At 35.5% G+C, this 72,089-nt stretch overlaps 4 protein-coding genes across 4 annotated transcripts; 3 read left to right on the forward strand and 1 right to left on the reverse strand.

Moving 5' to 3' along the window:
* Positions 1 to 399: 399 nt before the first annotated feature.
* On the forward strand, positions 400 to 29,951 carry LOC124363718 (phosphoinositide 3-kinase adapter protein 1-like; the record flags this gene model as incomplete). The annotated part of the gene is given in 16 exon segments (XM_046818980.1): positions 400 to 530; positions 4,948 to 5,180; positions 6,409 to 6,596; positions 7,715 to 7,859; positions 9,689 to 9,840; positions 11,001 to 11,121; positions 11,210 to 11,400; positions 12,717 to 12,792; positions 14,448 to 14,798; positions 19,419 to 19,562; positions 20,632 to 20,729; positions 20,731 to 20,826; positions 24,579 to 24,699; positions 26,783 to 26,893; positions 28,574 to 28,668; positions 29,868 to 29,951. Coding segments are annotated over 16 exon segments (2,337 nt in total), but the record flags the coding sequence as incomplete, so codon positions are not given.
* A 2,912-nt stretch (positions 29,952 to 32,863) lies between these two features.
* Positions 32,864 to 33,385, reverse strand: LOC124363719. The gene has a single exon (XM_046818981.1). The coding sequence runs from the start codon at positions 33,383 to 33,385 to the stop codon at positions 32,864 to 32,866; it is 522 nt and encodes a 173-aa protein (XP_046674937.1).
* Positions 33,386 to 33,520: 135 nt separating this feature from the next.
* On the forward strand, positions 33,521 to 41,133 carry LOC124363720 (low-density lipoprotein receptor-related protein 12-like). Its single transcript, XM_046818982.1, has 7 exons — positions 33,521 to 33,572; positions 36,184 to 36,372; positions 37,724 to 37,864; positions 38,724 to 38,953; positions 39,694 to 39,887; positions 40,014 to 40,174; positions 41,003 to 41,133. Exons 1-6 carry the CDS (start codon positions 33,521 to 33,523, stop codon positions 40,171 to 40,173), a joined length of 966 nt encoding a protein of 321 aa, XP_046674938.1. The 3' UTR covers position 40,174; positions 41,003 to 41,133.
* Positions 41,134 to 46,134: 5,001 nt separating this feature from the next.
* Positions 46,135 to 56,159, forward strand: LOC124363721 (sushi, von Willebrand factor type A, EGF and pentraxin domain-containing protein 1-like). The gene is made up of 11 exons (XM_046818983.1): positions 46,135 to 46,325; positions 48,073 to 48,437; positions 49,319 to 49,501; positions 49,676 to 49,855; positions 49,975 to 50,177; positions 50,902 to 51,069; positions 51,505 to 51,648; positions 52,186 to 52,304; positions 53,114 to 53,430; positions 54,321 to 54,503; positions 56,019 to 56,159. The coding sequence occupies exons 1-10, from the start codon at positions 46,135 to 46,137 to the stop codon at positions 54,491 to 54,493; spliced, it is 2,043 nt and encodes a 680-aa protein (XP_046674939.1). The 3' UTR covers positions 54,494 to 54,503; positions 56,019 to 56,159.
* Positions 56,160 to 72,089: the final 15,930 nt, after the last annotated feature.

The raw sequence follows: 72,089 nt of genomic DNA on the forward strand, positions 1-72,089 counted from the left end.
CCAATCAGCTGATTTGATTATTGAATGGCATTAGCTAAGTATGGAGGACCATTATTACAAAGCAAAACAATTTCTCAATGACATGAATATCAACTGGTTTCATGTCCCTTACATTCAGATGTCTAAAGAAGGATCCCATTTTACAGTTGGTGGGAGTCAATGCGCTTAAAACATTTTAGCACTTTAGCTTCCATGTAGTATAGTGTCATAACTAAGGAGTGAATATTCAGCTTGTGCAAGCAAATTTGTTAAACAAAGGCAACAAACATATTGCAACTAGCAACCTGCTAGTATCGTAATACCGTATGTTTGAAGCCAGAGTTTAAATGTACAACACTGTGTAAAGATATGTATGTTTAGATCACGTCTTGCTCATGATGATTTATGATGTTCCAGTGACGAAGGGGTCTGAGCTACTGGACATTCGTGATCATCTCCAGCAAAGCTAGTGAGGCTGCAGCTCTATGGGTCTCCTACCTCACCACTTGCTTCCAACAGGTTGCCAAGGAACGCTCGAGACCACCCTTCAAGTTAGTATTGGGTTACTTAATAAACTTTGTAACGGAATTTCTGAAAAAATCAGGATGATATAACAATAATTTAAAAAGTTTTAGCACATAATTTGATTGATTAAAACAGTAAATTTTCATGTTAATTATACATTTTTTGGCTGATTCCCAATTTTAAGTAAACTGTTGGAAATGCTAGCTGAGTACCCTAATTACTTCTTGCCACTTATTTTATTTCTTCCAACGTTAATGGCATTTTTTAATAGCACAGGATTTTGTGTAGAATAAATATTATAGTCAATTCTTGTTTTGATTCAAATTTAAGAAAAGTCTTTTAGTAATTCAAAAATAAATGATCAAAGCATAATATCCTGTGTGGTTACATTCTACCAGCTTTTTCATATTGGAATCAAATACTTAATTTATTAAAACAAACACTCCAATAATTATGAAATTTTGTTTTTGTGAGGCCTTTCGTGTTCAATGAACAACATCATCAGACCCATTTAACTGAAAAATTCCTGTGTGGTTTATACTATTCCAACCCCATCAACTCTAATCAAACTCATTTTTGGATTAAGTTGGTTTATTCCAACAGTTTTTACTGTAACAAGGGAAAGAAGATCTCTTTTCTTCTATTCCATCCACTCTGTCCCCATGGATTTAAAACATTGGCAAATATCTAATAAAACAGAATGAGGAGTATCACTGCAATACTAAATGAATTGTAGTTGTCAGAAAGTGCTCAAATTAGAATCATAATTGGATCCAAGACTGTTGCATCTCCAAGCTTAGTACTAGCGTTTTTTATTCTAACTATTGCTAAAATATTTGTAGATTTAATGTTTGTGTGTTCAGTAGTGTAACTTAAGGAGTGGGGTATGAGAAGTTTAGAACCTCCATAAACTCAAAAAGTTTTAAATGGATATGCAACAATAGTCAAACTTTCATGAAAATATACTTTTATCTAACGTTTATCTCATTTACTTAAATTTATATTTATTCCACATATCCTGGTGTAGTATGCCCTTCAATCAGATTCGTCCCTCCAAAAACCAAGCCCTAGTTACGCCGCTTTGTGTGTTTATTTGTCTGTGCTTCCTGACAGCAAGCTGATCTAAGTAGTTATCGATGATTGAATTTCAGAAATAATGAGATGCAATCGCTTATTGCCATACTCAGAATATTTTTAATTCACTTTACTGAACATTCACGAGAACGATAGAAACAGTTGAGTTGAAACTTTTGTTGTCTTAGAAAACAGTTGAGCTTGGATCCGTTTGTGGTTCCTAGAAACAGTCGATGTTGAACTTGTTGTGTCCTAGCAAACAGTTGAGTTGAATTTTTTGGTTTCCTATAAACAGTTGAGTTGAACTTTTGTCTGTCCTAGAATAACAGTTGAGTTTTGAATTTTTGTGTTGTCCTAGAAACAGTGAGTTGAAACTTTTGTGTCTTAGAAACAGTTGAGTTGAAGTAGTTTTGTGTCTTAGAATAACAGTTTGAGATTGAATTTTTGTGTCCTATAGAAACAGTTGAGGTTGAACTTTTGTGTCTCTAGAAACAGATGAGGTTGAACTTTTGTGGTTCCGTAGAAAACAGGATTAGTGTGTGTTGAACTTTTGTGTCCATAGAAACAGTTGAGATTGAACTTCTTGTGTCCTAGAGACACTTGACGTTGAACTTTTCTTGGTCCTAGAAACAGATGTTGTTTGAATTTTTGGTTTCCTATAAAGATGTTGAGGTTGAACTGTTGTGTGTTCCCTAGAATCAGTTGAGTTGAATTTTTTGTGTCCTAAGAAACAGTTGATTTTGATCCTTTTTGTCCTAGAAATCAGTCTGTGTTGAACTTTTGTGTAGTCCTAGAGGGAAACGAGTTTTGAGCATTGAACTTTTGTGTCCTAGAGTACTTGAGTTGTACTTTTTTGTCCTAGAAAATCAGTTGAGTTGAACCTTTTGTTTGTCCTAAGAAACAGTTGAGTTGAAAAAAAAAATTTTTGTGTCCTAGGAAACAGTTTTTGAGTTGAACCTTTGTGTCCTAGAAAAAAAAAAACCAAAAATAAAAAAAAAAAAAAAAAAAAAACAAAGGGTTGAGTTGATACTTTTGGTGTCCTATGAAACAGATGTTGTTGAAACTTTTGTGTCCTAGAAACAGTTGAGTTGAACCTTTGATGTCCTAGAGATACACTTGAGTTGAACTTTTTTGTGTCCTAGAAACTGTTGAGTTGAATATTGTTTCCTATAAAAGAGTTAATGAGTTGAACTTTTGTGTCCTAGAAACAGTTGAGTTGAATTTTTTGTGTCCTAGCAAACAGTTGAGTTGAAACTTTTTGTGTCCTAGCAAAACAGTGTTGAGTTGAACTTTTTGTTGTCCTAGAAAACCAGTTGAAGTTGGAACTTATGTGTCCTATAGAGACACTTGAGTTGAACTTTTTTTGTCCTAGAAACAGATGTGTTGAAATTTTTTGTTATCCCTATAAACAGTTGAGTTTGAACTTTTTAGTGTCCTAGAATCAGTTGAGTTGAATTTTTGTGTTCCTAGAAAACAGTTGAGGTTGAACATTTTTGTCCTAGAAACAGTTGTGTTGAACTTTTTGTTGTCCTAGAAACAGTTGAGTTGAACTTTTTGTGTTCCTAGAGTACTCTTGAGTTGAACTTTTATTTGTCCTAGAAAACAGATGTGTTGGAATTTTTAGTTTTCCTATAAACAGTTTGAGGTTGAACTTTTGTGTCCTAGAAAAACAGTTGAGTTGAATTTTTGTGTCACTAGAAACAGTTGAGTTGCTGAAACCTTTGTGTCCTAGAAAACAGTTGAGTAGAACTTTTGTGTGCTAGAAACAGATGTGTTTGAACTTTTGTGTGTGTCCTAGAAACAGTTGATGAAGTTGAACCTTTGTGTCCCTTAGAGACACTATGAGTTGAACCTTTTGGTGTCCTAGAAACCAGTTGAGTTTGAATTTTTGGTTTCCCTATAAAAGAGTTGAGTGAACTTTTGGGTGTCCTAGAAACAGTTGAGTTGGAATTTTGTGTCCTAGAAAACAGTTTGAGTTGAACTTTTTGTGTCTTAGAAACACAGATGAAGTTGAACCTTTTTGTGTCTTAGAAATCAGATTGAGTTGAATCTTTTGGTGTCCTAGAAGAAACAAGTTGAGTTGAACTTTTGTGTCCCTAGAAGAAACAGTTGAGTTGAAACTTTTGTTTGTCCTAGAAACAGATGTGTTGAAACTTTTGTGATCCCTCCTAGAAACAGTTGAGGTTGAACTTTTTTGTGTCCTAGAGACCACTTGAGTTGAACTTTTTTTGTCCCTAGAAACAGGAGTGGTTTGAATTTTTGTTTTCCTAATAAATACAGTTGACGTTTGAACTTTTGTGTCCTTAGAATCAGTTGAGTTGAATTTTTGTGTGTCCTAAGAAACAGTTGAGTTGAACTTTTGTGTCCTTAGGAAACAGTTGAGTTGAACTTTGTGTGTCCTAGAAAAACAGATGTGTTGAATCTTTTGTGTCCCTAGAAAAACAGTTACATTTGAGTTTGAACTTTTGTGTCCTAGAGAAACACTTCCTGAGTTGAACGTTTTTTAGTTCCTAGAAACCAGATTGTGTTGAATTTTTGTTTCCTATTAAACTGTTGAGGTATAGAAACTTTTGTGTGCTCTAGAAATCAGTTGAGTTGAATTTTTGTTTGTTCCTAGAAACAGTTTTGTGTTGAACCTTTTGTGTCCTAGAAGAAACAGTTGTGGTTGAAACTTTTTGGTGTCCTAGAAACAAGTTGAGTGTTGAGATCTTTTGGTGTCCCTAGTAGACACATGAGTTGAACATTTTTTTGTCCTAGAAACAGATGTGTTGACTTCTTTGTATTCCTCATAGAACAGTTGAGTTTGGAACTTTTGTGTCCTAGAAAACAGTTGAGTTGAATTTTTGTGTCCTAGAACAGTTTGAGGTTGAAACCATTTTGTTGTCCTGGAACAGCTTGAGTTGAACTTTTGTGATCCTAGAAAAAACAGAGTGTGTTGGAACTTTTGTTGTCCTAGAAACAGTTGAGTTGAAAACCTTTGTTGTCCTAGGAGGACACTTGAGTTGAACTTTTTGTGTCCTAGAAAAACAGTTGAGTTTGCAATTTTTGTTTCCTATATAATAGTTGAGGTTATGAAACTTATTGTGTCCTAGAAAGAAACAGTTTGAAGTTGAATTTTTGTGTCCTAGAAGAAAACAGTCTGAGGTTGAACGTTGTGTCTAGAAAACAGTTGAGGTTGAAACCGTTTATTGTCCCCTATGAATAAACAGTTGTGTTGAACTTTTGTGTCATAGAAACAGTTTGAGTTGAACTTTTGTGCTCCTAGAGTACACTTGAGTTGAACTTTTTTTGTCCTAGAAAACAGATGTGTTGAATTTTTGTTTACCTAATAAACAGTTGTGTTGAACTTGTGTGCCCTGCCTGTTCCAGACTGCTGTGTGTGGGCTTAGAGGATGTGCTCAGTGGGGTGACAGCACTGTCGCAGCACGATGCAATATTCAAGGCCCGCCTGCAGCTGGTGATCCTCTGCCCTGTGTTCCTGCAGTGTGTGGCCGGCGGACTGGCCACTGCGGTGAGACTCAACACGCTGCTGCAGCCAGGGCACGTGCTGGCCATGCTGCTTGGGGTCACCGATGACTCTATCACCATGCAACATCGTACAGGTCAGCTGCGTCCTTGTGATAAATGCTGATCTCTTTACAGATCTCAAGATCAAATAAATTAGGAATTGTTAAAATATTTATGTGGAAATAAAAGTAATTTATAATTATCTTGTACTAGCCTGTAGCTTTGCACGCAATTTTGTAGGATTTGCATGTGTAGGTATGTGTGTACTTCTGGTTCGAGTGAATTATATTTTTGATGCCAATGTTGATTTATCCTTGACCAAGGAAATATATTTAAAAAACCTTATTTTTTCAAATAAAGAAATTACAATTTGATAATAGATTAATTTATACTATAGCATTTTAAAATATGATTAAAACATAAAAATTTCTTAAAATATATGGAAAAAGTACCCACATAGGCAAGCCTGTACGTGGGTACGAGTCGTTGAAAAAAGTTAGGTCGACCCACATTGCTGATAAGTTTTAAGTTTATGACTCAGATATATAGCTTGCAAAAAGCACACACATACGTATAGTGTAGATACATAAAATACGTATTCATAAATACACAAACCTTGCTCCCTGTACACTGCCCACATAAAAAAGTGTATGTTAATGACCATTGTAATTTACTCTGGTCGTGGTATTTTTTTATTCCATAGTAGATTTTACCTTCTTTCCCAAGAAAGAAAATAAATATACATACACAAGTCTGAGAAGCCTACTTCTGTCTAAAAGCAACTAAGATGGGTTTTAATAACAGTCTTTAAATTTATAGTAAAAGTCACTAACTTTGTCTTTCATATCAGCATTACAGTACTGACCATATTTACATATTTGCTCAAACTTTCTTTTCTGGATATTTTCTTACTCTGTGCTCAACAGCAGTTGCAGAAAAGGTTGAAATAAGAAGTGTTGTTACTATGAAGCTTACTCTATGTTTTTATACTATATAAATGTAAACAAATTGAAAATAGTGGTTAAATTAGTTAAACGTTTGATTGTGCTGTCATAAAACAATATTGACACGGAACAGTTGATTTCATTTGACAGGCTCTTTCAATTAATAATATTTGTCTGCTGTAATACAACTTAGAGACTCGTGGGTCATAGCCTGGAGAGATTTTCAAAATAAGAATATGCCTATATTCATACCAGGGACCTACGAATGTCAGTGTAAAATTTCAGTACAATTGTTTGAATAGTTTACATGTGATAGTGAAACAAACTCATTTTCACACATAGTGTGTAGTATTTTAATTATGTTTTCTGCTGTTGGTAGCACTGCTCTGCTATGACCAATGGCAGCGCCAGGTGGTGAAGGACCAGGACCCCATGTTTGTTGGAGACTTCCTGGGAACGGCCATGGACATCCTGAGTCGCTCGTGGCAGCTGCAGCAGGCTATCAGTCAGATACACAAGGATGACAACAAGGCCCACTTCTCTGTCCTGCCCAAGAAGATAAAAGTGGTTAGTAAATCTTGGGTCAAATTGTATCAGTAAATAGTAGGCATTTTCAACAAAGTTTTGATTTATACTTGGAGTTTCCAGAGTAATCAACACTAACCTGCCTCTTGTAGGTTAATATATAAGGTTATTCATAGAAGAAACTTACAAGATAACGTTTTAAAACAGAATGATATATTAATTCAATATTAGGAGACATAGTTAGTAGTTGTGTAACAAGTTTTCAAAGGCATAACCTACCAGGACAGGAACGTTACCTTCAAAACCATAGATGACAAATTGAGTTTTCAGACTGATAGAGATGAGATTGCCAGTGAATAACATGTAATGGATGCCCAACTGCACAGTGACAAGTAAAGTGACAGTGACAGTGCTTTTCTGAGATTATACAGAGTGAGACAAAAGTCTGGATACATTCCCATAAAAGTTGAATGGTGAAAGGAATCATCATGGAATCTGGTCTGTAGGTGTGGGTGCTACTTTTAGGAGCAGCGAAGATAGCAGTGGTCATCTTCGAATCTGCCATCTTGGACTTAGGTGGAATTTTTTCGATGAGAAGGAGGTCATATGGCTTATTATTTTTAACTGTCTCGTTTTCAGGAATACCAGAGACATTTCTTTTAAGGTATCTTTATTTTTGTATGAGTTACAGCCTGCTATAGCTTTAGAAGGCTAAAACTTGTAAAAAAAATCTTAAAACCGATTTAACATATGCTTTACTGAGAATGAGGCAGTTCAAAATCCAAAATCTAAAGGTGGATTTCAAGATGTCATTGCTGTTGGCATACTCCACCTACAGACATCATTATGATTTTCTTGCATCGTTTGACTTTTATTAGGATGTATCCAGATTTTTAACTCAATCTATACAACAGATGAGTGTTGGAAATATAGAAACTCAAAGCCTAATACTTGTTGTATAAGGAATATCCATTGAACATAGGCTACTGTATTTCGTATTACTGAGAGTATTAAATTAATGATTTTTAAAGAAATATCCTATGATTGATTACTACTTGAATGTAAAAAAATACGACTACAACTACTTGTATAAAAATAAGGCAAGTTACTTTAATTTGAGTGAAATATAAAAATATTGGTTTATTCATGTTTGTCTGCAGGGCCAGAACAAGCTGCTAATTCTCCTTGTAGATCCTCTAGAGTCTACAGACAATGTACAGATCAGTATTGACAAAAATGGCCAGAAGATTGAAGTAACTTCGTTCAAGAAACGTAACCCGTACACACTCCAGTTCGCAGTACCAGGTAATGTCAATTAAAAATTGTCAAGCAATCGTAATGTGTGTTCTTTTTATGAGTGACATTTTTCCAGTACAGATTTAATGATTCCTGATTGTAGCAAAAAGGAATGTTCCGTTTAAGTGAACAAAAATGTCTCAAAAGTTAATTTTTAAGATGTCATATTGCTATGAAATGATTTATTATTGTTATAAGAATGTGTGATTGCCTGTTTTGTTTATTTTAGTATTTTTTATTTGTTTCATTAATATATAATATAATGAAAAGTCACTGTACAAAATTGTATAAAATTCCTAAATAGATTTTTTAAAGTTATTGTTATATTATGCTTATGAGTTTCCCAAAATTATATTTTCAAATTTTGTGCTAGTATAAAAATAATTGACTCTGCCATTTCATGAATGTGAATTTCTTATCATCTAAGGCGAAAACTCGTCTCAGCTCAGTAATGAGCTGAACACTAAAACAGTTATCTCATTTTTACCTCTGTAAGGTGAACCACAAATTCCTTGAGCTCGAACTGCTATGGGTTCCTTTGAGATTTATGTTATCAGGGTTTTATTGTATACACTTCAGATCAGATTTTTTAAACAAGTGGAATCAATCACTGATAGCCAGTATTTGTGTATTTCAATTAGTTTTTTTGTTCTCTTAGGATAAGAAGCTTATAAATTGCACTTAGTCCTATAAGAACCAGCGCTGCTTGTGAGTGACAATATTCAGGATGGGTAAGGTTGGAGGTAGGGGCCGCCTCCTATCGAGATCCATGAGGAAGGATTAGGGCACTAATCTCAAAGTGATGTCCCCTCAAAAGAAGGGGGCCAGCTCTGAACCAGCCTCTGTACAATGTCAAAACAGGCAGGGGGTGGACACCTTTGTTGAGGCTAGCAAGAACCTCTGGTAGTTAGGACAACGAACTCCACCAACTCCAAAAGTCATCTTCCACAGTAGATAGAGTTCTATCGAACTGCCCAACACCAGAATCTCAATATTTGTGGTTAGTGATGTGCTGAACCACATCCTTGATAGCTCCCCAGATTTGACACATCGGTTTTTGCTGTGCCCAGTGGTGGGTTCAACTTTAGAAGATTGTATAAACCAGTAGAATTGATCCCAGTATTCATGTATTTCAATTAATTTGTTCCATGCATAATTAATTTAAGACTTGCATAAATGTATTATTATTGTGTGAATCATGAATTGATGAACAACTATTTATTATCGAACATGAGTCACAGAATCAAGGTTTGTGCAGCTATTGGTGGGCCATTCATCGTGTTAATTTCTTAGTTATTACCAAAGAGACAACAGGCTGTCCAGACGTCTTGCTAATGACTTTTGTAATGGCTAATTACATGCCTTTTTGCAGGTTCTTTTTAAAAATTTTTTGGGTTTAAGCTATATTTAAATTTAGAGAGTGACTAGCTCAAATTTAAAACTCTTTTTTTATAAAAAAAGAAGAAACTGAACCCCTTTTATTCCTTATTCTACCCGTCCCATGGGCAATTGGCCTGTGCTAGGATCTTATCAGACAGAATAAGGCGAATAGTTGGTCGATGGTACTGATAAAAAGTGCTTTGGTCACAGACAGGATTTGAACGCGCTATCTCTAACTTAGATCCTACAAGTTCAGGTCCAAAGTCCAATGTCTTAGACTGTGAGGCCATTGGCTTTCCCACAAAGATTAAAAAAACTAAGTACGTAGAAAAAGAACTTAAAATTATACAAAGGGGATAATTAATTGGAAACAAGTGAAATTTCGTTCTTACATCTTCTTCAAAAGTTACTAATCATTAAGTTCTTCATTAAGTTACGTTGTTGTGGTGTGCCCACAGCGACATGCCTGCAAGTGTCAATGCTGGTGACGGTGGCAGTGGAGAAGAACGGCAAGACACTCGGCCACCGCCTGGTCAAGTGCGAGAGCCGTATGAGAGAACTTGATCAGCTCCTCCGTGCCACCGACGACCCTCTCCAGTTCATGTGCCAGGTAAAACACGAGTTTTAACTAATAAAATATTTAGACATGCCACTTACTTGTAAGTATATATTTCTTTATATCATACTGCACAAATAAGTTGTTTTTTGATACTTAAGTTGGTCCATAAAGTGATTGTTTTTTGTTATCTAGAGAGTTAAAACAATCAGCTGGTGCAAAATTTAAGTCCTATATGTTATACATTTTTTAACATATAAGAATAGCAAATGTCCAAATCTTATTACCTTTTTAAACTTCTCATCCTAAAAAAAAACTTTGGACAAAGATTAAAAATAAATGTTAGCAAAGTTCTACCTGACAGCTATTATTAGGTCTGGTTTTCAATAAGATGTTATAATTTTTAATTTTAGAGTGCCCTCAGCTATATTTAAAAAAATTGTATTTGTTTTCATTGATACCAGCGATGGTTTGTTTTCTAACATCAATTCATTTCCTGAGACGCATATTAACTTTTTAAAAAGTTAAAGATTTTTAATTCCCTATTGTACAAGATTTACTTTCATGCAATTGTAATAATTTATTGTAATTCTTTAAATAATAAAAATAGAGCTTGTTAAGTATTAAAATTGTACTCCATAATATTTTTTTAATAAAGTAATTCAATTATAACATAATTCATTGTTCTTGTATCAGTAAAATAATATATTATATAATATGTTATATTTGGGAAATTACTTGTTGTTAAAATAATTTTTTAAATACTTGAATGATTGACCTAAAATACTGTGCCCCTATCTCTGTAGTGTGTCACGTATAGGGTTAAAATAAATTTGTTAAACATTCATATAAACAGATGCCAGAATTTTATGCTGATATTTTTGAAAATCGTGTGCACAGACGTTGAAATTGAAAGAATATCAACTATTACTTTAGTAACAGTGATCAATAACTAATGGTTTTTTTGTTCATTTTAAGACAGTTTTTTTTTCACAGTTGTTTACTATTTCAAATCTAAAAAAAAAAAAAAAATACATTAGATTAATATTTTATAGTACGTAAATAATTCTATTCATAAATGTTTTTAAAATAGAGTTTAAATATTTTTAAATAAGTTCAAAGAATAAATTGACGGTAAACTACAAATTTTTCAAATTAATTACCAGCATGTTATGGATTATTTGTTTTTCTATATTTAACGTGGAATTTTGCAGACCTTGGGAATAAGTCCAGGAGATAGAGAACAGTTGGATATATTCCTGGCAGCAGCGTTTCAGCAAAATCTGCCACCACACTTCAACCTGCTTAGACCCACCGGCTTGCGACATCACGGGAGTGAGTACATTACACTCCTTACATTTCTTGTACCTTACATTACTCCTATGAGAATACAACATGATCTCATCCATGACTTATCCATCAGGCTGTGAGGAGTATCCGACTCTGTTACATTTTGCGGCGAGGTACGGACTGGAGAAGCTGACGTGGCAGCTACTGGAATGTCCTGGCGGTGAGCAGGCCAGCCAACTGCGCAACACCTGCCAGCTGACTCCAGCCGACATGGCCGAGCGCGCAGGCCACTCCAGGCTGGCCAACACTCTCAAGGGATTCCTGGTAATGTCTACTTATTTGAGAGTATTTTTATTTAGCATTAGTAAAAGAGAACTTTTTGTACTTTTGGGGGAAGATGAAAAACCTCTCATTACAGTTAGTCTTAAAAGGATCTTTGCACTTGTTTCCGGAGTGAAAGGATATTCAGGATGGGTAAGGTTGGAGATAGGGGCCGTCTTCTGTTCAGATCCATGACTAGGGATAGCATGCATTACACCATAGTCATGCACCTTTGAAGGAGGGGAAGTCATCTCTGAACCAGCCTCTCCAGTCAAAGCAGGCAGGTGGTGGCACACCCTTGTTGAGGCTAGCAAGAACCTATGATAATTAGAGCCTCAACGAACCCCACCAACATTCATCCTCCCGCAGTAGACTAGACCTATCGATCAACCCTTACACCTCAATATCTTGGACATTTGCGGTTAGTGATGTTCGGCTCCCGGAAATCCATAAGGTTGCCCAGATTTAAATGATACATCGGTTTTTGTTGTACCCAACGTACGTTCAACTGGAAGGTATAAACCTCCTATGGGTAGAGAGAGACCAAGAGTGGTAACGGAACACATATAAAATTTTTCATTAGGTTTTGAAATCCCTAACAGGTTTTTCACTCAATCTCAGGATGCAGTTCTCTGCAGACTCCTCTGATTAATTAAAGTTGAGTGGGAGGAAGGGCTTGATAGGCCGCAAACTCTGCCGCTTTAATAAAGCCATTTTTTCATTTATATATCACTAAACTTGTGATTGCTCTGGAATTTTCCTTGATAACATTTCAACGTATTTGGAGCTGACTGTCATGTCCGTACACACCTGTCTGTTTTTCATAGAGCATTACACTTCCCTCACTTCTTTACTATTTTAGTATTAGTTGTAAATATGTGCATCACATGTAATTGGTATGCATATTGTAATTCATATTAATAATAATGTGTATTTATTGTAATAAACAGGTAATTATTTTATTGGTTATAAAAATTTTATTGCACATTTTAAAATTTGAATCAGGTGATAATTAGTTATATTGTCATTCATCTCCTTTATAAGTTTAATAATATTTATTATTGCAAATCAATTCATACCTTTTAATGCTTTATTTTCATACCTTTGTTCAATACCTTCAAGATTTTTTTATAGGAGTTCAACAACTCGCTTCCAACAATAACATAGACATATCTAATGCTTGTTAAGATGTACCATTTACTTTTTTGTTATTAAGATAAAACACTTCAAGAAAACTTAGTGATAGTGAAGTGATAACACTGTGAAAAATCTAAATGAAGTATGTTTTGTTCCATTGCTGGTCCTGTTCGTTCGGTCAGCAAATGACAGAACTCTCGAGCATGTACAGCTACCTCAAGGGCATGTCTGAGAAGCAAGCAAATGATTTGGTATTAAGTAAGTATTCCAATATGTGATATGTTTTCGGTATGTTACATTAATTTTAATCAATGTGCCACATACCTATCAATTCTTTTATTTGAAAAAGATCTAATCGGGCAGTTTTCAATAATTTTTATATAAATTTTGATAAAAACAGTAGATTATAATTTCTACTGAAGAGGATAAGATATTTTTTGTAGAGAAATTTTGCAAACAAATTATGTTTACATTCCAAAAATTATCAAAGTTTACTACCTTTCCATTTCGAAGGTCATTTGGAAAGTTAGTTGCCGAGGCATCTGCTTGCCGAATGGGTGGCGATCTATAGCTACAGATCGTCTAATCAAACATAAATCAAGTGGGGCTTTTTAAAATAGTAAAGACTAAAAATGCATAAGTACACACCATGCCGCAAACATTCCTAATGTCAAGATGCAGGAATCGAACCCCAGACTCAAAGCCTAACTCCTGCGTCTGAGGGTAGTGTCTTAGGCCACACATCTATCCTAACTTGATGTCTTGGACGTGCCAATAGCTCACTTAGGATACCCACTGTTGCTGTTCAAGTCAACTATTTCTTGCCAGTTCTGGGGTTAAAGGCAATTTTAAGCAGTTTTAATCCTTATAACGTCACAGACGCCGTATGGCGCATAGACAAACTATCTCCAAACGGCAAAGACGCGGTACGGCGCATCGATACAAAACTGCATCTATAGCAAATTTAAGTTCCTTTTAAATCCGATCAATGTCACTAACGGTATGCGTCAACCATGTGTGTGGGTTATTGACCTATGTCAAGCGTCAAAATATAGCTGTCGCGTTACATTGTTTGAAACAATAGACGCGGTGTCTAGACACTCTCTCCCCGCCACACGGCACAGACGCCGTACAGCGCGCGCGCTTTTGTTTGCAGTTTGGCTTCAGGTAGTGCGTGTCTAACCATCGCTGAGTCGGTTTCCTTCGTCGTGTTTTCTGTTTATATGGTTTTTTATTTATTTTTAATTTTATTATATATAATTTATTATAAATATAATTTATTTTAATTATATTTATATAATTGTCTGGTAATGTTTATAGTTTAGCTAATACAATTTTGTGTGCCTTTTATTTTGACTTTTATGTCTACAATTTAATGTCCCATAAATATATGTACGTACAAGATAATTTTAAAATTTTTACTTTTTTATACTTACCATAATAAATTATAGAAAGTAAAAATAAAAATGAACTTTACACATTAAAATTTTTTTTTTTTTAATATTGTGCCGTTTGCTGGAAGTCGTGAAAAGATATACTGACGTTATAAGGGTTAAAAAGCTCTAAAAGAAACTACTGTTTTTGATTTATTAAGGCAAAACACATTCCCAAGCAATCCTCGTATATAAGTCAGTTTATAATAAGTCTCTATTTTATGAAAGAATTTTGAAGGATGAGAGTAGTTTATAGAGAGTAATGTACGTTAATCCTTTGAATTGTGTTTTTGAACTGTACAAAATGTCATAAAATTCAGATGTTGAATCCAATGAGTCAAGTTATACACTTCCATGTAGTAAATGGTTGTTTTAGTCATCTGATTGGATAGTGTGACATTCACATTGTTTTGATCTTTAGATGTAAAATTATTGTAAGCCACCCGCCACAATTTGTCACCCCTAACTTGTATGTTACAGATTTTAACTGCACTAACTACCTTCTTCCGAGGCCACTGAACAACACGTACTCGGTGCCTCCTACTGCACGCCCTGTACTGAACACTCCCCCTCCGAACACCTCCCTCCCCAGCTCCCCCCACCACCCGTACACTAACATCGACTCCTATCAGATTCCCCCCTCCCTCCCCGTATCTGTCAGCGATAACTTCGTCTACAATGTTCCATCGTTCCCCCTCCCCCTCCACTCACCCCTGGACAACTACCAGGTCCCGGGCCAAGCCATCCCTTACAACCCTCCTACCCCTCCGACCCCCTCATCACCCCTCGATGCTCTTCCACCTGGCGGATACATGGATATGCAGTCTCCGAGTAAGTAACTGCTTTTAATGTGAATATTTAAAAATTGGTCTCTTTACATTAATTCAATGACAGTGGCATAGCGAAGGGGGGGGTCCCGGACCCCCCCCCCCCCCCGAAATTTTAAGACATATTAAAAAATAAAGCATGGGGCAGGAAAAAAAGGACAGTTTATCATTACTCTTGTATACAAACATTAAATTGATTGATTTCACTGATTGAAGTGACCGTTGTTAAAAATATTATTGTCCTTATCGTTTAAATCATAAAGTATCAAACGATACTTTTGGGCTCGGCCTTTCGAATAGTGTAGTGTAATCACGGTATTTCTATAGGGCGCGGTCACGTGACGTCGCAAAGTAACCTGAACCGTAACACGGCGAACAGTTTAAATTAGCGACCACTTCGTTCAAATTCGTCGTGGGGACGTAAAGTGACTGCTTAGAATTAAGTTACGACGTTGATTTTAGGTGTCATTAAACTGTAAAACGTGTATATAATTATCGAAAAAAATCACTTTCTGTCGGATAATACACTTGAAAAACTTTACTGATTAGAACTTCAACTAATTTGGACTTCAATGATTGAGGTAAACGTGGGGTTTTCGATTGAGTTAGGACGACGATTTTTGTTATCATTAAACTGTACACCGTACCTATATAATTATCGAGAAAAAAATCACTTCCGGTCAGTAAATACCGAAGAAAAGCTCTCTACAGATTCAAGTTTTGACGATTTTGGATTTCATTGGTTGAGTGGTTGAGGTAAAAGTGGTACTTAGGATTATGTTAGGACGGTGATTTTAGGTATTAATTCAACGCCGACTAATACAATATATAATTATCGAGAAAAAAACAATTAAATCACTTTAAATTAGCGACTTTTTTTTCCTATGGAGTCCCACAGGGATCTATACTTGGACCAGTCTTGTTCCTTGTGTACGTCAGCAGGCTGAACTCATCGATCCTGAGAGGGAAAATGGTCCAGTATGTTGACGCTGCATTAAAGCTCCAACAAAACATGAATTAGAAATCATTTTCTTTTTAGAACTGAATTCATGTATTCAGTTTTGTTTTATTAAATCTGAGGACCAATAACCCCAAATTGAATGCACTAAATTTCTGTTTGCGGTAAAGAGAGATTGAGGATCGCGCTGCTGTGATGGCGGACGATGTCCTCATAGAGGAAACTGATTCCACCTAGTTCCTTGGAATGTACCTTGATCGAAGTCTGACTTGAGACAATCACATTGAAAGTACCTGCTCAAAGGTTTCTTCAGGTATTTATGCTATACGGAACCTTTCAAAATTTTGCTCCCGGGATGTACTAAAAATGGCCTACTTCGGCCTTGTACACCCCCATCTAACGTACGAGTTGAGGCTATGGGGCAGCTGTTCTAAATACAAATTTGAGCGAGTATTTTAGAAGTCAAAAGAAAGCTGTCCGCATCATTTCAAAATTGAAATCCCGAAATTCAATGCAGAGATGCCTTTAGGGAGCTGGGATTGCTAACTTTGCCCTGTCTCTACATCCTCGATGTCGCCCTGTACTGCCGATTTAAGTGCGAGTTGGTCTGGGGCAGGGACATCCATCAATACGGGACAAGAGGCAGGGACAACCTTCGGTTACATCCGCACAGAACAGCCGCATTCAAACGTTTGCCATTCGAGGTTGGTGTTAAAGTTGATCAACAAACTCCCTGATGAAATCAAAAATTTGAATGAACCAACAAAATTTAAAGCTTGATTGAGACACTTTTTGGTGTCGAGGGTGTTTTATTCTGTGGAAGAGTTATGATGAGCCGCTGGGATGAAATTTAAAGTAATTCGATCATCCTCTATTTCTGGTGGTAAAATTTTAGAAGAGTTTTAAACGTATGGCTGTAAGTATGTATGAGTCTTAGGAATGAGTGTGGACTGTGTATGAACGGGTGTGAATGGGGGCAATTTAAAATAGATATACATATTTCTAAATAATTTAATTTGACGATTGTATACAATTTTTATAATTGTTATGACACAATAAAAAGTATTATTATTACCTCCGGTCAGAATATACCGAGGAAAAGCTCTACTGATTCAGATTTTGACGATTTTGGATTTCACTGGTTGAGTCGTTGAGATAAAAGTGGTACTTAGAATTATGTTAGAACATTGATTTTAGGTATCAATTGAACGCCGACTAATACCTATATAATTATCAAAGAAAATTTAAAAAAATCGCTAATACACCGGAAAATTCTACTGATAAGAAGTTCCGACTACTTTGGATTTCACTGACTGAGGTATTATTTCATTTTCCTTAGTATATTCCGATCAGAAGTGATTTTTTTTTTCTCAATAATTATATATTTATTAGTCGGCGTTGAATTAATCTCTAAAATCAATGTCCTATTATAATTATAAGTACTACTTTTACCTCAACCACTCAACCAGTGAAATCCAAAATCGTCAAAACGAATCAGTAGAGAGCTTTTCTTCGGTATTTACCGACCGGAAGTGATTTTTTCTCGATAATTATATAGGTAGTCGAGTACAGTTTAATGATAACAAAAAATCGTCGTCCTAACTCAATCAAAAACACCACGTTTACCTCAATAACCGAAGTCCGAAGTAGTTGAAGTTCTAATCATTAGAGGTTTTCAGGTGTATTTTATTTCCGACCGAAAGTGATTTTTTCCGATAATTATATGCTCGTCTATAGTGTAATGATACAAAAAATCGTCATTATAAATCATTCATAAATACCTCAATCAATGAAATCCAAAGTGCCCGAACTTCTAATCAGTAGAGTTTTTCCGGTGCATTTTTCCGACCGTTAGTTTGATCTGTACCCGAGCAACGCTCGAAAATCGCCCTTCTTTTCTAAAGGGTTTTCGGCCGTCAGTGGCCCAATATCCCCGAAGGGGTATTTCATTTTCTTCACAAAATATATTTGAGTCAATTATACGCTTGAGTGAAGCTCTGTTTTGTTCTTTTTCTTTCTTATCCAGTGAATCCAACATCACTTTGGTGCCTTCTACTCGGCCAGAATCGAACTTCGTAAAGTTTCTGTAGCTATACAAGAAAATTTGTGGTACTAGAGTTGCTGTGAGAGTTTAAATTTGCCTATTACATCTTTCCACTTTCTATAAGGCGTAGTTACTAAAGCTCCATATTTTTGGTATTTACCTTTTACCAGTGAATTCATTGGCAAATAACACACAAAACGTCCCCCGGTGTCGGACCCCCCCCCCCCCCCCGAACGAAATTTCTGGCTATGCTACTGTTCAATGACTATACTTGCCAAGGGATTTCACCCAATTTATAGATCTTATTTTGTTCTGTTAACTCAGTTTAAAGATTTTAATTGGTTTTTAATACTCAGTGTACAAATCTTAATGAAGTATATAGATCAATAACTGATTTAGTTTACCATACTTCACCGCAAGTTCTCTAGCCATTCTATTTTATTGATTCGGTTTATTTTTACCTAGTTATTTTGAAACCAGGGTTAAATGATGTGTGTAATGTTAAATGTTTTTGAAGTTCATTTTTTTGCCTACTGAAGCAACATTTGAAATTAATTTATGATATAACTATAACACTAAAGTAATGATAATCCACTTATAATTGAATAGCAGTCCATAAATTTACAAGGTCTAATGGTATAATAGTACAGTGAGGTCTGTAGAAAAATTATTTCTGAGGGGATTGATACACTGGGTGGTTTAGGAGGTATAAAATATCCTCCAAAATCAAGGGCTTGGGACTCTTCTCTCGGGAAATTGTTGAGCCCTAAGTCCTTGTAAATTTATCGTAGCAAACTACTGGATGAACAAGATGACAAGATTTTGAACATTTGCCATCGTTATATGTTACAAAAGGTATAACACAACGTTTCGAGGATTGTAATCTATCCTCTTCGTCAGGTGTGAGAGGTATTAATACATACAAAAATAAAGAACAAAAAAAGAAAAGAAGGGAAAGAAAAGGGTACGGTAGACTTGTGCTCGGGACTTACATCATGTGCAGTGACAACACCTGGACTGGACTCCAAGCAGCTTCTGTTATGTTTGAACCCTTTTCTTTTCCTTCTTTTTGTTCTTTATTTTTGTATGTACTAATACCCTCCCCACCTGACGAAGAGGATATATTCCAATCCTTGAAATGTTGCGTTATACCTTTTCTAACCTATAACGATGGCAAATGTCCGAAATCCTGTTATATTTTCAAACCATCTGTCGTCAATAACAAACTTTTAACAAAGTAATGGGTGAAATAAATTGTAATATCTGTCTTTCAAAATTTTGGGGAGGGGGCTAGAGCCCGATTTCAGTCAATGTATGTATTGGTAGTAATAGTGATTATATAAATAGTTTACAGTGATCATAATGAATATAAAATGCTTAAACTTCCAAAAAATACAAGTAGACGACTAAATGATTTCTGGAATAATATCAAAATGTGAATACATATTTTTTGAAGCAGTGTATGTTTTACTGTCATACATAAAAAAGTTGCCTATGTTTTAGAGCTCACCAACACACCACAATAACAAACCACCCAACCTGTTAGGTTGTTTGTATGTGTGCGTAGTTTGGCTAATAATCGTTACATAATTGTATGTTAAGAGATGTCATTTACCTTTCAGCCAGTAGCAGTGGAGTTGGTTCTGCCAACAAGTTGAGGCGGAAGATGAACCTGAACCTGCCCCACCACGAGTACCACAACTGTCCATCATCAGACTTAAATGACCTCTACCTCCACAGTACAGAGGACATCCTCTCCTGTCAAGGTTAGTGCTTGATCAATCTCCTGTCTTCAAGGCTGTAGTCAGAAAAACATTTGGAGGGGTTGGTTATAAGGATAGAGGGGGTTGGATATAAGAGAAACTCTAGCAATAGTTAATTTATATTTGTTTGACTTATCTGTTTTACATTTTAAATCACGAGGACTTAATAAACCAAACACAAACATATAATTACAATACAAGAAACAGAAATAACATTTTAATTGACTATTGTCGACTGAGTAAATCTTTCAATAGTCATGTTGTAGTTGGCTTAAAAGTGCATAACAAATTGAAACATCTGATTGAAAAATACTCTCCTAAAATTTATAAAAATAAACTTTATGAATGGTTGTTACAAAACCCTGTCTATAATATTGATGAGTTTTATTCAATTAACAAAATAGACTTTTAATGATTGTTTCAAGACAAACTCATGATATAATCAGTGTTATTCTCAACTGGACAATTAATGTCTTATATTTTTACATACATAATATTTTTGTATTATACTTATTCAGTATTATTTAGAGACAATGCTATTTAGTCTGAAGGTTATAGATCATAATTTGCAATTCTATTGTAAAATGCCAAAATATATGGGTTTAACATACTGTAATATACTTCCAAATTACTTAAAATTAACGGAAGAGACTAAAAATTTTTCATATTAAAATTGCGAAATTTCTTAACCAACTTACCATTATATTAATTCTCTGAATTTTTTGAAATTCATAATAGATAAAGATTGTGTGTATTTATGTTACCACTTATTTTATACTTATCTAAATTCTTCAACATTAATATTGTTTTATTATTTATAATTTTTTATGGATTTATTGTAGACTTTATAACATATTTAACCCACTTACGTATTTAAAAATATATATTATGTTTATATTGTTGACACCATTCATGTACACCATGTGTAAATTTTTAATAAAGATGTTTCTGATTCTGAATTAGACTTTGTCAATGAAGGTAACATGTTTTACGACAAATAAAACAAATTTATTATTATTATTATTGTACATGTACGAACAACACGACGTGACATCTTACTCTGTGACTGCAGGCAATGAGAACCGCCACCGCAACAGCAGCCACAGCAGCAACAGCGGGAAGTCATCAGTCATGAGTGCCCAGGACGAGTTGGCAGAGATCATCAACGACTTTCAAGAACAACGTGTTCACCATTGCCGAGGTGGAGAAACTGGTGGAGAGTTGGCAAAACCGGCACGACGTCCAGCAGTCCTTCAAGGACAAACAGGTGACTCTTGCCAACCTTACCACTCAAACAAGCCAGTTATTTGTGTGTGTTCTAGAGAAAATTCATATAACAGTGTTAGCACTTTACCGGAGATTGCACAGTTATAATCTCCTTTTTTACAGACTTGATCTGTGGAGATTCTTAAAGAGTATGTGGTGAAGCTGAACAGTTTCTTTCTTAGAGTTTCATTTCAGATCCTTTTCAATGCTTTTCAAGTCAGTGTCAGATGAGTTTTAAGCCAAGATTATGTGTATATATGTTGAATCACCTGTGAACATTTCTTATCAGGATTTCCAACTCGTTCCCACCAAAATTCCTCTTTATTAGACTATTTTTAAGTCTCAGAGCATTCTAAAAAGAATTTTACAGATGTTGGCCACATGTCTTCTATCGCTGTTCATGCTGATGTGCGTAGTTTGGCTTCAATCCTACCTCAATTTCTTCCTTTCTGTCCTTCTGGTATTCCTATAAATCTTTGAGATGTACAGGGTGTAAAAAAAGTCCCGTACTGGCTTGGTAACTTCTGAACGATTACAGATAAAGCAATAAAACTTGGTACATCATTACTGCACCTATAAATATACTTTTTGAAGTAACTACCATATTTTTGTCATGTAGGGGGATGGCCCGCAAGGAGTCAGAAGAAAAATCTTAAATGAGAGCATAGGTCGGGTAGTAAATCAAATTAAAGGTCTTTATTAGTATTGTACAATGCTGCAAATTCGACCTCAAAGGGTTCACTCTTTAAAACATTACACTGGTTTAAAATTTGAAACATTTACAATGTAGGTCCTATCTAAGTGGCATAATATTCTTGTCTTGGCTCAAGTTGTGTAAGACAAACTGGACTTAAGAAATAGTTTTTAAGGTTCCTTCTGACTCCTTGTGGGCCATCCCCTTGACATGACAAAAAAACGGTAGTTACTTTAAAAAGTATATTTATAGTTACAGTAATGATATACCAAGATTTATTGCTGTACCTGTAATCGTTTGGGAATTATCAAGCCCGTGCGGGACTTTTTTTACACCTGTGTATTGACCTTATAGAGAGAATGTATCTGTTGTTGTACAAAGATCATGCAGCATTTTCAAGTTACCTTCATAGATGCTTAATGATCCAACAAGATTATGTTACAGACTTCTCTTAACAAATCATTTATGCTGCAAAATGGATCATAAATTATCTTAATTTCATCAAGTTTAACCCAACTGTATAGTGCAGATTTTATATCCACCATTAGTGCATATTTTTTTAAATTTTAGGTATTTTGTATTGAATATATTAATGACTGACATTCCTTGTGAAAATTCTATCGTCTGGAATAAAAAAATCTAGAATCCTTCTTACCAAATTTAATTATATATCTGAAAGACTATTCCCTGGTATATCTTCCAAAAATAAATAAATTTATTTATCACCTGTATGATTTAGCTCCCCCCCCCCCTCATATATTTTGCAACATTTTCTCTTCCTTACCATTTAGCTACAGTAATGATTCTTCCACATTTAAATCGTTTTTCTTAATTGAATGAGCTGTGAATTTGCTTAAGACTAGACATTTTACAATAAAATTAGAACCCATCTAATTCCCTTCAAAGTTGCAGAAAGAGAAATAAGTGTTTTATTTTCAACTCAGGGTTTATAATTTAGTTACTAATTCTGTTCTAGCTTTGATTCTCCAACATAGAATCGTCATATCCGAGTTATTACTAAGATAGGAAGTGAGGTCAAGTTGAAGGTCAAGAGTACTATGTAGTCAGTGATAAGCCACATTCTTCACACTCTGTAGTAAACAATAGACTGTCCAGTTGTTTTTATTACTCAACATCTGATTAGCCCCCTCTAACAAATTTGTTCATCTTATCTCAGTGTTAAACCCATATTCGTGGAATTCTAATCCACCTATTGCAACGTATTTAAGAAAACAACAGTAATACTTCATAATAGCATAGACACTGTATAATTCATTTACTTATAAGGTCAGATTTTTTGGTGGGGCCAATCAACCCAAAAGGGGTAGTGCCCTAGAGTCAAAAATAGTTTTCTAAAACCTATTTTGTTTTGTGGTTGGGAGTGATCTGAGTCTAGTTGAGTGTGATCTTCATGTACTTTGTCTTCTAACTCTACCAATATCTCTCTCCTTGGAGGTAGAGATTTTCTCTGAAACAGATACATATTTCTTTTCAGTATAGCCTATCAGCTTGCACGAGTATTCTGCAAGTAAATGGCATTGTAAAATTCTTGTTGGTCCCAATTAGACCAAATAGGGTGGAGCCTCGTGTGCATAACCCCTGGGCATAACTATGTTCCATGACACTACCATTGATGTTCTATAAATTTGTGAACTTTTACATAATTTGGTATGTCAAAGTAGCAAAAAGTATTTTCCCAAAAATGTACGCGTGTTGTTTTCCCAGTCTCATCAATGCATGAGTAGTAATCAAAATTTCAAACGTATCTTATGGAATAAGTGTTTTCCAATTAATGTTTTGAAACTTTCACAACCAAGAGGAGCTCTAGAGATTAAATCATTTTATACACAAGCCTCATGGCCAGGAAATCCAGGAATGCAGGAGTTTTAGATTTAGTGGAAAGTTTAGAGAAATGGGAAAGACTGAGTGGAAGGACAACAGTTTCAATTGGCATAGACGTACCAGAGGCTAGGAGCACCCAGAAGTTGATACCTCTTAGATTATGGAACCCTCTAAAAGTAGCAATTTTCCAGATGTCAGAGTTTAGGAGTTTCTAAAGGCAAGAATCCCATGACCTTCCAGTGGCCTAGAACTACCAGAGATGTGGAATTCTCCGAGGCCAGGAACTCCTAGAGAGAAGAAGTCACAGAGACTGTGACTCTTGATTAGCTGAGAGGTTCTAGAGGCTGCAAGCCTGGGAGCTTCCAATACCTGAAACATCCAGTTTGTTTAAATCTAATAGCTGATTACTTTTTGTTGTCAAGAACCCATGGACATCAGAAGCTCGTGAATGTTATGAACTATCAGAGGCAGAGGGCTCATAGAGACCGGGAGGTGCAAGAGGACAATTGGTACTAATGGCCAAAATAACTCAAAGGCCAATATTCTAAGAAACTCCCATGATCTGAATACTCCAGAAGGAGAAATCTTCAAAATTCCAGAAGCTTCCAAGATTGATATTCAAAATTTGAGAAAAGACAAGGATCTCCCCTTGTTCTAGACTACCAAAGACTGGAAATTTTAAGAGGCCAAAATTCTAGATTCTGGTAACTCTCACAAGCTGTTAAATTCAATAGACAAGGGCAAAGGCTTCAAGAGGCCCTGTGGAACCAGATACTTGTATTCTTGGGAAGATTTCTCAGAATCTGAGATCAGGAATATAAATGTTGATCAGTACATTTACATCTTTGAGTTCTAGAAGTTTCTGGTGCATTGGTTTAGGAAGACCTAAGTAATCCTAATAACCAGTTTAGAGGTTCAAAAGATTAGTATTTTACAGAGGTGGTGTTGTATACACTCTAGACACTTTTAGGAGCCAAGTTCCAAAGTTTTCAGTGGAGGTAATTTCTAATTTGAATCTTCCCTCTCCCCCCCCTAAAATGTGAAAATTATACATTTTATCTGCATTGGTGAGCTTCCCTGTAATATTTAATGTGAACTATTGTTTAATTAAACAGTTTATATTATAAGATTAGCTGCTATATTTATTAACTACTTGCATGTGTATATAATCTAGTTAGTAATTTTATTTTAAGCCTGATTTATTAAATTCGTTTCAGAAACAACTGAATGAAATGAGAGAAGAGTATGAGAAAATTCAGCAGTCCTTAAAGGAGAACATGAAAAGAGCAACGCCCTTTGAAAGAATTAGAAAGTTTTTCACCAGAGGAAAAACTAAAAGTAAGTGACAGTAGTGAATGAAAAGTGGAAATATATTTTCTTTTACTGCATGTAAAGTTTTTCTTAATAAATTGTAACATAGTAAATATAATAAAATCTTCATTTAGTTGTTGCCGTAATCTTGATGTTCTAAGTATTGGTATAATACCTAAAATTTACACTAGTTTGATTATTGGTTAATACAATTGACTTTCTTTTTTGTGAATTCTAGGTTTTGCTCAATCTTAACCTTATTACGTTTTACATTAACCTTTACCTATCCAGTTTTGTAAATTTATGGGGTTTTTTTGTATGTAATTGTATATAAAAAGAACCAAATTTATTGTAGCATAAAATTGACAAAGTATTATGTTACCATACATTAATTTTCTAAACCTCGGAACTAATAAAGCTTAACTTGGAGATAGTTCTCTCTATGTGTCTCTACTGATTGATATGGACAGAAGAAATGAATCAGGAACTAGTGAATGTCATTCAAACACTTTTTAGTTGTGTCCAACTGGAAGATGTCTTTATGGCATCTAAGGGAGTGCCGATGGCCGAGTGGTTTAAGTTGTTGGACTGTGAGTCTGAGTTAGAGATAGCGCAGGTTCAAATCCTGTCTGTGGACCGTTGCACTTTTTATCAGTACCATCGACCTTGTACTGTATCGACTCTCCCCCTTATTCTGTTTGATAAGATCCTCGCACAGGCCAGTGGCCCATGTGGACGGACAGAATAAGGCTTAAAAGGGGATCGGCCTCTCCTTTTTTTAAATAAAAAAAAAAGTATTTGATCATTAAAATAATAACAAAAATGCATTAACTCTATGCACTCAAAGGCAGTATTGATGATTTGTCCTTGGAGCTTGTGTGGCCAGTTCTTCTACTGGCCATTTTGTCGGAAATACTGATTAATTTTTGCTGTAATGTTATCTCAGCTCTTATGTCCAGCTGTACTGGCCAAGATATAATACATTCATAGCTCGTAAGGCCAGCACCACTGGCCACTAAACATGGCAGTTATTTTCTAATATTCTCTTTGTTTTATAATGAATGGTGAGTGCTGAAACCTATCGAGCAGCTTTATTTTAAAGTAATTTTTAGGTAAAGCACTAAATTTTAAATTAGCCTATAATTCTTTTCTTAACATTGACTGTGCAAATAAGAAGATTGACGAGTAGTGGGTCTATACACTGAAGTGATAGAAGGGATAGAAACCTAGAAAGTTTTACTAGAAGACGTGTGCTAACTATTCTTGACTACACATAGGTGTTTTTGTTTAAAAGTTTTATTCTGTAAAAAACTGTAAACTGAGAAATATGTAAAATAGTTTATGTCTGAGTATGACTAAGCTGTAAATGCTTACTTTATAACAGTGTGTTATTATATATCTTTGTTAACAATATACGTATAGGAGTTAAATTCACAAATGTATGTTTATTTTTTTATTAGAAAGATTGAAAGTCAAAGTCAAAATATCTTTATTACATTATCATCAAGATAAGTACAGTGTCACATTAATAAGACATTTAAAAGATCTTAAAGTTAAGGCGTCAAGAATTGCAACAGTCAAAAAATTAATTTAAAGTATAAAAGGGTCGATCTTGTAGACAGTTCTTCAGGTCTCTTCTAAAGAACCGCTTGTCGCTTTCCTTCAGCGCGTCTGACAGGAAATAAATTTTAAAATGTTACGTACCTTTTTAAAATAAATAATAAATAAATATATATATAAATTATTTATTTTTTATATATTTATATTTATATATATAATTATAAATTTATAAATTTTTTTAAATAATTTTTAAATGACTTTTCATTTTTTTTTAAACATTTTAAATTACTATGCAAATAACGAGGAGGAAATTGAAAAATAATTCCGATCTGGGGAGGCAAACAACAAATATGGCTGCCGAGCTGTCAATGTAGGTAGTGCGGCCATCTGTACTGGCCATATGAGTTGCAAGGCCAACAAACTACGGCAAAACTAACTGCAACCTTGGTGTGGCTAGTGCTGCTGATCTTTCGAGCTTAAAGGGTTAATATAATGATCGTTGAATATGTAAAGGAATAGGTTGTGATTGAGGTTATTTTTGTGTTTGCAGATTGTACTGGTGACTGCAAGAGCAAGCAGGCGTCAGCGAGTGGCAGCAGTCCGACAACAGCCACTGTCAGCCACCGACCTGCTAGCAGTCTCAGTCTCCAGTCTTCTTGCAGTCAGTATCTCTCGTTATACATCTACTTTACTTCAATATTAATATTTATATTTAGATATATGTTTAGCATAAAAAGAGGTTAAGAATTTTTTTCCAGCCTTACAACATATCTAACTGAATTTGTTTTTTGGAATACTTTTTTGATAATCTGTAATAAATATAAAGGGTGGTGCATATGTCAGTTTCCCCATAAATTGGGATATTTTGTTTCGATAGGTTGGTAACAATGTTAAGTTGGCAGCAACACGGAGTAAGTTTATTGTTGCCTGTTCCAGTGGCTAGTGTTAAGTGACGCTCTTTGTATCTGTTATTTGTTTGTGTGTGTTTAAAAAATGTTTACAACCCAATAACGGGTTTACATCCTTCAGTTATGGTGGAAGCATAATAAAAATACTGCTATTGAAGAATTTAGTGGTAAATATCCAGGTGTCGCGATACCCACTCAACAGTATATGCAGAAGTTAAATAAGAAATATGAAAACACAGGAAGCGGTTTAAATGCCCCAAAGTGTGGTCGTCCAAGATCAATTTGCAACAAAGAAAACCTGCAGACAGTTGCTCAAGCTTTTGTAGCCAGTCCCGGTAAATCAACTCCAAGCATCTGCTCAACAACCGGTAAAGCATCTGCTGAACTAGAAATATCAAGAAAAAGCGTGCAAAGAACGTTAAAGCAATTAAAATTTAAGCCATACATCATTTTTACTCCAAGCACTTCACAAGGATGATTCTGATAGGCGATTGGAATTCTGTGAGACAATAATTATCCGCTCAGAAGCTGATCCAAATTTCTTGCGATCAATTTTGTGGTTTGATGAGGAATGTCTCAAACTAAATGGACATGTTAATCGGCATAACTGCGTGTACTGGTCGGATGTAAATCCTTATAACGTAATCCAAGCAGAAATCAATGTGCCTGGTGGGAAGGTAATTCGAGTACTGCACTGATTGGTTCTTATTTTCTTCAAGGAAATGTTAACTCAGAAAGTTACTTACGGTTGCTGCAAGAAGTAGTAGCTCCCGAGCTCAGAAACAATCCTGTTTTCAATATTCATTTGCTCGTCTGACAACAAAATGCGTGTTTCGGTATCTAAGTTCAAGATTTTTTAAGTAAAACATTTAATGAATGGATTGGTCGCCGTAGTACAATCAATTGGCCTGTGTGCTCGCCAGACCTGACCCCAGGTGATTTTTCACTGTGGGGTATTATAAAGGAGTCTGTGTATGCTCCAAAACCACAAAATCTTGATGAAACTCAGAAGCCTAATTAGAAATGCATTTGAACTTGTTAATAACAATAAACCTTTATTGCCAAAAATTTGAGATTCTGTTCTCAGTTGTATGAAGTATACAAAATCAAGGTGGACATTTCGAACAACTGCTATAACATTGTATGGTAATATGTAAGTAATTTCATATAATGCATTTGATTTCTTGCCTAAAAGTGTTTTATTCAATTAACCTGTAAGGCCTTTAAATTTCTCTTCTGTTGAAACTGACATATGCGCCACCCTGTACATGCTGGATTTAAAGAATATTTACTAATTGTTTGTCTACTAAACATTTGGTGAAAGTGATCTGTTACATTCTGTACATTTGATCTGTATTGATCCTACTATGAAACAGGTTACTGTTGTGTCATCTTTGTGCTGTGATCAGCTGTTGATTGAAGTTGTGTTGCAGGTTCAACCTCGTCAGGTCGCATGAGTACTGGCAGCGGCACAAGCCTGGGCGACAGCGGCACACACTCGGACTCTGATGACAGGAAGTCTTCTGAGGTACGTACATACAGAATCATAAATACTTTTTAAATTGTTAAAAGGTTAGCAGTGTCTCATATGATTTGGCAATCTCAGACCTGTGTCACGGGAAAGCATCTAGATATGGTATTATGGTACAGTAAAATAAGTGTAAATGTATTATCTATGATTTTTTTTCACTCCAATTACATTCCAATTACAGCATTAACGAATTAAGAGTCTGATGGTTTTGAGAGGGTAAAACAAAGTTTTAGTGGCACCACTGAAATTGATGATGATCCTTCAAGGTTCATCGATTTTGACATGCAGGGGTCAAAGTCGGCCATACTGTTTCCTTAATAATTAAGTCTAAATTCTTATTAAGGAATGGTGTCTCCCATGATAAAAAATGTATTTTATCTATTATAAAAAGTTAATATTAATTATTTAATTGAAATTAAAAACAAAATTATTAATAAACTATACTTTAGACAAAACATAGACTTTCATAATATATAAATACTACTCATATATACTTAACTGAATATTGTTTATTATTCTTTAAGAAGTTTACAAAACACCTTTGCAAAGGTATAGGAAAATGGCCACCAATAAAGCTTATCTAGTTGCTAGTTGATGTTTTAAAGAAAAATAATTCTGTACAACCTCATTTATCCAGATTAATTGGGGCCGGAAGTGATACGGATAAACTAAAATGGGAATAAACCGGGAATGCATTAAAAATAATAGATTACACGCAATGAGGAATTTATTAGTCATACGTATTACAGTAAAAGAGAACCAATTATTTTGTTTTGCAGTCCGATGCACGAGCCAATGTTCGATTGTGATCGTTTCCGAACTGGTATGTCCCTTAACTTAGGTTGACTCTTCAGGGAGTTTAATATTGGGACTCGGAATCGTTCTGCTTGATGTATGTATGTTAGCACATATTATTCTGAATGTGTGTACATGTTTAATAGAAAAACAAATTACACTTGTTGAACACAAATAGTTTATTGATACAAATTTAAAATCTTTCCTCTCTATAAAACATATTTGGTTAACCTAGAGAATTGGATAAATGAGATCTATATAAATGAAGTTGTACTTTTAAAATAATTTATTTATTATTCACTTATCTGAATAAATTTTTGTTTCTAATTTCTGTTGTCCAAAGATTATAAGGAAGATATATGTGGATTTGAATCCTGTCAAAATTTAACAATGTGTTTCAGATTTCGAGGCACGATTTGAGGTCAAAAATGATGTCAGGGAGGCTCTACACTGAAATCCCACAGAGAGATGTGTCAAAAACATAAAGAAGAGAACGAAGGAGAAAAACAAAGACTTTTAGACTGCACGTCCTCTGGCACTGCCATCATCAAACCAAGTTACCTGCACCGAAGCAATTCTCTGATTCAAGAAAATACTATAGAAGAGGAAGTAGATGAAAGCTGCAAAAGTCTTCAAGATCATCCGTCTGTAGAGACAAGTACAGCATCTGCTTGTGGAGAGAAGGAAATAGCCATAGTGGACGTCCACAACATACCATGTGATGCTTTTGAAGGGAAGACAGAAGAAGTTGAAGAAGCTAAAGCGAATAGTCTTCCACTTCCACCAGACAATCTCTTCAACGACAAAGTCTCAGCTCTGCCTCAAAACGAGGAAAAGGAATCCGAGAGGGTGGCTGGACAATTGATAATCATTGAGGACGGTGAGAGTGTTGATGAAGCCCAAAAGCAACTGAGATCGAGCCCAAGTGGGTCAGAAACTGAAACAAAAGTTGAAGGAGATGTAGAAAAGCCAGGTCAAACAGGAAGTCCGAAAGGTTTTGTTTAAAAGTATCGTAAGTTTTATCGAAAACGAAAACAATTTTAATGCTTTCGATGAGGTGGACGATGTGTGCGAACACATTCTTGAGGAGGCAGATACCGAAGTGGTCTTCGAACTGCCAGACTACGTTAACTTAACTTCCCCCCCCATCCCCCCACGTCCTGCATGTGAAAATCTCTCCATAGAAACCCAGTAAACCTTGTACAACTAAGTGCACATCTCGTATCCACACTTTTTATTCCAGTGTAAAATAATTTTGTACATATTTATACAACATATAATCTATTTTTGTTACTTTATTAGATGCGTATTTATAATTGTTCATATTTTGTACTATATTTAACTGTGTAGTATTATTGTCAAATTTTACAACTTTTGTAGTAAATATATTTTTTCACTACTCTTTTTGTGAGATAAATACATATTTATTCATTGTGAAATGTTGTATTTATTTTCATTTTCCATAGGTTCATCTAAATAAGTGTTGGAGCTTTGGTCAAAGAATAGAAAATCAAGTCAAAAAATAATTTACTATTCTGATTTTACTTCAGTAGTCAGAAGATCTAGGGGTACTAAATTAATTAGAAAGTTAGTTTTTTTATTATTTTAGAACTAAAAAAAAGCAAAACAAGAACCAAAAATATTTAACCCGAGTTTAAACTTAATGTTGGCATGTATTATAAAAAAAGAAAAAAAAGGAAAAGAAAAAAAAACTTTTGAATGATGCTCCTGAAATACATTTAAAACGTATTTTACATTTACAATTCTTATTAAAAAGTTTGATGTGATCATAACATCAGTCAACATATTTGAGCAAATATTTAGCTAAATATCATGGAACAAGATTACTCAATCAAATTTTTTTAATTTTATACAAAACAGTACAATGAGAAGTTTCATTGCGTTAAAAGACCTAAGATTATTTTTTATTGTAGTAGGCTCTAATATTCAATCAGTGTTAATTGTAGGTTGCGTAATTTATTGGAATCTAGAATGAAAAAAAGACAACTAAAGGTAATAAAAGGTTCCATGGAAATAAATTAAATATAATTAAAAATATGAGATTAGAGTTGTCATTATTAGAAAACAATAAATTAATTGATAGACTAATAGGTGTATATTTCAAAAATTTCTGTTCAGTTTTAAAATGTTTTTAATTATTTTAAAAGCCAATGTAAGCAAAATATTCAATTTAGGAAGTATTGTACATAAGAATGTATACAAAACTTCTAAAATATAAGGGCATGGCAAAGTTATATTTACAGACTTAAAAAAAGATCTGCAGTGTCCATCAACTGTTTTATTATGTAAACATTTTTCTTGCTCTTTTCTGGAGAACAAAAATTGTTTTTTTAACTAACAACGTTCAACCATCCCAAATAATCAAGCCATAGGACATTATACTGTGTAAAGGTGGCAAATTATACATATTTTACTATAAAAAAGTTAGCACAATAAAAAACAATTTTTATAAGAAAACTGCAGACAGAATTGAGTTTTTGGCAATCTGGTCATTATGATTTGAAAAAATTTGAATAGATCGAGATATCAAGAAATTGCATTACTTTGGTCTCAACAAAATTTTCTTCAGGGACAATTTTTTTGAGAATGAAAGCAGTTGCATTTTCTTGCTATTAATTTTTAATCCATTTAATGTAAACCAAGCATTTTATACACATCATGGAAGCAGATTTAATGTGAGTGGGCTCTTTTGTATGAATCATTTTTAAATCGGTAAAAAATGTTTCGTTATGGTTTATTAAAACAGCTGATTACAAAATCACACATTTGTTGCTCAAGCATTCTCAATCCAGTAATCAAATTGATATTATCTGATTGGTTGTAATATCCACTAACCAATTAATAATATTCGTTTATTTCTTCATGACGGTTTACAACGTAAAGTAATTAAAACATAAGAATTACAAATAAAAATTGATTACATAAATACATGATAACAAAAACTCCACACAACCTTCAAGGACAACTTCTCTGCCATCTCTGGCATTTACCAAAACACTCATTCAACATCTGAATAATCAATCAATACAGTACCTGTGATAGTTGAGGACTGGTTTATCCCAAGGTCAGCTAAAAGTGGCAGTTGATGGAGCAGACAACTCTAGCTCTTCATTCCCTAAACAAAAAAATTTATCAAAATCTACTATTGGCCTATTTTTTGCTGCTCAATGTAATGACATGTTAAAAAATCTACTACTGCTCATGTACTGAGAAAATTCTTTCACGTTTTTTTTATTTATAGAAAAGATATCTTAAAGGCTGTGACTAGAATTGGGTACCTTAATACTTTTGAGTTGCAATGTTTAACCTTCAAAAAATTTGTATCTGACTAGCATGATTGGTCTTAATACATATTAGGAAAACTTCATTTTTATCTTCAAAAAGTCTCTCCCTCAAGAATAATGACTCCCAGTCCCTCTTCCTCAAGAATAGTAACTCCCAGTCCCTCTCCCTCAATAATATTGACTCCTAGTCCCTCTCCCTCAAGAATATTGACTCCCAGTTCCTCTCCTTCCAGAATAGTGACTCCCAGTCCCACTCCTTCAAGAATATTGACTCCCAGTTCCTCTCCTTCAAGAATAGTGACTCCCAGTCCATCTCCTTCAATAATATTGACTCCCAGTTCCACTCCCTCAAGAATAGTGACTCCCAGTCCCTCTCCTTCAATAATATTGACTCCCAGTTCCTCTCCCTCAAGAATAGTGACTCCCAGTCCCTCTCCTTCAAGAATATTGACTCTCAGTTCCTCTCCTTCCAGAATAGTGACTCTCAATCCCACTCCTTTAAGAATATTGACTCTCAGTCCCTCTCCTTCAAGAATAGTAACACCCAGTTCCTCTCCTTCAAGAATATTGACTCCCAGTCCCTCTCCTTCCAGAATAGTGACTCCCAATCTCATTGGTTGGACATCCTCCAGAGACTGAGCTTCCAGAAGTCTCCTTATACTTTATAATCAAAGAGGATGTGTTCAGCACTTTCAGTTTCCTGACTGCAAACAGGACATACGGGTTCATAGTTATAGAACTCTATCAAAATGACTCATGAAATGGCCATGTCCAGTAAGGAAAGCAATTACTCTCCTCAGGGTATATCTGCTCAAGCCACACAGAACCTGGCAATTAGGCTAGAGTTCCCAGAAGTTTCTTGCAGAGTTTAAGGCTGGACTTCATCTTAGCCTATTGTTTACTCCATTCACAGGAAGATGTTTCCAAATACATAACTCCAACTATAAATGACTAGAATTCTTCATGGATTTATAAAAGCAAGTATTTTTCATGTCGTTAGTAAAGTGTAATTTGGAGGGTTGTGACCAAACAATGAAACAAAACAAATATAAAAAAAATTAAACTAACAGAATTTCTACCACCTTAACCTGTATCTAAACTCAAGTAATACGATTTTATCAATTAATTGTTTAAACTCTGGTTGACCTTGAACTTAGTGTTTCAGATTAGGATAACTTTCTGGCTGATTGATATTTTCAGTTCTGCCAAACTATTTGCACAAAACTATGATCTTGGATGTACATTATTAAAAATAAACAACACCATCCTGTATAAACCAAGGACTTTGTCAATATAAGTAATGGAATCCTATAAGGGTGAAATATATAAAAAAGGACTCTAGATCATAATAAGTCAGGGACGTAGCCAGCGAGGGGATCCAAGAGGTCTGGATCCCCTCCAAATTTTCAATTTTTTCCGATTACATTTTTTGTTAATGATTATTATTATTTAAATAATTCAGTGACATGTACTGCAGAAAGATCGTCCTCAAAAAGAAACGGTTCAAGAACCTTTTAAGGAACAAAATGGGGTCTTACTCTTCTGTCCACTGGAAAAATATCTGTTGTCTGGACCCCCCTAAAAAAGTTTTTCTTGGCTATGTTCTTGTAATAAGTACTTTGTTCTAAATACATTTTTTGAAAAAGTAAAAAAAATAAAATAAAAACAGTTATGGTAGTGAAATGTTTTAACCAAATTCAGGGATATATTTTATTAAGCTACTATACAATAGCCATAAGGGCGTAGATAGTAATCCAGGAAGGCCGAAAAAAGCTATTATCACCTGCAGGTGACAGGATCTGCTTCCTCAGGACAATGAACACCTGCTGGAATAGGGAGCCTATCTACAGGTCCCATTGATACCGACCTCCCTTCCCCCTCCCCTCCACCTGACAAGGGGTGGCGCGGTGGAGGTGGAGGTATCACCGCCGCACCACCATCCCCCCCCCCCCACCCCCCCCCCCCCCCACCCCCCCCCCCCCCCACCCCCCCCCCCCCCCACCCCCCCCCCCCCCCACCCCCCCCCCCCCCCACCCCCCATTATTGGAAAATTCAACGGCATATAAAAAATTCCAGAAATTAGCCATCATCATGAACGTGTTAATTCAGAAGAAGGTAATATATAGGTGAACAGTTTTCTTTCCATTCACTCAAAGCTGATAGCTATAATTTGACTTGTAATCTCACTGCCCATTTAGAACATTTGGAAATAATGATGTTAGAGATAGTTAAGACAGGACAGTTGGGAGACTGTGTAACAGATGATGAGCCCAGGATGTTGTACAGTCGGAAACGCAATAGAAAGCTGTTCCAATCAGGTTGTGCAAGAGATCCTCCTTGGTGGGCTCTGAAATGTCAAAGGACACCCAGGATTGCAGGAAATAATAGAATTTGAGAAGCCCATCCGCTATAGAAACTAAGTCTGGAAATCTTATTTCGTAAGCGAGAGTCGATGTGGGCTGTGACTTAATTATTTGTTTTCTGTTCACAATGAAATGAAATGAAATGAAAAATGACTTTATTGAATACAACGTAAAACATATTCAATTGGCGAGGTTAGGACTATTAAGTCCTCTCTTACACCTAACCATAAATTAATAAACTCTACTATTACTGTAAAATAAGAGCCACAATACAGTTTACATTACTATTTTACAATCGAAAATTATAATGTATCAAAACAATGATTCATCAACTAAATACATTTTTGTAATATTCAAGAAAACAAAACATTTACCGTATGCAAATTTGTAATATAATAAATTCTCTACATTAATCATTTTTGTGGATAAAAATAAAATTATTATTGCCAGCTATGTTGTTACTTTAAAAAATTACAACAAAACCATGACTATTAACAGTTTGATCAATATAAATGTTATTCATGAACAACAAATTAAAAAAAAAAAATTTAAAAACAGACGTTATGAAATAAATGGATATTCAATAAAATTTGCTTTAGCCATCTTCACTTTCTTTTAAGCCTCATTACAAAATTATCTGCCACAAAAAAAGTAATAGAAGATAATGGAGTTTGTTATGATATCTTTCTATTATTACTTACATCTCCATACATCAAGTGGTGAAAATTAAAAGAATGCACTCATTATCTAAGCATAATTAATTATCACAGATGCCTTGCACCCAGTAGGCTTGTTACTAGTGGTTGACTAATTAGTCAAAAAAGATAATTAATTATTAACAACCCAGTGACCTTGTATTTAAATTTTAATGTAATCTCTGAACTGCTTAGATACCTGTCTGATTGGATTGTCTGATTAACAATGCTGATTTTAAATGGGATGAATAATTAGATTGGTAATCAGAATAATGAAGAGTGAAGTAAAATGTAGAGTTATTATTAATGAATATGAAATTTCCTGCATTTTACATGAATTTTCTCTCATTGCAGGTTACGGCAGTGACCTGTTATTAGTAGAGTCATACGCAGAAAATAACTTTACGGCCAAATTAGCGTATAAGAGTTTAGGACCAGTGGACAGATCGAACCAGAAGTACTGGCTTGGCCTGGCCTCTCTAGATGATCTCAGGACAAACACATTAGAGTCAGCTGCAGGAGTTCTAGTCTCTCAGTATGCAGGTTTGTATAACCTTTAAATATTTGAAAATATTAAAAAGTTTTTTACATCATGCATTAATTTCAGAAAAATTTGGTAAATGAGTTGTGAAAGCTATCACATGTGATTTTTTTTAGTTCTATTATAGTGTAACGTTTAATTTAATTTAGTTCTTGTGTAGTAGGGAGAATGGTATCTTTTAGAAAACAAATAAATAACATATATCTCATATCCTCTATGAAAAGTGATATTTTAGGGGAATAACAAGTTTCTAATGGAATTTCTGTTTTAGTTTTTGAGAATTACAAACAGTATCGAACTTAAAAGTTGTATTTACACAAAAGTACTGGAAAACATAAAAAACTGTGAAATAATTTTTAATGGATTAACTTGCAAAAATTAACTCTGTGCAACCCCCTGAGGAGAGGAAAAGTACATGGTGGAAAAAAGTTGTTTTATTTTTTATAACTTCAACCATATAAAAAGTTACTAAAACGCTCATATACATTTCAGCACATCTGTATGTATATAATAAAAGTAAACCATTAAAGAAAGTGCTGAACAGTATCATTGTAATTTTGTGAATTAAAATGCAAGTAATGACAACAAGTCGATTAAATAACCAATATTTTTGTTGTGGCAATGCCAACTTTAAAAAGAGAAATGTTTTGGAACTACAAGACAAATGATTACTTTTGAAGAATTGAGTATTTTCTACATGTGTGAGGGCAGAGTGAGAGAAACGTCCGTTCAATCACCTATAACAACATAAAATTTTTTTCAGTTTTTGTTTGTTTTTTCCTCAAGACAATATTTTTTCTTCCGCAGTTTTATAGGCCACCTCGTTTTACTGTAGAATTATTGCTATAGTATTAGTAGGCTATAATGTAATGCACAGACACCCAATATGACTTGATTATGTTTTTAGGAACACTTTTGAAATATCTTGCTTAATTTTATGAATTGCTTTACAGAATTTTTTATGTCTCCACTAATATTTAGTATCTATGCTCCCAATAATAGATTATAGTCAAAAATGTAGCCAGGAAAATTTGGGGGGGGGGGGGTTCCAGACAACTGATATTTTCCCATAGTGGACAGAGAGTAAGGCCCTGTTTTGTTCCTTAAAAAAGTTCTTGACCCCGTTTTTTCTTTGTTGAGAACGATCTTTCAGTAGTACATGTCAGTAATACTGAATTATTTAAATAATAATAATCGTTTACTAAAAATGTAATTGAAAATTTGGGGGATTCCGGGTCCCTTGGACCCCCTCACTGGCTACATCCTTGTTTATAGTATATCATACAAACCAGTCTTATGTTGCTCTAAATACTCTATATCCAGTACACTAGGTTGAAGTGTGTATGTTTTTAGGTTTCTGGTCATTGGATCAGCCCGAGCCTTCAGCAGGAGAGTGTGTGGACGTTACGCTCACGGACGACCAGCAATCTTGGGAGCTTCAGACCTGCGAGTCCCTTCTACCCTTCCTCTGTCGCGCAAACGCTTGCCCTGCAGGTAACTGTTGCCAAAGTAGAAGTAGATCTGGTAGAAATCAGTTAAAGAACCTGTCAAGAATACTGACTATAACGGCACAGACTTTGAATAAGTATGATATTAGGCCTGCAAAGGTTTTACTAAAGGTTTTTATCTTTTCTAAAGGTATAAGTAGCAAGCATTAAATTCTTTTAGCTGTGGCAGTAGAGAGGTTGACTTTATTAATTGTCTTGTACTTTAGAATCCCTGATGTAAATAAAAAAGTAACAGCGATAAGTGTAAGAGTTGACACCATTTTAAGTTATTCAAGCTGTAAAATATATCTGGCAATATTAAAGTATCCAAAAATATAAATGAAAGACCAATATTTCTCTTTAACTTAAAGGAATTGCTCATTAAGGACAAACAGAACTGTTGTGAGAGAACCATTTATAATGTTTCACCAGAAAACTTACAATATTAAAAAATAATGCAGTTTGTTATGTTTGTTTTTTGTGAAGTGACACATCTTCATGATGATAAATAACATTATCATAAATCTAGTTTCAATTTTTCACTTAAAATCAATCAAACTAAAAATGAATGTAGGATAACAGCATCTAAGAAGTTATTTCCAGAAATTACTGTTTGTTTTGTTCAAAACTTAATTATATATCATCTCCTTTTATAGATAAGTGTTTAAATGTTTCATGGCATTACTAGGAAACAGTTTTTTAAATATCTGTTTTTTTTTTCAATCTTTTTAGTGACATCTTGATGACGGTTATCCCCTATAACTAGCTTTATCATAAATCCAGTGCAACACAAATCCTAGCCAGGAGTAGATACAAGTTTCAGTCTCATGTTATTTAAACAACTGATCCACCTTATCTCTGTTCAGGATCATTCCATTGCTCGAATAGCCGCTGTATCAACGCTGCGTTCCGATGTGACCGTGAAGACGACTGTGGAGACTGGTCAGACGAAGTGGACTGCCCCCAACACTGCCACTATTACATGGCCAGCAGCGGCGATGTCGTGGAGAGTCCCAACTACCCCCACAAGTACGAGCCCCTGTCAACCTGCAAGTGGACTCTGGAAGGACCTCAGGGTCACAACATTCTCCTGCAGGTTAGTACTAACTGATGGAAATCTCCAGATATTCTCTGTATGTTTTCACTGACAAGAATCTACCTAAGTATCACCTGTTGTATTCCAGATTTACTGATGGAATATTTAGAAATGCTAAAACTATTTTAAATACTGCAATTGCTTGTTTTAAATAATACCTAAAGCTCCCCCTAGCTTAATATGTATAATAAATATCAATAATGATGTTTTATCACCTTACTTGAAATTTTTTTATTTCTAAAACTTTGGGAATTTTAGATTAACGTAAAACATAAGGGCGGATCCAGTCCCACATTTCAGACGGAGGCCACCTGAGTTTTAGTTTACGGTTATTAAAAGCAGAAAATGTCGCATTTCATAACAACAACAACAAAATTACATTGTTAGAAAGAAATTGATTTATAAGTTTAGTTCATAAAGTTAAGTTAATTTTGTTTTTTTATGGATACCATACAAGAATGATTGTGTTTTCAACAAAAACGTCTCTTTTAAATCTTAGAGTAAGCTGTCGTATGGTTCTCATGGCCCTCCCCCTGGATTCACCATTTGTAAAACAGACTATATATATTTGAGTAAATACTATTAATATAAGTATACATTTTAAGTAACCTTATACATACAACTGGAGAAAATGTATGAGAGCTATTACAATGTCTGCACCACTTAAAAAGGCATAACTTTGAAATTTTATTTAGAAAATGTGTTTATTACAATAGATAACCACACAATCTTTGTTCCAGTTCCAAGAGTTTGAAACGGAGAAGACTTTTGACACAGTGCAAATCTTGGTCGGAGGACGGACAGAGGACAAGGCTGTCAGTTTGGCAACACTGTCAGGCAAGCAGGACTTGGGCAACAAATCATTCGTGTCAGCCTCTAATTTCATGATCATCAAATTCAGCACTGATGGTTCAGTGGAAAAGAAGGGTTTCAGGTAATTCTCTTCATACCTTAAAGCAATGAGCATTAAAAAAACGTAAAAGTGAGGACTCTGAAAATATTGTACTTAAATTTCAAATATTCGTCTAATATATGTTTATGATTTTTTTTATCCTAACAGAGCATCATGGAAAACGGAACCGCAGACTTGTGGAGGCAACTTGCGAGCGACTCCTCAACCCCAGACCCTCAAGTCTCCAGGTTATCCTCAGAATTATCCTGGGAGGACTGGAGTGTCTGTACATCCTGACAGCCCAACAAGGCAGGATCATCACTCTTGAGGTAAGGGAATTATGAATACTTTTAATGTTGCTATTAAAAATATTTGTGTTTCAGGCCAAATATTTAAGAAATATCTTATAGCCTACTCCATTAGAGAGACAGCTGTTGAAAGGTTATAGACTCCTACCATTCTAAAGGTCTATTATCCTAGCCACACACCCAGATAGCTAGTAGCTCCTATCCTTTATGAACCTATGCTATCCCTGTGAAAAATAAAGAAAATAAATCTAACTTTGGCATAAATACGATATGTTAATAATGAAATTTGGTTTTAGTGTTGGCTTTACTTCTTAAAAAATACATCATATTTGGATTCATTTTCTGCATTCTTTATAAAGATAATGCATTTAATGAAACTAAATTAATTAAATCAGATCGAACAAAACTGGCCAATATTTATAAGAAATAGAGTTGATTATTCAGAGAGCAGCATTAGAATGCACTGTGAGGGTTTGGTAAAAAGCTTCTGGACAGAGTAAATTTGGTTGGATGGTATATTGAAGTTTGACATGTTCTTATTTTGGTTAGTATAATGTGGTGTGTATGACAACTTTTAATCTTCAGAATTAATTATATCATGTTAAATAACATTTTAGTGTTAGCCCATACCATTGAATACTAAGATTTAATTATGTTTGGAACCAATGTGAAATTTAATCTAAATATTCTATTCAATACGGGTTCCTTCATCATGAATAGACTTTATAATATAAAAACTCGTATTTGGTATATTACCAATAACTGTATGCACACACCAAATAATTTTATTGTAAAATTGACACAGTTTCTAATGGAGGATATATTGGTTGATTGTCCTTAATTTTTCAGATTCAAGACTTGGACTTGGAGAAGAACCGAGATTACATTCTCATAAGAGACGGAAACTCACCGAAGAGCCCACCGATTGCAAGACTTACTGGAAAAATTGAAGACAATCCACGAGTCATTATGTCCACTGAAAGTAAATTGTATTTGTATTTCAAAACGAGTCTAGGGGAGTCACAAAAAAGGATTCAACATAAGATATTCACAAGGTAATTATCACTCATACTGTGTCTTTATAATAAAATAGTGGATTTTACATATTGTTAAGTTGGTTTTGTCTTTGATGCATATTTTGTAAGTTTGTTATTAGAAATATAAGAAGAAATTTCAACAAATTGTTGTCTGTTACAAAGATAACATCTGAACCAACTGAGAGAATTCTGTTTTATATATAGGGACTGTAATTTATTGAGCAATTTTTTCATGAGAAATACTATAAAATATTGATACTATAAACATTGGAGCAAACTCAAAGTCAACTGGAGAGGGAAAAGCAGTTCACACTAGAATCACAAACCATTTATGAAGAAAATGATAGGAAACTTGGCCAAGCCATAAATGAGTACACTAAGAAAATAAAAGACCTAGAAAAAGAGACAAAGCTCCTAAGAAGTAAAGTAGGGAACAGTGATGAAACAACTCTTTCCAATATTAGGACTGCTAATGTCTCTGTACAAACAGTAGCACCCAACGTAAACCAACAATCACAACCAGCTTCAAACTCGCCATCCCTTCTAAATGAAATTGTCCAGCTAAAAACAAAGCAGGGATGCATGGAAACTTTAATTAAAACGATGACAGCCCAAATTGAAACCATTTCTTTTAAACAACAACAAGTTATCTGAGCTACAGCACACAAATGACCTTTTGACTGACTCTGACAAAATTATGCTCACAAAAAATAACCAAACATGCTCTAAAAAACCGAACACCTCTCTGACTAATGGCAATTCAAAGAAAGCACAGACTGCAGGAAACATCCAAACATGCACAAAAAAACTTAAAAATGTGTGGACAGAGACCAGCACAGAAAAACCCTTAAAAAATCAAGGGAAAACATTCCAAAGCATCTCTTTACAAGTCGCAAAAGCCCAAGAGAAACTTAAGAAACCTAAAATATCCTTACCAGCTAAAGTGGCTAAAAAACCCATAGAAAAATCCACGATGAAACTAAGTCATGGACCCCCGCTACATGCTAAGCTAAAAGCAGAGGATGAAAGCTACTATGATTTCTTCCTCAAACACATTGATTTTTACAGAACACTCAAGACAGTACATCCTGACTGCTCACTTACTTTTTTAGACAATGCCAAAGTGAAAATCTTACATCCCTAACCAAACAAAAACAGGGAAAAACAAAAACTCAAAGCATAAAAAAAGTCCCAAATAAACTTTCCGTCTTACACCAAAATGTAGAGGGAATAAGTAAAAAATCAAACCGGCTAAATCACCTTATAGAAGAAACCAACCCCGACATAATCATAATTAGCGAGCATGGGCTTAAAAAAGATCAAATGGAAAACACCAGACTGCCTAAGTACTGCCTAAAAACACATTTCAGCCGTGAAGACCATAGAAAGGGAGGTGTCGCCATTTTTGTCAAAGATGAACTAGCAACAGCTGCGCAACCCATAATCATAGAATACAACAAAGAGCTAACATGTGAGATGGGCATGATCAAAGTATCGCTAGGTAAAAGGCAGCTATACATCTTAGGTGTCTACAGAACCCCAGCAGGACAACTTGAAGAAGCTTTAACCTTACTCTCAGCGACAATTGAAGAAACGAGGGCTGAGAATCACCCGATTCTTGTTATGGGAGACATAAATGTTAATAGTCTGAAAAAAGACAGGGAGAATGATATGCTTAATGACACCCTAAGCAGCCACAACATCACTAGACTACCACTCCCTCCAACACGAGTTACCCCAACATCCAAGACATCTATAGATTTCATCTGTACAAATATGGTCTCGGATGAAATAACTACTAACGTGATCCATGCTGGAATTTCTGACCACTCAGCTCAAATCTGTGAAATAACACACACAACAACTCTACCAAAACAACAAAGTACAATGCGCAGAATATTAAACCAAAGAAACCTTAACTTACTAAAGGTTCAGTTGGAAAATGAAGACTGGCAAAATGTACACAACACAGACTCAGCAGAAACAGCATACAAAAATCTTCTGTCAACAGTGGTAATCAACCTGAACTCAACCTGCCCTAGAAAAAATGTCCGCCCTAGGAGGAGGAAGGTGATGGTTTTTGCTGACGAAGAAACAAATTGCCTGAAACAAAACTATTTACAATGTCTTCAAAAATATGAACTCACTGGAGCGCTATCAGATAAAAATAAAATGAGCAAGGCAAAGAAAGATTATGATATGAGGCTGAAATCAGTAAAGCGCCAAGCATCAGCTGATCACATAGCAAACGCTGCAAATAAATCAAAGGCATTGTGGCAGGTCATAAATAGTGAGAGGAAGGACAATCAACCAAAAATATCAGAACCAAAAATTACTATAGGACAGGAAATCGTCACTAACCCCCACACAATTGCTAATCACTTTAACCAGTTTTTCACCAATATTGCAGAAATCACCCTAAAAAAAACCAGCCAAAAGTCACAAAACAACCTGCACCTCCACAAACCTCAGGTAATGATTTAACACAGCTACCTTTCACTGATGAACAAGAAATTGAAGAGATCATCGATAATCTTAAACCCAAAACCTCGTCAGGATTAGATGAAATTTCAGCAAAGATGCTGAAACACTGTAAGAAAGCTTTAACTCCACCACTAGTCAAAGTAACAAACTTATCCCTCGCTTATGGCCACTTTCCAGCCGCACTTAAACAAAGTAAAGTATACCCCAAGCTAAAAAGTGGAAACCAGACTGAAGCCAAAAACTACAGACCCATATCGTTAATCTCAACCTTCTCCAAAGTAATTGAGAAAATAGTTTTAAAAAGACTAATGGACCACTGTGAACATAACAGCCTGTTAACAGAAAGCCAACATGGCTTCATCAAGGGAAGATCCACAACATCTGCCATAATCAAACTTGCGGAATTCATCATTGATAGCTTGGAAGAAAAAAATCTGGTTACTGGAATTATGCTGGATTTCAGCAAAGCTTTTGATTGCTTGGGACACGAACTGATCCTCAACAAACTTGAACAGCTTGGTGTGAAAGGCCAAGCCCACGCATGGTTCAAGAGTTATTTGGAAGGAAGAAGTCAGGTTGTTGACATTCAAGACACACAAAAAAACATACGCCAAGAAGTAAGATCAGACCCTTTACCCATTACAAGGGGTGTACCTCAGGGGTCGGTATTGGGACCAGTCCTATTCATTCTCCTGACAAATGACATGCCACAATATCTAGGAATGCACTGTACTCCCCTAATGTACGCTGATGATACGACACTTCTAGTCTCCGAGTCATCACCAAACAATGTGGCCATCAACTCTTACATAGCACTGAATAAGGCATATCAATACTGTCATGAAAACGACTTAGTTGTAAACGCTGAAAAAACCAAACAATTAGCTTTTGGGAGAAGACAGGAGGAAGTCCCAGAACTACCAGAAGTATCAATGGAAAGCCAGACCAAATTCCTAGGAATGACTATCGACAATGCACTATCCTGGAACAATCATGTTGACGCACTCTCCAAAAAATTGAACTCCTGCTTGTACATTTTAAAAAGAGTAAACCTCGTCAGTGATGATGCCACAACAAAAACTGCCTACCATGCATTGTTCGAGTCTCACTTACGATATGGCCTTGCAGTTTGGGGAGGCACAACAGCAGGAAACCTTAATCGAATTCTACTTCTCCAGAAGAGAGCAATCAGGATTATGGCCGGCCTTGGCCCAAGGGAGAGCTGCAGAAAGGTCTTCAAAACTACAAATGTGTTAACAATCATCGGCCTATACATAAAAGAAGTCATATTATATGTAACGATCGAACAGCTTCAACGAGGCCTTGATATACACACACACAACACTCGTCATGCATCAAACTTTCACCTCCCTCTACATCACACTGCATCATATGAGAGGAAACCATCCTATATGGGGAGGAAACTCTTTAACCTCCTACCAGAAGATCTAAAGATGCTGAACGTGAAGAAGTTGAAGACAGCCCTGACCAACTGGCTCATCGACCGACCATTTTACTCCATTGATGAGTTCCTGGACTGGAGGAAGAATGAAGAACACATTCACTGAAGGAAAATACCTATATAAAATTGACGCCATTGCATTTCTCGATGTTGTGTTAATAAAGAATTTGTCTATTGTCTATTGTCTATTGTCTATTGATAAGTCCATGAATATTCTGGCAATTTTATATTGTTGTTCAACTGAATCTGTAATAAATTCAGTGAAGTTTACCAATGCTGTCACTGAAGATTTGATTTTCCGGAACCCATGCTGTTGTTCATCAAAAAGGTTAAGGTGCTCTAAAAAGATGTGCTACTAATCGATTATAAATATCCTTTTCAAAAATGTTTGATATTGATGGCAGAAGAGCAATAGGACGATAATTAGACATATCTGTGGTTTCTCCTTTTTTTAAATAAAGGAATTACTCTAGAAATTTTTAGTTTTTGGGGAACATTATCTTATATAAATGAAGACTTTACAAGATGGACTAATGGTTTAATCAATACTTCTTTTGAATATTTCATTAATGTTATTGGAATCTCATTATAACCACTGGAGAACATCTACATGTTATTTTGCCAGATCCATGTATATCATAGATTAAGTCTCCTTGTGTTATTACTTCATTTTGTACAGTTTGTTTTTGAAGCAAGTTATCAATGACACCCACAAAGTAATCATTAAAAGCATTACTGACTTGTGTCGGGTTGAAGATCTGTCCATTACTTACATTAATAAATGTTATTTTCTTAGTTTTACAGTTTTTTTTTTAATTTGAACAATCAAATTGAGTTATGGTCTTATTCTCCAGGTTGTAGAGCAACTGTAGAGACTGCCAATGGTACAGTGTCTTCTCCAGCGTACGGACTTGCTGACTACCCTAGCAACCAAGAATGTCTGATGCGTATCCACAACCCGTCCGGTAGCGCACTCTCGCTCAAGTTCGACTACTTCAATGTTCAATGTTCACCCGTCGGACAGCGTGCAAGTGTTTGATGGCACCAGCACTAGTGGTCTACGCTTGCACCCAGGCAATGGGTTCTCAGGCTCCGCAGTACCCAAGATCACGCTCACTGCCTCCAGTGGTACTATGCTCGTACGGTTCACCACTGACGCCCTCCACAACAGCAAGGGCTGGCACGCAGAGTACTCAGCAGGTCTGTGAATATTTCCTTTCTGTGATGCTCACCATTTTAATATAGGTTTTAAATATTGTAGAACTATTACACAGCATTCCTATCTATGCTGTCAAGAAAGCTTATGACAGCATAGATAGGAATGCTCTATTCAAGAAGATGGAAAAACATGGAATCCCGCAAAAAAACTGATAAGACTGTCAAAAATGTGTATAAGTGACTCAAAGGCCAAAATAAGAATAGATGGAGAAATGTCGGAAAACTTCCTTATCAACACTGGAGTAAGACAGGGAGATGGGATTTCTCCCACTCTCTTCAACCTGGCTGTGGAAGAGGCATTACAAAAAGTTAAAAGACTACAAAGAGGGGTTTTAAATTAGGAGTGGACCTGAACATAATGGCATTTGCGGATGATGTAGTGATCTTGTCAGAAAGTTTGGATGACCTCCTCCACACTAACAAAAAGTTTTATTAAAGAATGTCAAACAGTAGGCTTAGAGCTAAATGAAGATAAAACTAAAATTATTCATTTTGGAAGACATGCTGGAAATGTGAGAACAAACTTAAGCATTGACAACTACTCGATTGACTGTGTAGAAAGTTTTATATTTGGGTGTAACAATAAACAGCAAAAAACGTGGAGGATATAGAGATACAAAGCAAATTAGCTAATGCAAATAGGTGTCTTGGGGCGTGTACAAGACTCTTTACGTCAAGGTTGTTGTCACAATGCTCCAAAATAAGAATTTATAAAACAATCATTCAACCAGTCCTAATGTATGGAAGTGAAACATGGACATTAACGAAGAAAAATGAGGGGCGGTTGATTGTTTTTGAGAATAAAGTTCTCCGAAAAATATTTGGACCAATATGTGATGAAGGGGTGTGGCGAATAAGAAAAAATAGAGAATTACGCAATGTATACCAAGATCCTGATATTGTGGCTTTGGTGAAGGCAAAGAGAATTAGCTGGCTGGGACATGTACATCGGAGACAGGAGGGCACAAGGTTAAAAGAGGTCTACTAGGCGGTACCGACAGGAAGGCGCCCTTTGGGTAGGCCAAAGATAAGATGGTGCGATCAAGTGGTCGAAGATGTGACCCGGTGTGGAGGGTCTGTGGATCTGGCGGAAGACAGGGTGGCGTGGAAGAGGCTCATAGACGAGGCAAAGAATCGACTGAGATTTGTTACGCCCCCGGCAGTAAGTAAGTAAGAACTATTACACAGTTCTAAAATGAAATTAATATGACGAAACTACTTGTATATGAGAATGATAACCTAAAACAAACAAATATTATTAAATGCTAATCCTTTAACTGTCTTAAAGGCCAAAACATCAATAATGTGAATTTGTGAAAAGAATAACTGGAATAGAAATTTAAGAAATGCAAGTCATGATACACTAAATAAAGTGAATTAAATGTTAAATTTATATAACCTAGTACTAGTTAAAGTTTAATATATTAATGGAATAACAAAAATACGGAAGTAAATATTGTTTCTGAAACTAGGAATTTAGTGTGTAATTACCTGAAATTCTTAATTGTCAAATTTCTGGGGTGATTACAAAATAGTCTCAAAAAGTATTAATAATGCAACAATTTATTTGTAACTATTAATTATTTACATACAGTATTTGATGACATCAAACAACTTGAAGCTTGTCTTACTATTTGGTAAACTACTCTTAGCTAATGACTAATTGCAAAATATTATTTAATTGCTTCACACAATTAATAAAGTAATCTCTTGAACAGACTGCCCAGTGCTGAGGCCGGGAGAGGGAGCTCTAGCCTCGAACAGGGATACAGCGTTTGGCACCGTTGTGGTGTTCACCTGTCCCGATTGGCCAGGAGTTTTGCGACTGGCACGAGCAAGATCACCACAGAGTGTCTTCCAGGAGGCAACTGGAGTGTCTCGTACATCCCGAGGTGCCAGGAGGTGTACTGCGGCCCTGTCCCTCAGATCGACAACGGCTTCTCTATAGGCTCCAGCAACGTCACGTATCGAGGAGAGGCGCTATACCAGTGTTACGCTGGGTTCGCCTTTCCTTCCACTCTGCCTTTTGAGAAGGTTTCCTGTCTGGCTGATGGCCGTTGGGAGCGATTGCCCACCTGTCTCGGTAAGTGGCAACAAATCATTCAAATTCAAAGTATTTATTGCACATTGACATTTGAATAATTATATAAGTAATACAAACTGGTGCATGGTCAAGTTTTTTAAAACTAAACTAAAATACAAGCATTGCAATATGTACTACATGTATTGTCTATATTGTATTATGACTATAAAGAATAACAAATCATCCTTATTTTACATAGACTGAAGTGATAATATGGTGTAATAATGAATAATTGCTTGGGTTGGGATTTTAAAATTGATTAGTGGTATTATTTGAAAAATCTTTCTGCATTTCACTTACACTGTAATAAGCTTTTTCTATGAGGAGGTTCTTTATACTATTTTGAAAATTATTATTTTTAAGCTCTTTTATTGATAAAGGTAAACAATTATATAAGCGAATTCCCATATATAGTGGACTTTTTTCAAATAAAGAAGTTTTATGAATTGGAAAGGCAAGAAGAGTTTTGTGTCTAGTATTATGATTATGCTGATTTTTGTATTGGTCAAAGGTGTTTGGGTTTTTATGGACTAAGTTCAACAATTCAAAAATATATAACCTGGTAGTGTGAGTATTTTAGATTTTTTAAATAGCGGTCAGCAGCTCTCTATAAAGTTTGCACCAACCATTGCTCTCAGAACAGCTTTTTGGGCAATGAATACTTTTTCAAAATCAGGAGATGAACCCCAGAGTACAATACTATATTTCAGAATCGATTGTACATAGGCATAGTACTATACAATTTTACAAGTAGAAATAGGTACTGAATCTGCTAATATTTTCATTCCAAAGCGAAAAGAGCTTAGCTTGTTTACTAGATCATTAATGGTTTTACTTATTAACTTAAAGCCCAGTTTTACTGTATTTTGTAACTCTTGCAGCGTCTCAGTGCCCTCCGCTGCCCGAGACTGCCCATGCCAACTCAACAATCCTCAATGGCGGTGGTCGCAGCTATGGAACTATCGTACGCTTCGAATGTGAGCCCGGCTACGTCAGAACTGGCCACCCGGTCATCCTCTGCATGAGCAACGGAACCTGGTCCAGTGCTCCACCAACTTGCTCAAGTACGTTTGTCATCCTCAGTTTATTCCTTTACCATTAAAGCACTAAAATTCAAGAACTTTCAATTCTATTTAATTAATGATCTAAATGCAATTATCTTTTTGATGTTCTTAGCAGTATACAATGATAAATCTAATCTAAATTTGAGTTAACGCTTTGCTGCTTTGCCCATGTAGGAGCAATGTGTCCTAAGCTACCGGAGATCGCTAATGGATTTGTCATTGAGGCATCTCAGAGATATTTCTTCGGTGATGAAGCTCGTGTCCAATGCCACAAGGGCTTCAAGCTGGTCGGAGGTTCTAATATCATTCGCTGCGGTCCCGAGCAGACGTTCCTCAACCCTCCAAAATGTGAAGGTAATCTATAATTTCTTATTTCAACCATTAAAAAAACTAATATTGGGTTTTTTATGATGTTTATCACTGTATTATAGACAATTTTTATTAGAATAACAATGTTCAATAATTTTCTGCAGACATCAATGAGTGCGCTAGCAGCCAGTGTGATCAGGCATCCACAGAGTGCATTAACACTCCCGGCAGCTTCTACTGCAAGTGCCGCAGTGGCTTCACAACCACCATGGACTGCAGACCTGTAGGCGACCTGGGCCTCACCTCCGGCGGTATCCCTGACGAATCTGTTACAGTTTCCAGCTCGGAAGTCGGATATCCTAAAGAGGTAAACTGTGAAAATATATATGACCTAGTCTTTCGGCTATGTAAAATTGTAAATTTTATGGACCCTCTCAATATCTCTTGAGCCCATAGAATATTCTAGAATTAAAAAAGTTGTTTTCATTGACATGACATTAAATTGAAGGTGTTTTATAACAAGAACAAAATCTTACTACTGAAGCAAAGAGGCTTAACCATTTTGTGACTGAATTGATAGAATAAAAACTGTAGTAATGAGATCACCCAAATGTTAATAAAACATTCATTACCCCTTTAACTATAGTTAAGAAACATTGGCATTGTTACAAAAGCAACATATTATGTATTATAATATCTTTTTTTCCATTTCCTTAAAAATCATAGAGTAAGATACTTTTTATTGGTTGCATATGGTAAGAAAGCACTAATAATGACAGATATATTTAATGTAACTTTGTTCTTGTAAAAATGTGATGTAATGTAATGTTTTGATTACGCCTTTTCAAATTTTAATTATTTCAAATATAGTTATTCTCTCTCTCACTAATTAAAAAAATAAAATAATTTTATAATTTAATTATTAAATTTGTTTTGTAAATTCCTTTGCTTGTAATTCTTGTTCGTACCGTTACTAGAAAAATATTATAAAATCAACAGTACTTTTCAATAATTGCCTTGATAATAACAATTATCTCAAATTGTTGTAATTGAAAATCTGAGCATTCTGTTATGTGCTGGTTGGGTTTCAGTTGATCCGGCTGAACAGTGGCGTTGGATGGTGTGGTACCAATATCGAACCAGGGTTCAACTGGGTTCTGCTGGACCTCAAGGCTCCTACCATAGTCCGAGGGTTCCGTACCCAGAGCGTCCAACGGTCAGATGGGAGTCTGGCCTTCACATCAGCCGTTAGAATACAGGTTCGTATTTTACTCTAGTTCTCTTAAAAATTTGTCTCATTCGTGGGATCTAGCCAATTGAGTGAACGGACTAATCAAACAGATCAAACGCTATGTTTGATTTTTTTCTTAATTATTATAGCTTTCCTTTATCATCATCATCATCATCTGACGTTTCCGTTATCACGGGTCGTCGTACACAGCCTCCTCCACTTTTGTCTGTCATTCCAGGTCTCCTCTTCCTCCACCTGCATTTTCTGTAGTCCCCTTCTCTCTATGTCTTTCCACACTTGGTCCTCCCATCTTCCTCTCGGTCTCCTCTTGGTCTTCTTCCTCTTTCCTCCTTCTCCAGTGCTATTCTTTTCTTTATATTTTTGGTAATACTATTTCACGTTTGCTCTGAAGACATCAATTCAATTTCAAACTCATAGTACGGTATTCATTTGTTGTTTTCAGTACACCAACAACCTAACAGACGTCATGAAGGACTACACCAACCCTGATGGAACTCCTGTCGAATTTAGAATCCTCGAACCGACTCTTTCCGTGCTGAACTTGCCTGCTCCGATCGAAGCTCAGTACATCAAATTTAAAATTCAGGTAATACAATGCCTTCAAGTCAGTTCTAGATCTAAAATTTAGGCTGTGAGTGCATTATTTTGAAAACCAATAATATTTCAGGTCTAAAGTTTAAAACTTCTCACTCCAACAGTGATTTTGCTAGAGAAAGACAATTTTGCTTTTAGCAGTGAAAAACTTGAAACAATCAAGTATTAATAGTAACATTTATTCCTGGATTTCAGGAATGCTGATATGCATGCTGTTTGTTTTAAAACGTTTTTTTAGTTTAAGTTCACTGTAACACTCCCATACGAAATGACTTTACTTTAACGTTTATTTAAGGAATTCTGTAGAGCTGATTTACACAGCATTTTTAAAAGTGCAAAAGCAATTCCTGTTTTACAAATGCTTTATTCAACTTTATGATCTAAGTGCTCTTTTACTTATTTTCTGTTCAACTATTCATTCCATTTTCAGCTTTGAAATTGGCTTTACATTGCTTTATAATATAAATCAACTGTAAATGGTGAAATATACAAAATACTGATGTCTAAAATGACCTTGTAATGTTGGCAGGATTACAACGTCGCGCCCTGTCTCAGACTGGAAGTGATGGGCTGTACAAGACTAGAATGCTCTGACATCAACGAGTGCGCCACCAACAATGGTGGTTGTGATCAGAAGTGTATTAATAGGTAAGTTCTTAAATGAATATCACATTCATTCTCTATGTTTGTAAACTAAACACTTGGTCGTTTTTAAATGACTGTCAATCTTTTCAACCAATTTTAAAATATAGACACTATTTTAAAGAATTATGTTTTTTTTGTATAAACGTATCCTTATATTCTCTTTCATAACTTACACCATAGATCATTTATCCTAGAAAAACGTGGATGTGCTAGAAATTAAAAGATCTAAATAATTTAAATTACTAATTTGAAAATATTGTTTAAACAGAATGGTGGCTTCTTCCTGATTAATTCTGCTTTGAATTTCAAAACTTTGAATTATTAATCTCCACCAACATTTAATAATCGGGATTAAATTTCTCATAAAACATGTAATCGTTGTAGCTGTAACGTGTTCTTGTGACCTCCTTTAGATTTTCTAACTATTACAACTTTTTTTAAGTGAAATTTTACATTTCAGTCAAACTATTTATGTGATGTAATACATATTTATGGTTTTAATGTTTATGCAGAATAATAAATGTAATTTTATAATGCTTAACACAAAATTTATTTACGTAGTTTTATTGTACTTTTTAAACGTATCTAGAGACATTTTTTTCACTTTGTTTGATTGATTATCAGGCCAAGATGTCCAAACCAAAGAGCATCTTTCTTTTACAAATTACATTAGTTCAACAAAGCACATCTACATCAGTAAAAAGATATAAACAACTGTTTACAAGCATTTCCATGTTAAATCTTCTTGAAGCTAAAATAAACGAAGGTTAGTATATTTTATTTACCAAACTCTAACATAAATATGTTTCCAGCCCCGGGAGCTACGGATGTGTCTGTAACGTCGGCTATGAACTGTTCTCCTCCAACGGTACAGCTGGGTTCAACGTGGACAAGGCTGAATCTGGCGAGAAGGACGGAGACATCTTCCAGTACAACAAGACCTGCGTGCCCGTCATGTGTCCACCCCTGGAGGCTCCAGAGAACGGCATCATTCTGACCACTCAGGAGTCCTACCACTTCGGCGACCTCGTCAGTTTCCATTGCCACTTCGGCTTCGTGATGGCCGGCTCCGCCTCGCTGCTCTGTACGTCAGGAGGTGTCTGGAACGGATCTGTGCCGGAGTGCCAGTGTAAGTCCTGAAAACTATGAAAATCATGAAAGTATGATAAATGTAAGAGGTTAAATGTATGACAAATTTGAAACTGAAGTCGTTATCATGAGAAAAAAACTAGCTGTCTCAATCAGTCAGTAGTTTGAGAACTTCTATCTTGTGTGGAATGGACAGTTTTATTTGTTAACTTCTAAAATTATATAGAATTTAAAAAAATGAAGTTTGGCAATAGTTAAAAAAAAATATTTATCACGGTTTTACAATATATGTAATAGAGATTTAGTAGGTTCTTTTACATCATTCTAAAAATGAAGTTTATTTTGTTATATTATTGGTTTAGTTTATACCTTTAACAAAATCAAGTTTAAAGCTTATAAATTTTGTTCATTAGTACAACATAATTAATAATATTCAACTAAAACCAATTTGATAAGGAGATGTATAACTCATGTACATGTTTTACGTCTTTGCCTTTTCTCTGTAACTTAATTTGCAATTCTGACTAATTTTATTAATCCCTATTTTACTCACATCATTTCAGTAAAACCTTTGAACACTTTTCTAAGATTGCAGATTATAATATTAAAATAAGTAAAATCATTAATCATAAAGAACATCATTATGAAATATCTCAATGATCATAGCCGAAATGAAGATCTTTGTGATTTAGAATACTTTATTTCATGTCTCATGTAATTCATGAAACACAAATCTCAGTTGTCACATTTTTTAATCTTGATATGAAATGTATCCAGTTCTTGGTCAAACCTACCCTACAAGAACTTAAAACCTGACTTTCACATAGAACAATAATTTTATATGAAACAGATATATTATAACTAATTATTACGAAGAAGGCAATAAAAAACAGTGTTTATGGGGTTTAATTGTGAATGTTCCATGTACAGATGCCAAGTGTGTGAGTCTGCCCGATGATGTAGAAGAAGGACTCTCAGTCCTGCGCTCAGACAGGGAAAGTGTCCTTGTACCGTTCAGAGAGAATGTAACGCTCAAGTGTAGCAACAATGGACGTCAGCTCAGAGGCAACCGCAACGTCAAGTTTCCGACAGTGCGTTTATGATCCTAAGCCTGTAAGTAACCTAACTCAGTGTTAAAGACATTATTTTTGTATTGAATAAAAAATAAATAATTTATGACTAATCAAGTAAATTTTTTTAAACTAACAAAATTATTTATGTTGGCTATTTTATAAATTTGGATGTCAGTGTGAAACCTATATAAGAAGTCTACGTATGTCCTAGGCAATCTATTTCTTCAAAAAAGATATTCAAATTTTACACGATTTATTCAAAACTACCTAGTCCTACCTATAGTAAAGTTAAAAAAAATACAATATTGTTTCCAATACTTAAAATATTTTGTTTTTCAGATATTGAAATAGAACAAGAATGACAAATGAAATACACAAACACTTTTTTTATTACAGTTAGGGACTATCCCTAAATTATGTAGCATCCCAAAGGGGAAGGAGTTTTTCCCCAGCAGTGTTATACGCTGTTACAGGGTGAGTGGGAGGGAGGTGTTTTGACGCAGGGTTGTGTAACTATTAAACCACAACTATTAATTGCTTGAATGCGTTCACAAAATAAGCCTGGTTCCTCCCAAAGATTTTAAAGTATGTATTATATACTCTTCCTCCCCATTGGTAAACATTGTTGCACATTCTACATGTAAAAATAATGAAAAAGTGTATATAAAAATGAATCAAAATTTGTAAGAAAACTTGAAACAAATTTTATTCTGAACAAAACTGTGTAAATAAAGTACACATAAATGTTTGATTAAATGCATTTTTATTCATAACAGTGCAAATAAAAATTTAATTGAAAACATTATTAAACATTTTGATCTGTTTGTTGGTGATAAAAACAAAAGATATTATTCCCCTAAGATGAAAATGTTGTTTTTTCACTCCACTTTTTGCATTTGACACGGATTTCCTCAAAAAACTACTCAACTTACAGTTCTGGAACCTGTTTTATTCAATTTATCAGGTCAAAAGTAATAAGAAACAATTGAACTCGCCCCTTAATCTACCTTAACTGAATTTCAGGGAGGCTTCGTTTTACATGGTGAGTTGAAATCTGGGTGAAATCTTTCACTAATCATACTTGGTAAATTATTTTTTTCTAAAACTATAAAGTTGCTATTTTTCAAATACTGCAATACAACTCTGAAAATATATAATAGCTATACTTATGTAAGATGCATATTTATAGTCATGTCACCCTGAGAGTGTTAAAACAATTTAAAACTTACAAAATAACGGAGAGAGCAAGATAAATCATTTTTAAAATTCTATTTTATTATTATTTGCTTATCAGTTTAACAAATGTAAACTCAATAGTGCCATGTATGGCTTTTTCTGTAACCTGAAAATAAATGTACCTTCTGCTGGAAATGTTTTAACACGTATTTTTAAGTGTGAGATATGTTAGATTTGGATTTTATGTTGATATGTACATCATTTATTTGTTACTTTATTCTTACAGAGCAGAAATTATTGCTTTAAAAAGTAGATCTATAAAGACCTGTTCTGTTTTTTATGTATACCGTACTTCTTTCTAATATTCCATTTGCTGCAGGGCTTCCCAGAATACTGGCTCTCCGGAAGCAGTCCGGGATGTCCCAGAGCAGACTGTGGTCTACCGGTACCCCACTCCGGGAGCCGAGTACGGTAACTACGTGGACACACGCTACCAGTCCTCATTCTTCTTCGGCTGCCAGGACACATTCAAGCTGGCTGGCCAGACTGACCGCAATGACAACGTGGTTCGGTGCCAAGCCAGTGGTGTCTGGGACTTTGGTGACCTGCGCTGCGAAGGTCCTGTGTGTCAGGATCCGGGTCGTCCTGTCGACGGATATCAGTTCGCTACCAGCTACGAACAGGTAACACTCTTAACAGTATTTATTCACTCATAATTTTAGTGTAAAAATTCAGATTCATACTTTATCTGAAAAATTCTTCTATTTCTTTTAATCTGGTATATTTTTGATGACACCAATACGAGTAACTTACTTAATTACACATAACGTAAATGGAGGAAATATTGAGTTAACTCTTTGACTCAGGTTATAGGGTTTAGGCAAATCCCACAACAAATTCGGGAGTGCCTTATTGCAGTAATCCCAATATCCATGCGGAAAGCACTATGGTGCTAAACAGTTTTCACAATAATGTTTCGTGATGAATAATCTCTCGCCATGAATACGAATGCGATCTAGTGGAATTAATAAGAAACACTTTCAAGTTGTTTTCCGTCGTTCCCACTAGATCGCAGTTGCTCTTTTTATTTCTTTCTTTCAGACCCAATTGACGGTATTCCCCCCCCCCCCCCCACCCCCCCCCCCCCCCACCCCCCCCCCCCCCCACCCCCCCCCCCCCCCACCCCCCCCCCCCCCCACCCCCCCCCCCCCCCACCCCCACTTTTTAAAAAAAAAAACAGTACGTATGTATACAACAATCGACATGGAACAACGGTACTATAAAGCGTGTCTAACCACTGTGTGTGCAACAGACAAAATTGTAAATAGCCAGTTAAACCACGTCAAGCCGAGCATTGTCTCCTCGAGCGTGAGAGGCGAGAGAGGGCGGAGTGTCGAATGTCGGCATGTTTCCCGAGACAATGATTGTTGGCCAACGGTCTCACAGGTCGCCAAACAATGCACCTGCGTAATTGACTTATGATTGCGATAATTGTGGTCGACCCGGTCTTGTGGCCACAATGGGTGTCATTGTCTCCTAGTAGTGCTATCGTCCGGCCGGCCCAGTACACGTCTGACCGACAGCCCCACTTCGCTAATCCGCCAATATCGGCGACTCTGGCACGGTGTCGCGTCTTTCCTAGTTTTACGGCGACGCTCCGTTTGTGTCCGGCCAGACAAATGAGACTGGAATATTCCGGTGTCGTTGCTGGAGAAAGTTCAACGAAAGTGGGCAACGGTGAGTCGGTGACTTTCACGTAAGGATAACTGAACTTTGGTAAATTTAGAAGACTATAAAAGTCGAGAATCTAAAATAAACCGTGCGTAACCTTATTCAAGAGTCGACCTGTAACCCAAAATTTTCCACTGCGTTTCAAAATTAGAATTAGTCTCTTCTAGGTATGCACAAATAGAGGTGTATACACACTCACAATACTTAGTAACACCAAATCATCAGGGGCATGCTTCCAGAGTCCGCAAAGCTGCAGATCATGCAGTCACTTATACTGTCAGTGTTTTACTACTGCTATACTACATACGGAAATAGTATCTCAGAGGGGAGATGCTTATAGAATTCAAAAAGTGCAAAATCGGCCATTTCTCTTTTTTAGCCTGAATCGGCAGGAACATGTATCCCCCTTTAGAGAGAAAGTCGGGTTGGCCCCAATGGAAGACGTATGCAGGGTCCTGACAAGCTGCATGACTCACAAAGTCCTATGTCTTGGACAGCCTCGGTATCTTGGACACAAACCGTCGTATCGGGAAGAGATCACTCAAAGGAGCACCCGCCAAGACCGAAAACTTCACTTTCACGTTCTGTGTTGTTCATTTCTGAAGTTGTCCCTGCCTCTCGTCTCGTATTGGTGGAAGTCATTGCCTCAAACCACATTTGAATGGACAGTACAGGGCGACCCCTAGAATTATTGAGAGACAGGGTAAGGATAACACTTCAAGCGTGCTGAATTGTACATTACAGTGCATAAGGTTTAACATTGACCTAAGGAGAAAACCTTAAGGTCAGCCGACTCTACAGAACAATGCAAATCTCCAAACATTGTTGCGCCCTTATTATTAGTCATAATTATGGGTTGTGACCTATTTTAAATATATGAATAATACGAACCCAAAAGCTTTTACTATATTGTTATCGCTTAAATTGTTTTACACTCCATCGATTAAGTAATAAAAAAATATTAAAGTTTACAAGAAACACAAGAAAGGGTTTGAATGATTTATTAAAATATCTTTAAAATGAGTCACCTAACATAGTTATACGACTAAAAATATGGGTATAAAAGGGTTTAACACCCTCTTGTGGAGTTAAAATCAAGAAGGCCGCCTCTATAGTTTGAGTAAACTAGCTACAGTACAGCTAGACTGACCTGGGCGCTGACGAAGTGAATGCAGAGGACGGCCAAGGCCGCCAGGTGAGGTCTCAGCATCCCCAGGCTGCTCCTGTAACATGAACACGAGCGTCAGCAGTCAGTACTCAGCACTCAGCACACAGTCCAGCTAGCTTACCTTGAGCTGGACACACCACGCATTCCAGGCACTCACTTCCCTGTCATATATTCCACTCACGTACCCACACTGTCACTTGTGGAGGTAGAGTGAACATGTACATACAGGTTTACAGTTAGACGCGTACAGAAAAGTACATAGGTGTGGCGTACATACATGCTTTGTACAGTTAACGTGTACAGAAATGTTAGATATTAATATAAGAGGAATTTGGAAATTAGTTCACCGCTATGATAAGTGCCTAAATTTATATGGTGACTATTTTGAAAGATAGTACTTTAGTGTCACTTTCAAATGTATACAATACAATTTTTATCTTGTACTTTGCTTTTTTGTTTATATCAAAACGTAATTTACTTTCTGGATAGCCCTCGTTTATTATTATTTTGTACGTACATGATTTGGCACATTTATACGAGTACAGAAATTAATATACATTTAAACATATATGTAAACACCTATATTTCAGGAAAACAAAAATAAGTTGCCATACAAATAACAGACCTAATTCAAGTTTATATGTCATAACATTAAATTTGACTTTTTGTATATAATGCAATTTTTTTCTTGTAGCCTTTGTTTTTTGTTTATATCAAAACGTAATCTACTTTCTGGATAGCCCTCGTTTATTATTATTTTGTACGTATATGTTTGGCACATTTTATACGAGTACAAAAATGTATATACAGTTAAACATATATGTAAACACCTGCATTTCAGGAAAACAAAAATGAGTTACCATAATAACAAACCTTATTAAAGTTTATAAGTCTTAAAATCGTTCAATTTAACTTTTTAAGTCAGTATAGAACTTAAAAACCACTTTAATGAAACATGCGTAATTTGCAGCCTTAAGGGGAACTTAAATTACGAAATTTATGATGATGTAGCAAATTTGAACACAATGTAACAAAATATGTTTTATACCCTTGACAATGAAACTACGAATCTTAAACGCGAAATACTCCAATAATAAGAAATTACATGAATTTAAAGCGAATCGACAACTTTAATTACATAACAATTTAATTGGGTAAACAATTTGGATCCTATTATAGCATTAAATTAATCTCAATATTTATGGATATTAGTTACTTTTTTAGTTACTCGGTAGCGTTGTTGATTTTTTGTCCATTCCAGCTATCTGTTGTAATGTAACTGGACTTTGTGAATGCAACAACTCCGATGTTCAAGGGAAACAGCCAGGTACCTGACCGTGGATGATTGTCATGGAGCTCGACCACCAGACTGTTGTTATGTTACCTTTAAATTATTCATGAACCGTCCTTCAACAAGATTGGACCGTATGTTATGAAGTTTCATTCCAGATAATAAAAGAGAAAGCGGCAGGTCCGATTACAGTTCGTAAGTGGGTCTTCGGGAGAAGAGTCGACCAAGAAGTACGAAGAGGTTTGGAAGGGAGATTTGACTCCAAGGAGACTCGTCTGCTTTTGAGGTGGAATTTGCAACGTTATGCAGGTTAAGTGTTAGAGAGGGCTTCTTAGCCGTAACTTCGTCTGGTTAAATAGGACATCTTTACTTTACGTTACAACGATTAGTACGTCTGGCAACGGTTAAAAGACGCTGAATTCCAGAACGTGTACGTTCTTCTTCCCAAATTACACTTGGCTTCATCAACCAACAATGATGACATCACAGTCCTATAACGACCTCTCTGTAATCTATAATGACATCAGCGACTCTCTGAGTACTTGGGGTTCCCCACCACAGTCCCTATGATAGAAACCAGATACTGGGGTGTTGTTGTAGAAGTGAACAGGTATCTCGTGATATTTTTATGCAATAAGTATTGAAACTGAGTATTATATTGTTTACCAACTATCAACGTCATATCTTGTCTGCTATTGTATTTCTAAAACCACTTTTTTACTAAAGGCGCCAATGTTATTTTTTTAATTTGTTTATGTTATGATTATATTAACTCAATTTATATTATTTTCTAATGTTTGATACTATCCTGGATTAAAAATACGGTATCTGTCTAGGAGGTTCCATAATTCCGGATAATACCTAATAAAATATTTCGACCAACCATCACTGATCTATCTTGTTTACTATTTTATTAGTAACGCCAATTTTTAATCAAAGGCGCCAATGTCATTCTTTTAGTTTGAGCAAAAATTACATAACTTCTATATTCCTTTGTAAAAAAACTGTTAAGAGGTTTCTTGAAAACTTGATATAGTAATTTTAAGGGTTTATACCAAAATCAACGTCCGATTTTAATCAAACATTGTCAAAAAAACGAAAAAAGGATAAAAGCGATAAGGTCGTCTCATTATTGGGCGGATCTAAATTAAAACTGGCATGAATACAGTATTATGAAGCGTTGTTTCCTTCATCCAGTATTGACAAAACTGAGTAGGCTTTGAGCCAAGGAGTATGCCACTTCTCAAAAAACAATGTTCTGGGAACTGGGGCTTTTTGTAGGTGAGGGGATTCTTTATTCTATGATTTAGACTGCATTCAGCATATTAAGTGATTCATAAGCTATTTACCTATTACTTCAAAAGTCAGATTTAGAGTGAGGTTAATTACGTATGTCTAACGGAATGAAACGAAGTTTTGATGTAATGAATGAATCCATGTCAGAAATCGATCATAATAATCTGATACTTATCTGAGTAGATGTAATGTAGACTAACAATTTCAATAACAAACATTCTCGCTCCGATCGCAGAGAGTTTCAGATATTTCGGATATTTGATTGAAATGTATCTCTTAGATTCAGATAAACCTCTCGGGCTCTTGGTTTTAATGAGGTTTCCTTAAAATCAAAACAAGAATAATATTAAAAAGATTACGTATGGTTCTATTCCAAACATTACAGTTCAACCATGGGTAAAGAAGCATAAGTGCATATAATATATTCAAATTGTATAGATCCATTGAATAAAAATCGTACCTAGACCAGATTCTGTATTAACTCAGTGTATCAGTGGATTTTGTCCCTATTGTTTGTCACTACTTGAATAAAACTGCGACTTAAATACAGGATCATTCTATAAAGTAATACTCGTATATCAGATGTTGTTAAAATTCCTTCAATGTAGCTTACCATTACAATAAAGATTCTGGAATTAATTTGTGTCCTAAATAATCGCCCTTTTGTGTTGTGTGATTATCAAGGACTTTCTATACTATGTAAAGACTTAACGTAGGACAAACTTTGATTTTCTGATGTAAATCGAAAGAAACACAGTACAGTCCAATCTCGATAATCCGACATTTGCCAGTCCGACACGCTTGAAAAAACGCTATCTATCGGCAGTCGCCAATGGCCGTTTAGGCCATTGTAGTACAAGTGTAAAGAACCTTTCAGTAAGAAGAAGCAAAAAACTGTTTTTAATTTTTTTTTTAGGTGTAAAGATGGTATTTTAAGAGCTTTCACTGTATTATGTATGCGCAGTTTGTTCATTCTACTATAATTAGGTACAATTACAATGCAATAAAAATGTTTCTTCTTACAGTATAGTGTTTGCTTATTTTCACGTTCTTACTGATTATAGGTTATTTATACATTGTGTAAATGGCACCCTTGGTAATCCGGACTCCTTGATAATCCGACAGTATGCTGGTCCTATATCTGTCGGATTATCAAGATTGGACTGTATATAATAAACCACTCCTAAACTGTTCTCTGACATAACTCACGATGGTTATGGTGGAAAGGTACCGGCGAAATCCTGAAAGAATGGTTCTCGGTCTTGATTATTGATGAATACAACGGTTGTATAAACTCGAAGGTGCTCATTTAGCATGTGTTCAGATGAAATGTAGTGATTGCATTTGGCTAGTTACACCAGTCAAGCAGGAAGCGTTGTGAGCGCAAGTTCCCTCCACGAGAGTGGCGCGAGCGCGCGGCGTGACGTAATAACAGCGGGTCTGTCTGTAGACAGGGCGGGAGGGGAGCCTGGGGCTGCAGCAGGCTCATCTCACCGACTGGCATAACCTCGACTACTCACAAGCCATAATCGTCGCGTTCTACTATTTTTTACAGCCACAGAGAGGCAATACTATCTTCAGAGTTACTACACATCAAGTTCCGCTTGTGACATGAAATGAATGAAGTTTATTCCAGCCAAAATGATACAAAACACTATTAAACTATTATAAATACATAAAACTTGCCTGTGCGTAGGCGTAGGCCAGTTGTTCCCATCCGCCTTAGTCATAAAAATAATAAAATGCCGGACTGAGCAAAAAAAATTAATACAAAAAGTTTATTAGTAGACTAAGCTTTTTGGTTCCCCTTGGAATAGAAACAATAAATGGAAAGAAAAATTAAAACATAAATAAAGAAAAATGTAGTGGCAACATTGAAAACACTAGCAACAAACAAGAAAAGAAATTTATGACTTGAAAAACAATACACTCAACAATCAGAGAAGAAGGAGGTGAGAGGTTGTATAATCTAAACAAACTTCTTAAAAATTAGAGGTTTTGTAACAAAACTTAACATCTTTGTATGTCCATGAAATAAACATTGTTATGTTTTTAGGTTTCCGAAATCAAACATCAAAACCAAATCTCGAAAATCTAAACAGGGCAACTAAAATACTGGAGGACTTCTAACAAAACTTTTACTTTTTTCTTGTCCAAGAAATCAACATTGTTGTATTTTTAGTTTTTCAATGCCATTTTTATTCTTTGTTTGAAGTTTGTTTTTGATTGTGAAGGAAACAGTATTTTTTCCGCACATTTGCCATCGTTCAGTGAAACAAAATATCAGTAAATTACAAATGTATCGTTATTTATTATATTACAACAATTATGTTCTTTCAGACAAAAAAGTTGTTATTTGGTGTAAATTACATGTTTTTACAGCCATCAAATACAGAGTATATTAAAACTTAATCACATAATTTTGAGAAATTTAAATCGAAACCGTTGTAGAAAATAGTTTTTAAAATCATCTACACATAATGTAAATTAAAAAAATAGCAATAACTTTTATGAATCCCAGCGTACAAATGTGCCCGATAGTATTTATATTTAGCTGATTGTTATAGAAATCGAAGAATGGAATCCAGGGACTAAATAAGCTATAACTAAGAAAGGAAATAAAAGCAAATATAATGTGCTTTTTTAGAATTGTGGAAATATAATTAATTAAAATATATCTACAAATCCAAACTCTCTTTCCTAACCTAAAGCTGATTAATACGATGTTAAATCTAAATCCATATTGTTATCTTTATTATTTTTTAAGGAAACATTTATTGTACAACATAGAAAAATGTTAGGAGTGTCTGGTGTTAAAATGCTTTTATATCTTTCAAAAACATACACATTTTTAAGAGAATAATCCTTCTAGGTGAGATTTTTAGTGTCTTCCCAGACACCGATGAAGTGCAGGGCTCATACTGAAGGTCTGCAAGACTACTAATTACTGTTTTGAACTCATCGAAAAGAGCACTTCCCCAAATCAAATCGTTAATTAAAACTCCAACAGGCATGTCGGTGTGGCCCGAGGGAGTGTCCAGGAACCTGTTTGGCGGTTGCTCAACAGCATACATACGAACGGCATTTTATCATTCGTCAAGTATTCTCACACTTCATCGTTAGCCAATCAAGATTTCATTACACAACAATTTATCAAATCCCATCGACGGCCTGCTGCACCTGCCGAACCCGAGGGGGAGGCTTACAGAGCTGCGAGAATGGCTGATTACCAGTCGTGTTTTCTCTTCGATTGTCGCAAAGAACAGAACAACGTCGGCGAACACGCGTGTGAATGGGGTTACCTAACTGTGGTGGCGCTGGCGGTGGCTGGAGTGTTGTAACAGTGAAAGTAATCCTAACAATATTTTATTGATTACACGCTCCGCAGGGCTCACAGACAGATGGAGGAATAAAACACGGCAGGGATACCAATTTCGTTAAATTTTTTTACGTGTCTTTACAGACTGAGTGCTAGATTTTACGTGACACCTTTCGTTACAGTATAGGTAGTTCTATAAAATAATGAGTCGTAAATGATCTATGCTCGTTTATCAAGAGTTACTTCCACGTTAAACTCGTTTTCGCTCATACACACCAAGCCTTGAGCTCCTCATCACTTTATAGAACTTGCAGAATGGAGTACCCCTGATGTTGTACAGTTGTGGCACATCTTGATCCATGTCCATTATTTTGAATAAGGTTTTGAAATTCAATTCAAATTTTTTTACTCAAGAATAGCCATTTCTTTACAATGCAGTTATTTGTTATCCCCTCTAGCCGAAGCTATTTGAGAGGAAAATATAAAAACATATAAACACATACTACAACTATTAATTAACATACAAACGTGGAGACTATAATTCGTATTCAAAATTTAAATTCTAAATACATTGTAACTTTATAAACAACCAAAACAAACATTATATACATATCAATAAATATTTTACATGTAACAGCACATAATTTTACATATTTTTAAAATTTGCTATATTATATTTACCTAACAGAAAACCCAAGGAAATAAGGCATGAACATCTGAGAAATACATAAAGAAAACTTTGATTTTAAAATAAAAAATGTATTAAAGTATTCGGACATCAGTTCTGACATCATAACATGACTGGATTGAGTATTGTTATACACATTTATACATACATAATGTGTAATGTATATTTTTCAATGTGATAATTGAAAGTAAAACTAAATTTTAACCAAACCGGAGATCACAGAAAAACATCCATTTTCATAACCATAACTATCAAATAAAATAAAAAAGATAAATAATTATTCCCATCAATATATAAGTGTTTGTACATTAAATCAATTAAACATATAAAAAACGACACATAACATATAAATACCTAAATATGGACTTGACTTAAACATACTATGAATTTTACATAAATTACTTAACATAAAATGGTTAGTTCCATTCCCGCCAGTGAATATAGATAGCCTCATACGAATTGTATTGTTACATTAATGAAAACATAGCCTAATGTTAGAGCCTATTCTGACATATCTCTTAACTTATTAAATACTCTGAAGTATAATGAACGATTGCCTAGTACATGGTAAGAGGATTTTTAAGGACATTTGCCATCGTTCAGTGAAAATCAGTAACACTACGTTTCGAGTTCTGCAATCTGATCTCTTCTTCATGTGAATAATTTACTAAACAGTAAAGTACTTACTTTACACCCACCTTATTAATAGTGGATACAGACTTAGATTACGTTGTGATTGTAGACTGGAAGGAAGACTATTAGTTGTGCATTATGAGTTGGCCCGAAAAATTTGTTGGCGTGAAAATGAAACGTATTTCGTAAACGAAATACAAACCAGATCAGTAGGTATTTCGTTGAGCGATCTTCCTCCGAAGATGTCTTTCGTAAAGGTTAAGGCCTTCTTGAGAACAAGACTTTTGTGCACCAATGGAGGAGTCAGGAGTCAGCTTTACAAACCGAATTCAGGTGCAGCTACATAAAGATCAACAGACTCACTCGCACATGCTTGAATGACCTCAGAAAATGCTTTCAGTTTGACATTGAATTCTGAAATTAAGATATTGTATTGGAGAGTAAATAAATCGCTTTAAAAGTACAGCAACAAACTCATTCTACTCGCCAATACAATTCATGGACAGTATTTACTACAAATCCTGGCTATAAAACTGGTGATGTTTCATAACAGAACGTTTTGTCGTAAAGTCCTGTACTGAGGAAATTATTCCTGTCTGACGAATCGGTCCATAGCGTGACTGTCCATTGCTGCAGAGCTAATAAGAGAATCATTTGGCGTTTCCGGTCCGGTACACATAGGGTAAGAAAAACAGCCAGTTCCTCCCGGCCATAAGTTTGTTTGTTTGCCTTCTCGAGCACAGGTAGGTCGAGGAATAGCGACTCGTATGGGTATGTCCACGGACTGTGCACTAAGAGCCAAAGGAAGGACCGTTTGAAAAAGTAGTCAAGCCGTTTTGTTGCTTTGAATGCCATTTTTTACTCCGTACAAATAGCAAAGTAGAAGTAACGCAGTCGTATTGTTAGAAGGTCTGGTTTCACCTCGACTCGCATTACATAATTGACAGTTGCTGCGAGGTCATCGAGTCACCGTGACCCTTCACCTTCAGCGGTGGACTAACGGAGCCACAGTCCTTCGTCTGCTCTGTAAACGCATTGCTGCGGTCCACATAAACTGTTTGTCTTAGACTCTTCGAACGCGATAGGCATTTTTGTTGATTGTACCAAACGTTTGTTGGAAAAGCAGACTGAACCCATTAGCAAAATTATACTGACCTTCTTGGGATTCGAACCCGTGACCTCTCAGCTAGAGAGACGCAGCGTTTATCTCTAGGCTACGAAGTAAACCAACCTAAATGGTTTTACGAACCTACCAAGAATAAACTGTGCACATTAAAGCAACCTAACCTAACCTAACTTAACTTAACTTAACCTAACCTAACCTAACATAACATAACATGACATGACATAACCTAACCTAACATAACATGACATGACATGACATAACCTAACCTAACCTAACCTAACTAACCTAACATAACATAACCTAACATAACATAACATAACCTAAACTAAACTAATCGTTAATTATATTTCATATGTTTGCATGCATATGAAATTTTAGGACGTACCAGTGATAGGACAGTTATTTTTTTGGATATATCATAATATAATTAAATTGAATAACGTCTTTATGTAAAACAACGTGAAAGTTTGTAATAAAAATAAATTGTCAAAACAAATTTTAAATAAAAACGGTGAAAACCAAAACTAATATAACCATACTAAATATTCATTTTTAGTTTCGTTTCTTTGTCTTTCTTGGAGGACAGAAGCCCTCCTAAATTGTAGTTGGCTGCAGCACAAACTGTTGCCATGTTGAGTTCGGAAATGACGACAGCTATTTATTAACGTTTGGGCGGCTTGAATGACGTCTACATCGGAGGTGCCGTACAAGAAAGGACAGCTGGCTAGCCTGGCAAGGACGACACCCAGGAAGCTACGCCTAGGCAGCCAGGATACAGTTGCCACATGTTATTGACACCTTCAGTTCTTGTAGGGCCTAGTCTCCGCTTTATAAGGCGCTGCTCAAAGTATGGAGCAATGCGTGTTTAAGCTGATTTTGTATGTGCGACAGTTATCTTCTAAATTTTTACGTAACTTTGTGAATTAAACATTATTTTGTCATTTTGAGTATTTAATGATTGTTACCGATTTCTAAGACCATTCTGGTCTTCCTTCTCTCACCACCGTCTAACTAAAAATTTGGAAATTTTCCATGAAATAGTCTACAAAGTTTTGTTTTTTGCTTGTTTCTGCCTAGTTAAATAAGCATTTAATTTGCGATAAACATCTCAATCTTTGTTTTTTTCAGAAACTTTTTGAACAGTAACTATAATTTCAATAAATTTTTACAATTTTTAATATTATCTAATTATTTAGCTTAATAAGACAACACTATTTATATTATTCTTCCCTTATGCTGCCCTGTAACAAACATTCCTACTTTAATCCATACGATTTAATTCAGAATTTCAAGTGAGTTTTTTGTTTCTTTATCGATAAAATATGCACTTACATACATTTAAATCTAGATTTTCTAAATAACGTTGTTTGTGTTTGAAGGCACATTGGTGACTTTTTAATATTTATGCACGGACTAATAAAATCCCAGTTTTATGATTTCTTTATTACCAACGGACATCATCTAATTTACAACGTGTACATAATATGGCAGACTTAAAAGATAGACAAAAATAAACATTAGTATAAACAAAACAATACAAAATCATGGTTTGACACCACAGTAAAGATAGAGATTGCTTATATAGATGTATAACAACAAACGAATAACGTAGGGCAATAAATAATAAAACTATATACAAAAGTTAACAATACAAGAAACAATACATGAAGCATCAACAGAAAAACAAGAGAATTGTAATACCAACAGCAAAGCTCGAAATTTTACTTAGCGTACACAGAATCTTAACATTAGTACTTTTTACTGTTAAACAGAATAAGTACATTTAGTTCTTGAATAGCTCACGTACTTGTTTCTCTGTACTCAATATACACTGTAATCGAATGCACTAAAATAATTACGATTACATTTCGTAGTTCTACACGAAGATGTCCATGCTACCAGTTCTTAGAGTGATATCGGCGAATACGAAACTTATTATTTCAATGTACACAACGTAAAAAACGTCCAACGATTGGTACTACAGAAGCTTAACCTTTTCACTTCTCCAGGTGGAAACTTTGATAATGCTAACGGTGTACCAAATCAAAACCAATTTACACCAAAGACAAAATCCTTTTCGGCTCCAGCTGATAATACTAGCATCATTAGTACGGACTCCGGTACGCCGTCTACCTGCCCAAGCCATTTCACACGAGCACGGCGGAGATTTCATCAGAAGATAATTGTAACTGGAATACGCAGGAGGGAATTCCCACACTACTCATAATTGGCGAGTAACGGGCCTATAGTCGGAGGGAGGAATTCAAATCATGCAGTTGCTATTAGCTGCTGTACCGTCCGTCTGCAATTAATGTGAACCAATCTGGCTCGACCTAGAACATTCCTGGGCTTGACTTTCGTATTGGAAGGCCACCCGTGCCAATAAACATTGGCTCACAACAAAGGCTTGGTTGGCCTTGATAGAAATCAAACCTTACCACCACTAAATCTTTACTTGAGATCTAGAATTGTTGTGTTGCTGAGATAATGTACTTGATGCCATAAAACTTAGAGGTTTCTATTCTAGTTATCTGGTCCAAAGAATCCTTTGAAAGAAGAAAATGATTGATTTGACATTGCCTAATGACATTGCCATCACTTTATATATATTCGGTTGCCACATTTACATTTAAGAACCTTCAATCCTTCCCATCATTTAACCACGTGTATTCTACAAGAAACAGAGATGCTCTAATCATTCCGCAACACCATAATAACACATTTAAAAAATCAATGTCATATATGGGCCCTAAAATCTTTAATGCTTTGCCTTCTAGTATCACAGCGTGCGAGACTGAGACGTCTTTTAAAAACTACTTAAAAAAATACCTAATTATGACAAGCATTCTACTCCATTAACGAACTGGTGAGCGGTGCTCCAGCCTAGTGGACGATATAGATAAGATTGTTTGTAGTTTAAGTTGTACTATTTTATATTTTAAACTGTTTTTAACTGTTATTTAAATGTGTGATGTTGTATTCTTCTGTCTAGTATTAATCGGTTCTATAATATCTGACCATGTTCCATGCATGTCTCATGTCAATGAACAATAAAGAATTTGATTTTATTTGATTTGATTTGATTGTTCTTGTTATTAGAGACCCGAAAAGTCCTTAATGTCGTTGTCTGGATCAACTCTTGATGAAAAAATCCAACAGACTAAAGTAAAAAGTAGATACGTTCCTGTTGGTCCAACAAAGAAACTGTACTGATTTTGGGATCTAAAGGTTACAATACAGAATAATTTCAATAATCTAGGAAAAGGTTACAACAGTTCTGTGTAGAATTTCGTTATGTGCGTCAGGTTCTTCGAGACTGTTCATCCGGTTGATTTTCGACGATTCATTGATTGCCCAGGTTAGAGTAAGAACCGAATCTAATCTGCTGCTGCACAACCTAAATGCAAAACCAGGAAAATAGCCAGAATTTGAATTGGGGGAAAGACCCATGAACTTATTATATTCATTGTAAGAGGGTGATAGAAGAGTTCCGAATTATTGTGACTGTAACTCTTTCACGAAGCAAAATCATAATTAGTGTCCGAGAAGACTGACTTTCTGCCAACATTTATATTCCCGGAGATGATAAACATTTTAAACGCCGACCTTCAAGAAATGGAAAGGATACTCGGGATTTAGGTACTTAATATTTAACCACATATTAATTAACTTCATTAAGGTATCTGAAACTGCCCAGCCTCTACTAATACCCAACAGGAACTCACATTTGACCAACCATTACGGCTGGCGCTATTATAATCTCCCTCAGGTAATTCTACGCCGCTTTATTGTCTGCCAGAATGAGCTTAGATGATTGGACAAACCATTCATCAAGAAGGCTTTCGGCAGTTTGTTGTTTGTTTTTATTCCAATCCCACTAGAATCCCATCTCATTCTGGTGGTTCTTTTGTGATCATTCTAGGTTCATTCCATCTGTGTGACAAGAGGAATAAAATAACTAATAAGTGAATTTCTAGAACCCCAGGAAACTGGAAGTTTTTACTCTGGAGAGTTTTTCGTTCTATGAGGGCTCAGAAATTTGAAGATTTGCAAGGTTATGAAGCTAGATATTCCTACCATCTGGAAACCCCTAGTCCATTAAAGCTCCGAGTTTCCTGGAATCTGGTATACTACTGCATCTTAAAGTTACCAAACTCTGGTAGCTTTTTGCCTCTGGCAGTTCCTGACCTCTTTGGAAATTCCATCCTCAAGAACACGTAGATACGAAGTAAACACGTTTAAAGAAAAGTAAAGTAAAGTAAAGATGCCTTATTTTACCACGCAAAGTTAGGGCTAAGAAGCCCTCTGTAACACCTTACTTGCGGACCAACGGCTTAAAGGTTCACTTTCGAACCACCACCAATGGCCGGGCAGGCGGGCTGCTTGCAAGGACAGGATCGCTCAACGGTCACCCATCCAAGCAGCAGCCACGCTCGACGTTGCTCGATCTGGTTATCTTGCGATAACCGTTGTACCCGCTACACTGTGCCATTGGCATGTTTAAATAGAAAGAAGGATAAACAAGTTTAATTAGTATGCTAATGGAATAATATTTATCTGCACAAGCTGGATCCTTATATTTTGTTAAATAGATCTTAAAAAACTATTTGTCTTCTAAAAGACATTTTTAGATTCTTACAATTTTCCTTGACAAATTCCGGGATTCGTGTAGACAATAGAAATTAAGGATTCGCGAGTGAAACCAATATCCTGAAAGTTTACAAACAACGCCCTGACGGATATCTCAAGTCACCAGCCAGTTTCACCGCGGCTGGAAGCCAAGGCCAGCGAGTATTGTTCCCAAGATAGAGAGTTGGTGTTTGACACTGGTAGTGAAGTGATGTGGACGTCGACGCCGAAACGTTGTCATAATGCAAAGGTTGCCGTAGCTGCCAGTCACGAACGCGGAGAAAGCGACTGGGAGGATCGCCGCAGCCTCTCGGTGAAGATTCCCGCACAATATGGAGGTCTAAACACCGGGAAGACGGCTCAATCACAGTATTTTTTACCCTCAACACTTTAAATAATTTCCTTACATTCACAAATTATCCTCACCGACAAGTTTGTTATCAGATTGTACACCTTGCAATGCTAATCATTACAATTGCGACAACTATCTCCTGTTTAGCTTCCAAATGCTCATTCTCTTTAAATGGGCCTGCTTGAAAATCTAATTGGACATAGTAAAACAGTTATTA

Source organism: Homalodisca vitripennis, chromosome 5 (genome assembly GCF_021130785.1).
Source record: "Homalodisca vitripennis isolate AUS2020 chromosome 5, UT_GWSS_2.1, whole genome shotgun sequence".
In the NCBI taxonomy this organism is placed as follows: Eukaryota; Metazoa; Arthropoda; class Insecta; order Hemiptera; family Cicadellidae; genus Homalodisca; species Homalodisca vitripennis.

Bases quoted from the DNA above. Each gene is read 5' to 3' on its own strand.
- LOC124363719 (XM_046818981.1), bottom strand. From the start codon at position 33,385: ATGAGATTGGGAGTCACTATTCTGGAAGGAGAGGGACTGGGAGTCAAT.
- LOC124363720 (XM_046818982.1), top strand. From the start codon at position 33,521: ATGACTCATGAAATGGCCATGTCCAGTAAGGAAAGCAATTACTCTCCT. The intron at 37,865-38,723 runs GTAACTGTTGCC...ATCTCTGTTCAG, and splicing joins CGCAAACGCTTGCCCTGCAG to GATCATTCCATTGCTCGAAT. The intron at 39,888-40,013 runs GTAATTCTCTTC...TTATCCTAACAG, and splicing joins GTGGAAAAGAAGGGTTTCAG to AGCATCATGGAAAACGGAAC.
- LOC124363721 (XM_046818983.1), top strand. From the start codon at position 46,135: ATGTTCAATGTTCACCCGTCGGACAGCGTGCAAGTGTTTGATGGCACC. The intron at 48,438-49,318 runs GTAAGTGGCAAC...TAACTCTTGCAG, and splicing joins GCGATTGCCCACCTGTCTCG to CGTCTCAGTGCCCTCCGCTG. The intron at 52,305-53,113 runs GTAAGTTCTTAA...ATATGTTTCCAG, and splicing joins GATCAGAAGTGTATTAATAG to CCCCGGGAGCTACGGATGTG.